The 71,940-nt window shown below is 45.9% G+C and overlaps 4 protein-coding genes across 5 annotated transcripts; all 4 read right to left on the minus strand.

The window, feature by feature from the left end:
- Positions 1-17,600: 17,600 nt before the first annotated feature.
- LOC109760308 (uncharacterized) lies at positions 17,601-19,008 on the minus strand. 2 transcript variants are annotated; one of them, XM_045229371.2, is made up of 3 exons: positions 18,807-19,008; positions 18,100-18,289; positions 17,601-17,895 (listed from the first exon to the last, which is right to left on the minus strand). In XM_045229371.2, exons 2-3 carry the CDS (start codon positions 18,245-18,247, stop codon positions 17,741-17,743), a joined length of 303 nt encoding a protein of 100 aa, XP_045085306.1. In that variant the 5' UTR covers positions 18,248-18,289; positions 18,807-19,008; the 3' UTR covers positions 17,601-17,740. The 2 variants fall into 2 exon arrangements, with proteins under 2 accessions (XP_045085306.1, XP_020174727.1); XM_020319138.4 differs by having other exon boundaries at positions 18,100-18,341.
- A 616-nt stretch (positions 19,009-19,624) lies between these two features.
- Positions 19,625-21,688, minus strand: LOC109760307 (uncharacterized). Its single transcript, XM_020319136.3, has 3 exons — positions 21,453-21,688; positions 20,380-20,675; positions 19,625-20,293 (listed from the first exon to the last, which is right to left on the minus strand). Exons 1-3 carry the CDS (start codon positions 21,576-21,578, stop codon positions 19,978-19,980), a joined length of 738 nt encoding a protein of 245 aa, XP_020174725.1. The 5' UTR covers positions 21,579-21,688; the 3' UTR covers positions 19,625-19,977.
- A 20,124-nt stretch (positions 21,689-41,812) lies between these two features.
- LOC141023187 (uncharacterized) lies at positions 41,813-43,322 on the minus strand (the record flags this gene model as incomplete). Its single annotated transcript, XM_073499526.1, has 1 exon — positions 41,813-43,322. A coding segment is annotated over exon 1 (993 nt), but the record flags the coding sequence as incomplete, so codon positions are not given.
- Positions 43,323-52,005: 8,683 nt separating this feature from the next.
- Positions 52,006-53,640, minus strand: LOC109760309 (uncharacterized). The gene is made up of 3 exons (XM_020319140.3): positions 53,393-53,640; positions 52,693-52,988; positions 52,006-52,549 (listed from the first exon to the last, which is right to left on the minus strand). Exons 1-3 carry the CDS (start codon positions 53,507-53,509, stop codon positions 52,234-52,236), a joined length of 729 nt encoding a protein of 242 aa, XP_020174729.1. The 5' UTR covers positions 53,510-53,640; the 3' UTR covers positions 52,006-52,233.
- Positions 53,641-71,940: the final 18,300 nt, after the last annotated feature.

The following is a 71,940-nucleotide window of genomic DNA, read 5'->3' on the forward strand; positions in this document are numbered from 1 at the left end:
TCACAAAATTGAAAGTTTTCCCAAATTTGATGAAAGTTTGTAAAAATTTAAAAGTTCACAAATTTTAAAAAATGTCATGAATTTGAAAAATATTCTCAAATATGAGAAAAGTCCAAAAATTCTAAAACTGTTTGTGAAGTTTAAAAAATTCCAAGGATTTAAAATATGTATATGATTTTTAAAATGTTCGTGAATTTTAAAAAAGTCCACAGATTCAAAAAATGTATATGAATTATAAAAAGTTCCTGAATTTGAAAAAAATGTAAATTTGAAAAGGTTAAAAATGAAAAAAATAATAATAATATGCGAAAAAGGAAAGACAAATCAAAAAAGAAAAATGAAAAAACCAAAATAGAAAACCATAGAGAATGCTTTGGAAGCTTCTAACACTTGGTTGTTGTTTCTTTGCAAGGATAGGTAGGAGAACGTAGCGTTGGCACTTTTGGTTGGACATCGATCTCCTTTTCCTTATGCTGCGGTTCACGGACGGACCAGCAGGATACTCCTAGCTAGACTGCCTCGTCATGGAACCATGAGATAGAGAACGTTAATGACAGATGGAGACACACCCGAATGAGACTGTTACCTGTCATTGGATTGAGCAGTACAGAGGCCTCTTGAAAAAAAAAAAGAAAGAAGCAACCAGTGGCGGAGACAGGGGGACCAGCAGGGGCCCTGCCCCCCCCCCCCCCCCCCCCCCCTAACAGGAGAGATGTAGTGCTAATTTGCTGATGAATAGTGTTAAAATTAATGATTAATTCCTGTCAAATGCATGTTTTCCATTGGCTTGGCCCTGCCCAAGCAGCTTTAACATCATTCGGCCCCGTTGATACAATTTTTCTGGCTCCGCCATTGGAAGCAACATCGATCGGTCCTCACATTGAAGAAGAAACATGGCATACACAGTGTAAGGTACTACAGTAATCTGACTGGCGAGCTGTAGTGTCAGTTCGAAGAATTGGTTGAGTAGCAGAAAGTAACCTTCTCAGCCCGACACCGAACGCCGGCCGTGGAGTTGAGAGCCCACTTCAAACAGAGTAAGAACGAGCACTCTGCTTGGGACCAGACGTAGTGCACAAGTACTGAATACGCAACTTTCAAGAAACTCAGCAGCAACAGTCAGGAAATAAAATGACACATTGAACTCCTCGACACCTATGTCATGTGTAAATGAACCTCTCTCACACGACAAAGGCAGTTAAGTCTCTCCATCTTCTCCTACATCATCAAGAACCCCGCTGCAATACAGGCGGCCTGCATAGCAGTTCATGCATCTTTGATCTAAAAAAAAGCATGTGATCTAGAATTGTACTAAAAAAACCACTACATGATTAGTACTTCCTCCGTTTCTTTTTAGTCTGCATATAAGATTTGGTCAAAGTCAAACTTTGTAAAATTTGACCAACTTTATAAAAAAATATGAACATCTACAATACTAAAGCTATATGGTATGAAAATTAATTTCATGATGCATCTAACAATATTAATTTCATATTGTGAATCTTGATATTTTTATCTATTAACTTGGTCAGAGTTAACAAAGTTTGACTTTGACCAAATCTTATATGCAGACTAAAAAGAAACGGAGGGAGCTTTTACATCCAAGACCCTACTAAATACCTAAAAAAACAATAAGCCCGGTTTGCCAAAGTAAGCTTACACAACAAGCACCTGCTAATGATTTTCTATACTCTAGAATTAGAAACCGCTAGATATTTCTGACACAATACACCTTTGTGATCTCTACAAGAATATTTAAAAATACATATAGGGATATATACACGCTATGCTAATGCAAGTATAACAAATTAATCCATGAAGACATGTGATATTGTTGGTTTATTATTATTTATATTGGTGGAGATTTAGTTTAAATATATTTTTAGGCTTAGCATATGGAAAACTTATAACAAATACATCTCTTATTATAAACAGAGTTTAAATTTAACATGATGCATGCATATTGCTCAACCATAAACATTACGATGATAACATAAGTAACACTATTATTAATATTTAATAACATTGACATTTGATTAATTATCATAAAAAATTAAAAAAAATTACTATGTCTGCCATGTATAAAAATGAATTCTATATAAATATAAAAGTTTAGTACAAATATTTATTTTGTTTTGCCTCTTAAATATATTAGTGACATGTTTCACCACAGTTATTTGTATTATAACACAAATAAATTAAGACATAAGTAAATGTTGATTTAACATAAAAGCGAGATTTGGAATTCAAAAATTAACTTATATAAATACTACATATTATCATTTACAGTTAAGAAAATAAGTGTATCGAAAGTTACATATTTGAATTGAAACTTATATCTAAATCTGTAAAATTTTGTTAAATATTATAATATTATTAATTAATGTGTGATGTTCTTAAAAATATAATATGTATTTTGAATTTTCAATAACTGGTATTATTAAATTGCATTATCTTTTTCAAGCAAACATATAATGACAATAGATCAATGTGTGGATCATCGATCATGTGTATGGTACATTATTGCATGATTTATTATATTAAGGATAATTGTCCCGTCCGGTCACGCTTATCCAACAATTGAATAGGTGTGGAGACCGGGCGCCGCGCTTCAATGCTGGCTTCAGTGAAAGGTAAAGTTTGCTTCTGGGCCAGCATGAATGTGGCGCTGGCGCTCTGGAGCGACGCAAGCCGGCATGAATGCACGGCAACCGCTTTCCGCGGGAGATATTTTTGGTAGGTCCGAGTGGCCAACATGTGCTTGATAGCAGTAATGATGCCTTCAAAGCCCCTCTGGCTTGACTCCAATTGACGGAAAAACGAACGTCTAGACCAGTCTATGGACCGATAGGGTACCATGTTGGATGATAAAATGTGTCCAAATCACTTGGTCTTAACCGATGCGGGCGGCTTAAGGATAAGTGTGGGAGATGCATGGACCAGTAGAATACGAGTGAATTGCAAAAAACCACCACATTTGGGGCTTCATCTGCGGAAAACCACCAGGTCGCTAATCATTTGCAAAAATTACCGCGCATTCAGTAAACATTTTGCAAAAAACATTGATCAGGTGATTTAGCCCGTTTAACCACTTTCTGACGAGTGGGGCCGGAATGTAAGGAGCGGATTCGGCAACAAATTGACATTACCTCCCTGGATCTTAAACAAAAAAGCAATCAAGCCCCTCCCCCTTGCCGCCCCTGGTCGTCTCCCCCTGTCGCCGGTAGCGTGACCTGGACGGCGAGCAACGGGACCGGCAGCCTGCCAACCTCACGCTCCTGGCACGAGCCTGCTCCGGAATGTGCCGCCCAGTACGAACGGCGCTGACGGTTCCCCGCTGCCATTGACGACGGCGACCGACACCACCTGCGAGTCCAGCGGTTCCGCCTCCCGGGACACGAGGCTATGTAGGATGGGCCGCGGCGCGCAGGAGCTCGTCCTCGCCGGAGTTCAGAGCAGTTGAGTGGCGCGTCCGGGTCGTAGGTCCACGCGGTGGAGTTGTTGTTGCCCACGGGCACGGCAGCCTCGTCCGCGGCATCACGCTGCGCGGCGACCCGGAGCAACACGACGGCCAGGGCGTGATCACAGCGGCTCAGACACGCGTTGGCTGCTCAGGCCTGCACGGCGGCTCGGACGCAGAGATGCGCGATGGTGGCCACCACGCGGCGGTGAAACCGCACGGTGGACGGCAGGGCTAGGACGGACCGCGCAGTGCTTGTCGGCGGCCTCCATCCTGCCGGCGCCGCCCGTCGTTGGAGAAGAAAGACCCTGGGGCGCGCTCAGTTCCGTGACCGCCCTCCTCGCTCCACCTCCTCCTCATCTCCGCGACCGCCCGGACGGCGGGCGTCTTCCGGCGGCGGCGACGGGAGCCGTGCTCTGCTGGGCATGGTCCAGGGGGCTGATTGCTTTTTTTTAAATCTACTAGGAGTCCGTGTGTGATTATTTTGCCAAATCAGCTCCTTACAGTTTGGCCCCACATGTCAGAAAGTGATTAAATGGGCTAAAGCACCTGTTCAGTGCAAACTACAAAATGTTCACTAAATGCGCGGTGTGTTTTGCAAATGATTAGCGACCTGGTGGTTTTCCGCAAATGAAGCCTCAAATGTGGTGGTTTTTTGCAAATCACTCGTAGAATACTCATACATCGCCGCGTCATGAGATACAAAACGTGAAGGACAGATGGAGAGAGATCCGAATTAGACTGTTACCATTGGAGCACCCTTTTGATTAGTATACGCATATAAAGTGTAAGCTAAAGTAATCCCACTGGCCACTCTCCAGAGGACTGAGTTGAGTTGTAATGTCGGTCCTCTTGGTTGGACTAAAGGGCAGGACAGGCGAGTGACCGAACAGTCGCGAGAAGAATCGATGCAGTGCCCTACCACTGTACCACATACATTGATACGTACGGCATGGATTAATTGAAGAGCTTACTTATAACTCAGCGGTTGGAGTTGATCCATCACGAGTAGTAATGACCAAACAACGGCGAGCCACCCGTTTCCCTCATGCCCCTTCTTCGCGCGTGCCTGCCGCTCGACCCCTCTTGTCGTCGACCGATCAGCGCCACCAACTCCGATGCTACTGTGCCGCCGCAACGAGCGCTGGCCGGCGAGCAGACGGTGGCGCCGGTCTGCATTTGCTCAACTAGGCTTTTCTTCAAGTCCGACTGGAGTTGAGAGCTCACTTCCAACAGAGGAAGAACGAGCACTCTGCTTGACACCAGAGGTACTAGTAGTACGTCCTCTGTAAGTTAATATAAGACTTTTTTTAACACTGTCATGTTAAATTACAGAGGAAGTACTGAATACACTAGTTTCAGAAGAAGAAAACACCCAGCAGCAACAACCAGGAACAAAAAAGACACCTTTCACCGCACGCCATCAGACTCGCGCAGCAACCAGGTCCAGGGCAGCTACGATATGGGTAAATGAACCTCGCTCACACCACAAGGGCAAATGAATGTACCACTGCCTCCAAGATAGATCATCAAGAACCTCGCCTCCAAGATAGATCATCAGGAGCCGCACCAGCGAGGCCGACGCCGAGCTCGCGCAGATCGCTCCACAGGACGCCCACCTCAGGCTCCTCGGGACAGTTATCCTCGGACCTGCATATACTATATAGCATGAGATGAATACATTGCTGGGTTAGTAAATCCAAATACTTTCAAGGTTCAAGTTGCTTAATTTCCATGACTAGTAACACTCAAAACAGTGCTCATATAAAGCATATATACATAGAGAGATACAGAAAGAGCAAGATTCACAGCACGGACGATAGTATCAACAAACAAATACGCGTATGCATGCCTGAAGATGAGATGAAGATTCAAGGTTCGAGATCTGCCATCGACATGTCCCTGCCCCAGCCACTGCGCACGTGTGCTCCGGCAAGATCTGCACCCGCGTCCTCTCCCTCGCCGTCGCCGCTCGTCGCCTCAGCCTCTCTTGGATCGCCGATACTAGTAGAAAAAGGGACTTTCGTTCAAGCCTGGCCAGCCCATTAGTCCCGGTTCTTATATGAACCGGGAACAACGGGGGCATTTATCCCGGTTCGTGAGCCCAAGTGGCCGTCCGGGGCCTCGCGGGCTTTGATCCCGGTTCGTCTGGACCCATTTGTCCCGCTTCTAGGAACGGACCGGGACCAATGGGCCTCGCTCCTGGCCATAACCATTGGTCCCGGTTTCAGCCACGAATCGGGACAAATGATTTGCCTATATATAGCCCATCGCCAGCGAGCAGAGCACTCCACATTGCTCTGTTTTTTGCTGGCCGGCGAGGGGAGGGCATTTGGGTGCTCTAGCTCACCTCCTATGCACATGAGGTGTTCATGAAATGTCCGAGCCACACTAGTTAATATTTCTTCTCTCGAGACTCGACCTCCGAGCTCCATTTTCCCCGAGATTTTTCTAGGTTTAGCGGTCCGTCACGTCCCGTCACCGTCTTCACCGCCGTCGATCGCCCGCGCCGATCTCGTCGCCGGCACCATCGTGGTGAGCCTCTTGTTCTTATCTTCTTTCTGAAAAAAAAAATCTTACTTGAAATAGATACTTGTCTAATTTTCTTACTTTTATCATTCCTTGTTATTATATAGTGCGATGGTTCTGGTATCCGCCCCGTCGGCCCTCGTCCTGTCTATGATTCGGATGTGGTATATATTATCTTTTTATAACTATTTGGTTCATTTATTGTTTATGACAATTATGCCAACCAACGTGACATAGATTTTATTTATGTAGAAGGTGGTTGAACCGGAAATTCCAACCGATCCTATTGTCGAGAGTTTAATTTAATCGAAGAAGAAAACAATTAGTTGAGGGAAAAAATAAAAAAATTGAGGAGGAGAAGATGATATTGGAGTTGCATGTCGCAGATGTCGTCGATGATCACAAGATCAAGATGGATGCAATGCGGTTGAAAATTAGAAATATTAGAAAATATGCCATTCATACCGAGGCTTGGTATCATTATGCCGTTGGATCAATTGTTACCTTAGTTGTGATTATGATCGCATTTGTTGTTGCATTGAAAGGTTTTACATAGTTTCAATGTATGGTTTAACTAGATGCTCTGGAGAGCTATATGTTGTTCAATTTGAACTATGTATGTACTTTAGTTTTAATGTGATGATGAACTACTATTAATTTGGTCACTTATCTATCCATGTTCATTTGTACTGCTTTTCAATTTCAGGGTCTTATAGCTGAAAAAAATCAGTAAATGCATGAAAAATAACAAATGAAGTCAGAAAGGGTTGAAAATTGATGATATGGCTTTGAATGGTGCATTTTGAACACAGAAAAAGTATGGAGTTCAAATAAGTTCAAAAAATGAAATCCCTTTGTAACAGACGAGTTTCTGTATGAAACCCTGATACTTCGAAAGAGATTGTCCGTTTTGTACACGAAGTGCATCCAGTTTTTGCCGTAAGACTCTCTACTTTCTTGCACATGCTATGTGGTTGAAATGATGATAGCATGCCAACTTTCAACCTTTTCAGAGTTCATTTGTAGTGCTTTTCAATTTCAGGGTCTTATAGCTGGAAAAAAATCAGTAAATGCATGAAAAATAACAAATGAAGTGAGAAAGGGTTGAAAATTGATGATGTGGCTTTGAATGGTGCATTTTGAACATAGAAAAACTATGGAGTTCAAATAAGTTCAAAAAAATGAAATTCTTTTGTAACAGACGAGTTTCCGTATGAAACCCTGATACTTCGAAAGAGATTGTCCGTTTTGTACACGAAGTGCATCCATTTTTGCCGTAAGCCTCTCTACTTTCTTGCACATGCTATGTGGGTGAAATGATGATACCATGCCAACTTTTAACCTTTTCAGAGTTTATTTGAAATGCTTTTCAATTTCAGGGTCTTATAGCTGAAAAAAATCAGTAAATACATGAAAAATAACAAATGAAGTCAGAAAGGGTTGAAAATTGATGATGTTGCTTTGAATGGTGCATTTTGAACATAGAAAAACTATGGAGTTCAAATAAGTTCAAAAAAATGAAATCCTTTTGTAACAGACGAGTTTCCGTATGAAACCCTGGTACTTCAAAAGAGATTGTCCGTTTTGTACATGAAGTGCATCCAGTTTTTGCCGTAACACTCTCTACTTTCTTGCATATGCTATGTGGGTGAAATAATGATACCATGCCAACTTTTAACCTTTTCAGACTTCATTTGAAATGCTTTTTAATTTCAGGGTCTTATAGCTCAAAATAATCAGTAAATACATGAAAATTTAATAGCAAAAAGAATTATCATAAAATAAAATAAATAAGTAATTTGAAACAAAATAATATAAACTTTAATAAAACATATAAGTAGAAACAAAATAAAATAAAATAAAATAAACTTTAATAACATAAATAAAATTTATGAAACTAAAATTATCAAAGTATTTTCTGTTCAAAACATTATAAGCAACCTCTAAAATTTATGAAACTAAAATTATATAAAATTGATGCAACTAAAATTATCAAAGTATTTTCTGTTCAAAATCATTAAAAGCAAAAAGAATTTTCATAAAGAACTTTGTTTGTTAGAAACTTTAATAGCAAATATATAAGTAGAAACAAAAAAATAAAATAAATAAGTATTTTGTTGTAAGTAGAAGCAAAACAAAAAATAAAGCAAAAAAGAAAACAAAAAACTGGAAAAAAAAATTGCCACCTACTGGGCCACCACGGCCTGAATACGACTAGAAACCCATCCCTGGGCCAGGATTCAGGCCCGCATAAGGCCCAGTAGGCCCATCAGGCATAGCAGTCACAATTAGGCCCGTAAGCCTGGAATGGAGAGGAGCTCGAGAGGGGTGCGGCAGTGGGGCTTTATAAACCACTGCGCGCCCCTCTCAACTAGCGAGGTGGGACTAAACTTTCGATGCGGGCGCAGCAGCACAGGGCCTTTAGTCCCGGTTTGTGGCACCAACCGGGACTAAAGGTGTGCATTGGTACCGGTTCGTGGCACCAACCGGTAGTCCCGGTTGGCTGCTGAAATGTGGCCTTTGGTCCCGGTTGGTGGCACCAACCGGGACTAAAGGTGGTCTTTGGTACCGGTTGCTGCTATGAACCGGGACCAATGCCCTGGGCCCCTGCTCCTCCTCGCCGTCGCCGCCCGATGCCCCTGCTCCACCTTGCCGCCACCGACGCCGTCGCCGCCGCCACCGATGCCGTCAGGCTGCTCAACCTCGCCGCCGCCGCCGCTGACGCCCTCTGCCCCGACGACGGCGTCAACCCTCGCACCCCTGCCGACCCCGCGCCCCTGCCGGCCCCGACACGCCGCCCACCGTGCCCCGCCACCTCTGTGAGCACCAGCCTGCTCCCGCGCCCCTCCCCTGTCCCGCGCGCCTGCGCCCCTGCCCTGCCCCGCCGACGCCGGCCCCTCCGCCGTGCCCCTCCGTCCCTGCCGGGTGTTAGCTATTAGATTTTTAGATGTTCTTAGATGCTATTTTTAGATATTTTTACATGTTTTTTAGATTATTTTAGTTTAGTTTTAAGATTAGGAAAATTTCAGATGTATAGGTATATTTATTTAGATGTTGTAATTTGTTCATAAAAATTGTGCACTTTTGTATAGAAACTTTATTTTTTTCATATGTACGAAAATGTAGAATGAAAACGAAAACAAACATATAAGAAAAAACAAAGGAAAAAATGAAGAAGGACCCGCGGCGAAGCAAGTCCTTTTTTAGGTAGTTCTTTGTTAAAGTGAGGGGGGACGTCCGGAGCACCCCCCGGCCCTCTCGCTCGACCAAAACTCTCGAGGACACCCAAACCCTAGAGAAAAACAATGTCGGTCTCCTACCCCCTCCCGCCGCGCCCCTACCCGATCGACAAACTCTCTTGAGGCCACCCAAATTTACCAAGTTAAAAGAGCATTGTCGTCGAGGCCACCCCGAACCATTGAAGCGTTGTTGAGGCCACCCCAAACCCTTGAAGCGTTGCCGAGGCCACCCCAAACCCTAGAGAAGCGTCGAGGCCAGGCCACTAATTTGATTCCTTATTGCGCTTAGCTAGCTAGTTCAACGTTTGCCACTAATATATCCATCTGTCATGTTTGAATAATAATTGCCATGTTGTAAATATTTGCAGAAACTATGGATCCGCACCCCCGAGGCGAAGCAAAAGAAGCGGTGTTGGGGGAGATAATCGCAAATGGAAGTGATGCCGTCTTGTCGTTTCTCAACGACACATGCACCGATGGTCTGGAAAGAGAGGATGAAGAAGCAGACTACGACGATGATCAAACAATGGAGGAGGAAGGACACCGTGATGACGGCTCCGGTGACCGAATGGAGGGGGAAGGACACCGTGATGACGGCTCCGGTGACCGAATGGAGGGGGAAGGACACCGTGATGACGGCTCCGGTGACCGAACGGAGTCCGGCCAGGTATATATATTAATTAATTAAGCATGTGCTGACTATAGCTAATTGATGCATTAATTGTTTTTGGTATGTACACATATTAACTCTCTTCTTTTTCTTCTTTTCTAGCCCTCCGGATCGAACAACACTTTGGTAATGAGACGAGGCCCGAAGAGAAAGTTGCGCGCGGATGAGAGGTACACGATCATCGAAATTGATCGCGCTGGCCAACCGATTGAATCCCTCCGTACCAAGCAAAAATTTAATGCTCAGTGCGGGGTTCTAGTGAGGGACATGATCCCGATCACCATCGAGCAATGGTTGAAGCCTAAGGACAAAGACTCTCAGGTGTCTTATGTCAGCGATAGGCAGAAAGCTGATCTTTGGACCGCGCTGCAGGAAAATTTCACCTTCCCGCCAGAGGAGGATCCGGAGAATCCAGTTAAAAAGCCAATGATCAAGGCTTATGCTCTTAAGAAGATGGCTGAGCTATTCAGGAGGTGGAAGAATGAGCTAAAATCATCGTTTGTCGACCAAGAGAAGACTCCAGAATTCATCGGCTGATTTGAGAAGATGAAAGATCAGTGGCCCGAATTTGTCACCAAAAAGAGATCTGAGAGAGCAGCGAAGATGTCAGCGACAAACAAGAAAAATGCTGCAAAGAAGAAGCATCACCATCGCACGGGGTCAGGTGGCTACCTGAAAGCCCGGCCGTTGTGGGACAAGGCTGAGAGACCTCATTGATAAAGGGATCGAACCAGAGACGCGACGCTGGCCAGACCGTTGCAGGACTTGGTTCTTCGGGGTTGGGGGAAAATTGGACGCTGTAACAGGGAAGTGCGTTTGGACCAACGAGCAGCTGAACACACCCATCGAGAAGCTTCAGGAGTATATCAAAAAGGCGCAGCAAGGGACGTTCGTTCCGGACAGAGAGAACGATGAGCTCACAGAGGCCCTCGGGAATCCTGAGCACCCCGGACGGACACGAGGCACGCCAGGCTCCCTTTCGTGGAAGGCTGGATTTCCCGACACAGGCGATTACAAACGCCGGGAGAGGAAGAAGAAAAAGGAGTTGACCCAACTACAGCCGCTGCACGCAAGGGTACAAGCGCTAGAGGAACGAGAGGCAGTTCGCAGCACGCGACCTGCCGAAGCTACATCCGAAGCTACCCCGCCATCTCAGCGGAGAAGCAGCGTGGCTTCCACGGAGCTGCTTCAGGAGCCTGTCTTCACGGCTCCTGCTAGCTACCCCGTAGATGCTACCACGGAGTCTCAGCATTGCCACCTTATGACGCAGTGGATGGAATTGAAAGTCAAGGCGGCAGTTGGCTCTGTTGCACCTCCTGAACCTGGCGCAACTTTTCACTGCCGGCCGATTCCAGAAGGATATGCTAGGGTGATGGTGGATGAAATCACAGAAGGATTTGAGGACCTCCAGCTTGACCACCCTACGGGTGACGGGGAGACTCGGCTGGGTTCTTGTCTGAAGACTCCATGCCTATGGCGGAAGGAGCTCATCAACCTTCCGAACTGGATGCCTCCGCCTCCTCCTCCTCCTCCTCCGGCGAGTCAGGGCACTCCGCCTCCTCCACCGCCTCCTCCTCCGGCGAGTGACAATCAGGGCACTCGGCCTCCTTCTCCGGCGCGTGGCGGCACTCCGCCTCCTTCTCCGCCTGCGCCGGCGCGCCCGCGCAGCCACCAGCCTCCTCCTTCTCCTCCTCGCCAGCAAGGGCGGAAGAGACCCGTCGCCGCCCCGGCTGCTCCGGCGCGTCGTAGTCCTTCTCCTCCGCCTCTTAAGCAAGCACGAAAGAAGACAGCCGCAGCCGCTCCGTCTGCTCCGGCGTCTAGCAGTACAGCTAGAGGCGGGAGGCAATACAGATACGGTCCACCTCTCAAGCCTCTAGAGAAGTTACCGTACGAGATGACCGTGGAAGAAAACAAGAAGATCGTGCAAAAATAAGTGAAGGACTTCTTTGAAGGGGCGAAAGCAGAGAGACATCCACCTCCAGAGGAGAAGGTAGATCTGGTGAAAGCAAAGCGCACTATCGATGCCCTGAGGAAACCACCAAAGTCTCTGCCGAAAACCAACTATGAGCGCATTACTGAAAAGGCATATCTCGAAGCGGAGCAGTCGGGAAGTACTGTCAGTGATCAAAGGTTAAAAGAACGACGAGCAGCTGGAAAAAAAATTGCCCAACTCGGCGAACAAGCGAACCAATCGTGCCCCCCGCTCAATGTGTCTAGCGACATCGTAGCTAATGCTCCGGGGATGGTGCCCGGTTATAGCAATCTTGGAGATTACCTGCTCGACGATGTACATTATGATTTCTTGGAGGTGGACGAACACAGATACGAGTACGGGAAGCCTCTCGTCAAAGATGAAAAATCTCTAACAACGATGATGCGAAGATTCCATAATTGGTACATGAAAACCTGCAGAGAGTCTGGGGGGACAAATACTTTGTATCTGAGAGTTAAAGAGGAGCACGACCTCGTTGGAATTGATCTGTTGCATGTTCCATTTGAGGAGTTCTTCCAGTTCTTCAATCAAAAGGCCCTCGATAAATTAATGGTCACTTGCTACTGTCTGTAAGTACTACTTCTGTCATTAAGTCTCTATATATAGCCCAGCTCTTTCATTGCATGTATTTATAATTATCCTCACTATATTATGCAGATTGAAGATCGTCGAGTGCAGAAAAGTAGAAATGTATGATATTGGATTCATTAACACAAATCTCAGAGATGAATTTCAGGTTAAAAAGAGCACCCAACATGCCGAGGCCAACTTGCTCAAATCATTGCTAATAAATCAAAACAAAGATTTAATACTCTTTCCTTACAACTTCAAGTGAGTGTTAATGTCGTGTGCATATTCGGTTTCCCTTATTACTCGAGCGAGGTTATAGTAATGTAATTGATGAGTTATGCATGCGTGCGCAGCTTCCACTATATTCTCCTAAAGATTAAGCTTGAGTGGGGACTAGTAACCGTTTTAGACTCGAGACGAAAAGATCCCGAGACCTATGCGGACATGACTAAAATTCTCAACAAGTAAGTTCAATCGATCATTATCGCACCATATCGGCAACTTTTTGTTCATTTCCTGATATCTCAAGTAATAATTATTTTCTTTGTCTTGCAGGGTTTGGAAACAGTTCACCGCAGAAGCTCCGGGACTGCCGAAGGAGCTGCAATATACATACCCGAAAGTAAGTACTACTAGCTAGCTAGTTGCGCGCATCTCCCGTTGATTCTAGCTACTTTCATCAATGTCATTTATAATGCTTCATTATCAGTTTGATTGACCTCTATTTCTCGTAAAGTGCTTGTGACAGGAACAAGGGAATGATTACTGTGGATACTACGTGTGCGAGTTCATCTACAACGCGACTTTGAAAGATAAGCGGGGCTACTCTAAAAGACAATATGAAGTGCGTAAGCAATAATATTCACAATTTCATTTTATTACACCATCATTTCTGTTGAGTTTCATTCATATATATGTGTTAACCCCCTTCTTCAAATTAGACGTGGCAGATGCGGAATGAACTCCTACCACAAGATCGCATGAAAGCAATTCAAGAGGAATTGGCGGGATTCTTTCTTGACCACGTCATCAATAAAGCCGGAGAATACCATGTGGAAGTTGAGTTCAAATGCTAGGGGATTGTAAGAGATCTTACATATTGTATATGTATGTAGCCAGTAGCGTCGGATAGATAGTACGAAAACTTGTTGTTCGACCAATCTCTCGGAGAAGGAGAGGTCGATCACTTCTCTCGGTATGCATGACGAACTTCTGTACTTAATGGTTTTCTTCATTTTCTTACTAGCTAGCATGTCGAGGGCCTCTCTGTGTATAGTACGTAGCGTCGACCAAGCACGGAGATAAGAGAGGACACTTCTCTCTATTAATTAGTTAGCTACCTAACACAATATATGAAACACCTTAATTAACCATACAAAACCCCCAAATCTAGCCCCCTTTCAGAAAAAAAAACAAAAACCCTAGCCCCTGAACAGCTGACGCGTGGATGCCTATTGGTCCCGGTTGGTGCCACCAACCGGGACTAAAGGGCCTCCTGCCTGGGCTCGCAGCACCGGCCACGTGGAGGCCCATCTGTCCCGGTTAGTATAAGAACCGGGACTAAAGGCCTAGGCATTAGTAACGACCCTTTAGTCCCGGTTCCCCAACCGGGACAGATGGGCCTTATGAACCGGGACAAATGACCCTTTTTCTACTAGTCGATGTCAGGTTTTTGTGCTCCGGCGGATGGTAGCAAAAAAGAAAAAAAAATCGTCGGTTCCAGCTTTCCCGAACAACGGATCCAGCTTTTCTTGCCATAGCATCGCCGGCCACAGCTTCAGCATCGCCGCTTGCAGCAATATACGGCCATGAGTCGTAGCTTTTTCTATTGCCGATCATAGCATTTTCTCGTGCGGGATACATCTTCCCTGGTCGCCGGCAACAGCGGGGGGCGGGGTGGGTGGGGATGCTGGGGTAGAGAGCGTCCTCGCCAGCAAGATTTGCCTGCAGCGAGGCAGGGCGATTTGCGGGGCTCGCAAAAACAGAGCACGTGGTAGCGGGCGACCGGCCGAAGCTTCGGCCGACGCACCGTCTTCAAACGTTTTACAAATTTTAAGATGCTCCCTCTAAGCCCCTCTTTTTACATGCATGGTAAGAAGATAAGAGCTAATCTAACAACTAATTAATGAGATTAACGGCTCAGATCTGTTATATACTCTTACATCTCATGTGAAAAGAGGAGGTAAGAGGGAGCATGTTAAAACTGTTCATTTTCGAGAGAGACGAATTACAACATGTCCATTACACAAACAAATAACAAAAATTACATACATGATCACTCCAAGAGACAAACAGAGGGCCTAGTGGATTGGACATTTGCACAAAATACTCTAACAAAATATAGATTTTACAACTTTATCCCGGGAGATCCATGTGCCCAACCTAATCATTGGTCATCACCGATCACTGCCGCCAACCTTGGCATCGTCGGAGAAAGACACGAGCAACCTGCGCACCCAGATCTGGAAGAGCTCCGTTGTGGACCACAATGCTTTGTGAACTGATTAAACGACCCGCCAGATGTGGCGAAACCGAATCTTCATGGCGCATTGGCCGGGGATTATTCCCATGTTTGCCAGATCCCAATGTCATCGTCTTCATCCAATGTGACCAGTGAAGAAGAGTGCCGCCGCATGCCACCATCCGCACACACTACACTGCAAGACACCTGCATACTCTGCACTAGCCGCCGTTGTCGCCTGAGAAGACACCAAACACCAGCCACCACAACCTAACATTGCCAGAACCAAAATCTGACAAGATACATGAGCTTCCTGCTTCCCGCTGTTGTTGATTAAAGCATCACCGGGGTGGGAAGAAGCAGAACCATCTTATTGCGACGCGGTATTGATCCCATCACCAATGCAACATCTAAGAGGAAAACTAAGCCTACCCTATCTTGTTCATGCGTCAGGCTGGTGAATCGCGCAGAGCCGGTGTTGGAGAAAAACCACGCGAAAACACAAATAGGGGGGATGACCGAGTGCGGTGTTTGTGTGCGCTTGGGCTCTAGTGAGCCCTCCCTTTTTTTTTAGATTTCCATCCTAGCTAGGGGGTCTTGAAGCATTGACATCCATAAGGAACCTGAACCGGGGGTTTATCAATAGTCCCACAAAGGTGAAATAGGATGCAGATTGACGATGCCCCTGAATGAGGGAGATGTTAGTATTTCATTCATCCACATAGACCCATCATTGTCGGTCCAACATGCACTAATACCGAGGGCCCGTATGTGTCAGCCTAGCAACCGAGCGCCTACAACGCCAGTTCACGCGCCAGCGCTTGCGAGCAAGTGTAGCGGGCCACAACCCAGGAATTCCTCGCCTCGTGTACCTCGTCCGCTCGAGTCGATCACCCACGCCAGCTAGATCGCTCGCATGCCTGCTGCCGCTCTACTGATTTTCGAGATAATCGAATTACTAGCAGAAACCAGTTTTCCAAATTCCAAAAAAATTGAATTAAAAAATGTTCATGTGTTTGAAAAAACTTCATAAAATTTGGAAAAAAGTTCATGAATTTGAAACAAATACATAAATTTGAAGAAAAAAAGTTCACAAATATTAAAAAAATCACAAATTTTGTTTTTATTTTATTTTAGAAAACTCGTAAATTTGGAAAATGGTCGCAAATTTGAGAGAAGTTCACAAAACTGAAAATGTTCTTGAATTTGAGGAAAGTTCGTAAAATTTTAAATTTTTCACAAATTTTGGAAATTTTCATGAATTTGAATTTTTTTCACAAGTTGTGAGAAAAGTTCACGAATTCCAAAAATGTTCGTGATTTTTTAAAAAGTCCACGGATTCAAAAAAATGTATATGAATTTGAAAAACATTGCAAATTTGAAAAGGTTAAAAAAAATATGCGAAAAATGGAAAGACAAATCAAAAAAGAAAAAGGAAAAAACCAAAATAGAAAACCATAGAGAATGCTTTGGAAGCTTCTAACACTTGCTTGTTGTTTCTTTGCAAGGACAGGTAGGAGATCGTATCGTTGGCATTTTTGGTTGGACATCGATCTCCTTCTTATGCTACGGTTCACGGACGGACCAGCAAAATACCCCAGCTAGACTGGCCTCGTCATGGAACTATGAGATATAGAGAACGTTAATGACAGAGGAGGCACCCGAATTGGACTGTTACCTGTCATTGGATTGAGTAGTCCAGAGTAAATCTGGGCAAACGTCGGGCCGGGCCGGGTTTCGGGCACCTTCACTTCTCAAGCCTGAGCCTAGCCTGAAGCCCGAAATACTCCCTGCTGAGCCCGGCCCAAAATCAAGCCTGAAACCCGAACGCTGTTTTTAAGTGTGCGCACGTGCAAGCCCGGCTCAGAGCCCGAGAGCCCAGCCTGAAAAACAGAAAAACTGAAGCCCAAGCCTGGCCCAAACTATCTTTCGGGCTGCAAAACAAGGCCCGAGCCTGGCCCAAACTATCTTTCAGGCTGCAAAACAAGGCCCGAGCCTGGCCCAAACATCAAGCCCGGCCCGGCCCAGCTCTTCAGGCCAGGCTGTCCATGTCCGGGTTTAGTCCAGAGGCCTCTTGAAAGGAAGAAAGAAAGAAGCAAAATCGATCGGTCCTCACATTGAAGAAGAAACATGGCATCCACAGTGTACGATACAGTAATCTGACAGGCTGCTGCCCTGAGGCCTGAGTTGTAGTGTCGATCCTCTTCTCAGCTGAACTAGAGTGCAGGGCAGGCCGGTGACAGAACAGTGGGGAGAAGAATCATTTGCGGAGTGCCCTACTAGACCAGCATGTACGGCAGGGATTAATTGAAGAGCATACTCATTAATCAGCGGTTGCCATGCATTAACACCGACAACGAGCTAGTAGGTGATGGAGTCGATCCATCACGAGTACAGTAGTAATGAGCAAAACAGCAGCGAGCCACCCGTTTTCCTCGATCGTGCCCCTTCTTCGCGCGTCAATGCCACTAACTCCGACGCTGCTGTGCCGCCGCAACGAACGTCGGTCGGCCAGTAGACGGTGGCGCCAGACTGCCTTTGCCCAACTAGGTTTCTCTTTCAGTTAGACTGTGGAGTTGAGAAATCACTTCCAACAGAGCAAGAGCGAGCACTCTGCTTGAGACCAGAGTTACTGAATACGGCACTTTCAGAAGAAGAAAAAACTCAGCAGCAACGGCCAGGAAAAATGACACATTATTGAACTCCTGGGCAGCTAGGTTATGCGTAAATGAACCTCTCTCACACGACAATGGCAGATAAATGTCTCCATCTCCTGGAATAGGTGATCAAGAACCTCACCTCCAAGATAGATGTACCACTATGCAGGCTTATGTTCAGGCCTGTCGTAAGCCGCTATGTTCTGTGGCTCGCACTCCGGGCTCAAGAGCCGCACCAGCGACGCGGACGCCGTGCTCGTGCAGATCGCTCCACAGGACGCCCACCTCACGCTCCTCGGGACCGTTATCCTCGGACCTGCATATATATATATATGACCGATGAGATGAATACAATACACCGCAGGATTCGCTAATTCAAATATTCTCAAAGTCCGAGTTGCTTGCTTTCGACAGTTAGTAACACTCGAAACACTACCCATATAAACAAATACGTCTATGTATGCCTGAAGATGAGTGAGTGGACTAAGTTAAAGTATGTGGCGGAAGAAAGAAATACTACCATAGTGAAGGCGACAGAGAACCCAGGAAGCGAGGGCGCCACCCACAGAGAAGATGCCCGCGGTGTGACGCATCAGGCGGGAGCAGGGCTTGGACTCCGGCCGCATCAGCTCCCCGTCTGACCATCCCAGCGCCTGCCGCAACGCCATCGTGATCCGTGTCTCCCTTTTCCTTTCTGGTGGTAAAAGAAACTGCTAGTTTGCACGAGTGGACAACTGTTGAGACGTCGGAGGGCTTTGCTTCCTGAAATTGTTTCCAGCTAGCTAGTTAAATACTCCCTCCTTATCAAAAAACGCCTTATATTTTGATATGGAGGGAGTAACTTGTATGCATTTTTCATAGTGGCAGAAGTTTTATAGGGTAAGTGTTGATAGACTCGTACGTGAAGTACTTTTATGCATTTCTCAGCGACCAATGGTTATGCGTCTATTTGCTAAACACATAAAACTGAGAGGATTCAGCTTCAGCTTCAGCGGCAGCTAATCGATTTGGACTACAGTGACCATGTTCCGTTTCAGAGAAATATAATCTTTCGATACAGTATTCATGTCTGACCCGCGATTCGCGATTCTACCGGTAGCAACCATGGAGGCTAAGGTAAAAGCGGTCCTACTCCGCTTGGCAGTGGCAGTTTCCAGTGGCCACTATGCGCCGGAAGTGGCATCGCGCTAGCACAATCAATCAGGTGGAATGGGGGCGGGCGCCTACCTGCAGGAGGGCGTCGGGGAGGAGCTGCCCAGCGGGGCCGGGCCGAGCCTCGATAGTGAGGAGAGACCGACCGGGCGGCCTGCCGCGAGCTGCGGGCCGCCGGGGCCAGGGACGCCGGATCTGGGCGGCGGCGGGGAAGACGAGGATGGAAGGGGAGCGAGGGCAGAGAGCGTCTGGGAGGGGCAGGCTGCGTGTAATTTTGGGCCACTTCCGTGGGTAGTTTCGGGAAGACACGTGGTTAATCTGTGAGACTGTGACTGCCCCAGGAAAAAATGATTAATTTGTGTCCTCTGTGACATATTTCCACCTCACAAAATTCATTTTCATCTTACTTCTTACTTTTCTTCTATAAATTTGATGTACTCTCTACAAATACTACCTCCGTCCGGGTTTATTAGGCCCCTCTTATTTTAGGCTAAATTTTGACTTAAAATTTAACTAATGAAATGTAAACTATATGTCACAAAAATTATATTGTTGGAAAGCTTTTTTAAATACAAATCAAACTGTATAATTTTGTTAGCATATACTCCCTCCGTCCGGAAATACTTGTCGGAGAAATGGATGTATCTAGATGTATTTTAGTTCTAGATACATCCATTTTTATGCATTTCTACGACAAGTATTTCCGGACGGAGGGAGTACTTCATAGTTTAGTAGTCTATAGATGGTCAAAGTCTAGCCCAAAATACGAAGGGGCCCAATAAGCCCGGACGGAGGTAGTAGTATGTAACAACATCTTTTGAGCGTGAAGAAAAGTTCAGGTGTGCGGTTGCCTTCCATCCATTGTTTTAAAATAAATATTTTCGGCTTCCATATTAAATCTGTAGGCCTTAGATTTCAGAATGGGGGATACATGTGGATGTGTATGTACAATATTGCTAACTTAATTAGACTCACCAGTCCCTCTCGTACTATTACACAAGTTAGTCAATTCCCATATGAAATTCATCTGAATTATTTATGTAGGATTCACTCATAGCAAAACACTGCATAGCCTCATATGGCATTTATGTCTAGACTGCGGTGAGTCGATGTCCCGCCATTGAAAGGATTGTCGCTTCTCCCATCTAGCTAGGCTCCACCGAGGGCTATTTCAGGGCACCCTTAATTGGGTATCTTAATTGTTCGATAGTCAGATGGACTTGCACAACATTGATCTATTGTATCCCTATAGCTTGAGTTTGCCGCCGTATGCCTCAGGGAGTTGGGACTCGTCAATGGCGTCCCTTAGCGTGGCATCGAGGTCCTTATCAGCAACAAACACAAACTTCTTCTTTGTCTTGTCATCGATAAAGGGGTACACCATCTTCCATGCGGCCATGAACATGTAGGGCACGTGGATAAGGAACACACGCCCCAACCGCTCTGGGTAATAGCTCTGCATGATGTCCAGTGCTGCCACATAGCCTCGGATGTCGCAGTTTGCATATCCCCACCCTCTCAAGTCTATCACCGCCGAAAACTTCTCCTGCCCCACCGGCAACCTATAACGACCAAGACAAACCCATGATTAACAGCTCGATCAATCAAACGTACCTAGCTAGTACGAGAGATCAATATGTGGATATACCTGGTGCAGATTTTGTCGAGGACATAGGCTACATAGCGCTTGAATCCGTCGAGGTCTCGTCGGGAGGGAAAGTGGCGTGCGCCATAGATATACGCCATGGGGCGACCAAGACGATCGAAGCCCTGCATGTCGACCCTCTTCTTTGCGATCTCGTCGCGCACCTCCTCGCCGGAGATGGAGCCATGTGGCTTGGCGACGCGCTTCCAGGCGAGGTACTGGAGGAGCATCATCGACGCCTTGCCAATGTTGTAGTCCCGAGCACGCAGGAACCGGCCCAGCACGAAATCGTCCTCCTCCTACACGTGCACGATAGCGTAGATCAACAGGTGGATTGTTGTCGTTGCCAGACATACGATACATGTTTTCTTTACAAAGACATTTCCATTCAATCGTTATATTGAGTTGATACAAATGCATTGAGCAAATGTCAGGCCTCTGCATAATAAGATGGACAGCTAACACGTCGAAATATGAAATAATTTATCTTGCAAAAAAAGTAAAAACAGAGCAACAACCTAAGATGATGGAGGCCCAATCTTAAGATTACATCGCCATCCATGGTTGAACAAAAACCTCCCTTGCCATAAGCTTCTGTCGGGTAGTCATGAAAAAAAAAAATCTCTATCCTCCGACCTCGTAGAATAGACCTCCCAAGTAAAAAGCCGATATGTACGATGCATGGTAGGACGGCCAATTCTATAAGGATGATTGACCATCAAGATTGGAGTGCTGATTGGACGTATCTCCTCTCCTCGCAAATGAGAAGAGTGGGTATCAGCTAATTAAGCTAGCACAGCAACCTAATTTAACCGTGCTGATTGGGAAATGAAGTGGTCATGGGTTTAGGGAGTCGAGGACAGTGACAGGGGTGTGTACTTTGGAAAACAGTACTGTTTCTACTCTATCCGTGTCATTGTGTCATATTGGGTATTAGATTATGGCTTGTATACAGTAGCGCAAATCCTGTCGAGTTTAGGGCGTTGGACCAAGGAGTGATCTATTCTCCCACGCTGACGAGTTGACGAGGAATCAAGGAGGAGACGATGGATGGATATGCGGTAGGGTTAGGATACCTTGGCAGCGGGGTCCTGGGCCTCGGCGACGGCCCTCAGCTCCGCCACCTTCTTCCACTCCGCCGCATCGCCGCCACTGTCGCCATGGCCGTGTTGATGCTCATCATCGGTAACGCGATGATCCATTCCTGCTGAAATGGATGCGCTCGATCTGCTCTGCTGTGTGTTGGCCGGTAGAGGGCTGGCTGGTTCTTATAGCCGGAGAAGGCTTGGGGTTAGCTGGGTTGCTGCTGCGTGTCTGAGCGAATTAAAGCTGCATGTGAGCTCTAAATCATAGGCTCGAGAGTGAGCGTGAGCGTGAGTGAGTGAGGTGTTCCGTCCCTGTCCGTGGGCAGGAACGGAAATGGACGAGACGGACTGCACAGTGCACACCCACATAGCCATCATCAATTAGGACCCAAATCTCCTCCGCAATCTAAAAGATTGAGAGTACTTTCTGCACTACTAACTGACTACTCCATCTAAGAACAAGATTGGTGTTTCAGCTTCAGAACTCACAAGCACGTCCGTCTGCAATACTAACATCGTATTCTTACGGAGTACGTAACATCCATCTCTCGCAGGTTGCGTTGGTTACACGGACATCCACTTCTCTTCTTCCCTGGAACTTGGGAATTGCTTAGCTATCAACAGTGAACGGTAATGAGTTAATGGCAGACAGAGCCACGTACACCCAAAACCGCTGGCACGGTGGGACCTCACGCTTGAGACTAGCTTGAGAGAAAGAAACTTGGCGTCCGGTCGTCCTCACGTTTATTTGCGATTAAACTGCTGCTGGCGAGAACGTTAATGGTTGAGGTGGACGCACGTCCTCCCTTGCTTGGTGTCTGACAGAGTGAGTTATGGGCCAACGCCCAACGGCGGCGATATCGCCATCGTTTCCCTCGTGCAGCTCGTTCGTTTCTCAATCACCATTCATTGGATCCGCCGCCGCTGACACACAGGCAGACAGACAGATTTCATTCATGCGTGCCGTCGCTTAATTCCTCTGCCTCCTTTTCTTTTTTTGTGGAATAATTCCTCTGCCTCCTTTGCAATTAGGCTGTTAACGCATTGGACATGTGGTTAGCAAACTCAAAGTCCGCTATTAGGCTGTGGAGTTCCAAATCCAACACAAACCGATAGATCGCAGCACGTACTGACGCAGTACCTAGGGCACATCAGCCAGCCTAGCTTATTTTTTTGCCATCATCTTAAGCGACGTCATTAGGTTCCACAAATTTAAACTTTCGGCAAATTGACATGTTCACTTTCACACTTATATTTGGTTGATTGAGTCAACAATCAACACACGCACGACCTAGCTTTTCATTTAACGTCATATTGGTATTTTCTGCTATCATCGGACAAAATATAGGGTCATTAAAGACATTCAAACCTCTTTTATATTAGGTATCACGAGAATCATATAATGTCTTTTCTTTGACAAGGATGATCCACCAATAACTTTGAAACTAGATGATACCCCGCGCGTTGTTGCGGGGATATTTTGCAACATATTTCAATGTGATTCGTCGTATGAAACATGAATATTTGAAGTAATGATATAAAAAGCTAAAAATAAAAATACATATAATTTATTATGTTCAATTATTTTATAGTTATAAAATATTTATTAAATATAAATAACCTAGATGAATGAAATTCTTATGTACTATGTTTGCATGTTGAGATGAGTCTTTTTTTCATGCACGTTTAATGATGAAGTGGCCTGCTTGCATGTTGAGAGACATATGATAGTGGGGGTGGGCCTTTTCTCATGCATGTTGTGGGATGATGTGGCATGCTTGCATGTTGAGAGAAATAGTTAGTGAGGGCTAACTATTTAGATACAGAATACCCTTATCTCTTGGATAGTTCTCAACATAGACCATACACCATAATCAATATGAATTCAAATACTTTCTAATGATTTTTCATTGTAGCATACGGGGTATCTTCTAGTTACTATGGTGAATGCGATTGGGCACCCATGAAGCGAGGGCACCACCGACAGAAAAGATGACGACGCTGTGACGCAACAGGTGGGAGCAGGGTACTTCCCCCTATGACCATCCCAGTACATATCGTAAAATTGCCCTTACTTCGTAGACTAGATGACTCACGTGAGCGGGCGTGGATAAGGCCCATATTAACGCCGCTGCCTTTCATCGAATTATAAACAAATAAAAGAAAGTACATTGAATCCCCCTTCTGTAAGTTAATTAAAAAGCATAGCTCCTGCAAACAACGAAAAAAATATAGGTTATCATATTTAAGGGTGCAGCTGCAGGGGGGGGGGGGGGGGGGGGGAGGGTTATAGACCTCTTAGTGCTTCCATGTACTATTCACGACGTGATATGTCCTTCTTACATCTAACTGTGTTTTGATATATTTGAAATTTTATGAGATCGTAGATGTGTGTCGTTTCGATGTACTTAGTTCTTTTTAATGGTAAAAGCTTTTTAGTTGTGCTATCGCAAGTTGTTTCACGGAAACACCCATAACATGGTATCATAGGATACTCTCCCTTAAAACACCTTTTTTTGGGAGAAATCTCCCTTACAATACCTAACAACACTGGTCCACACAATGATGATCGGTAATCACTCTTGCTATGAACGAAATGGGTCAACGTTACCCATTGGAGCACTGGCCCCGCCCAAAATTTCAAGGCTGATGGGTTTTCTGGGTCTGCTTCATATGAAAATTGGGCCAGGAAAGCCAGCCATCAGGGGCCCATTGGGACAAGCGGGTCCAACCAAATTTAGGTATCGAACATTATAGTGTGCCATTACGATAGCACATGCATTTCTCAAAAAAAAAAAAAAAACGATAGCGGCCTTTGCAAAAGTTGTTTCCCTTGTTCTTATAGAAAAAATTCAAATTTTTGACTCAAGTATATTATTGTTTTGGAGTTCTAAGTATGGTACCTCATGATGCAAACAGATCATGGTAGAAATAGAAATTGTGCAGCATATGCTCCTTTTTTTTCTTTGTTAGAACATAAATTTCTATTTCTTTTGAGTGGTAAAATAAATAAATTTCTGATGACTTATCTTGCTAAAAAAGGACACCAAACATGGCCCGTTTGGTAATAATTTGCTCCTTTTTTAGAAGAGTAGTAATTTGCTCCTAGGACGATGCATTACGCGTTTGTTTTATGCAAGGATAGCACGCTCATTGATGGACCATAGAAATGCTCGTCATTTGCTCTCCAATGTCGTACCCACGGCCCATAACCCCCCCCCCCCCCCCCCCCCCCCCCCCACACACACACGTGCATAAACACACACTGTGTGTGTATCACTCTCGATACCCTAACCCCCTTTGCTCCACTACTCCGTCTCCCCCTTGAGTCTTCTCCTCTTTCTTCTTTCAATGGATAGGGACGGCCACCCTCGACTATGCCTCCACTAGCCGCCCCTCCATTGGATCTAGCCTCCAAGGTCTACGCCAATTTCGGATTAGGCCTTCCTCAACCCCCGCCGACCACGAAGTCGCTGGGATGAGGGCACCATGTTCCCCACCGACCGTCCTCAACACTCACTCCAGGTTTTCTTCCTTGGAAGACATCAATGACAGTATAACAACTGAAGTGGTGGTAGCGTGGTTTCTACACATCAGCGATAGGGTGGCTATTACAACGGTAGCGACACTAGGTGAAGACACGACAACAATGTGAGCACTGGCAAGGGTATCAATCATGAGGTGTGAGTATACAGTGGTGGACGCAATGCTTGTGCAGCGACTACAAATCGTCCCCGACTGTTGGAGAGGCCACCACTCGACGACTTGGCGATGATGATGGCTAGATATGGCTACGCCACCACTACAGTTACCCAAGCTTTTTTTGGGTTCCAACAGTATCGCTATCGCCACTAACAGGTGATGTGCCCATTAATGACCTTTATATCACCACTGACTAATGCTTAGTGACATGCCTGAAAACCCTAGGTTTGAAGCTCGTCACTTGATAACCAAAATAAATTAGTGATAGACCGTGCTACCAGAAACGACTATCTGAGGCCCACGAGATGGAGGACCTGGTCCACTTACTAATTATGTAAATTTATATTAACCACTGCATGATTAGTCAATTGTTGTTGCATCCAAGGGCCTAGTAAATATCTAAAAAAATAAACTCAGCTTACCAAAGTAAGTTTACACCTCAAGCTCCTTGTAATTATTTTTTGTACTCGAGAACAAGAAACTATTAGATATTTATGACAAATACACCTTTGAGATATCTACAAGAATTTTTAAGAATGCATATATAGGAATAAGCGTATAACCCAATCATCCAATACGGCATGTGTTGTTGTTGGTTTATTATTCTCTCACATTGATGGAGATTTAGTTTAAATATATTTGTATAGGAACACCATATAAAATGCTAAAAGCCAATGTAACTCTTATTATAAACGGGGTTTAAATCCAACATGGTGTGCATGCATATTTCTCAACCATAGAGATACAATTATAACATAAATAACACTAGTATTACTATTTAGCAGCATTGTCATTTGACTAATCATCATATAGAATTATTAAAATTATATTAATTATGAATGATATATAAAAATGAGTTATATATAAATATAAAAGTTTAGTATAAATATTTATTTTATTTTGACTCTTCAATACACCAGTGAGCACATATGTGAAAGTAGTTTTTTATCAATCTTATCGTGCATAAGTTAATACGGAATTGATGTAAAAATAAAATATGATATAATATAATTGTAATTCATCGATGGTATTATAATATGAAGTTGGTTGATCATTGTGTGTATTTTTTGATGAATTGGTGCTCTCTAGAGTTTATTGCTTGGTAAACTGAAAATCTGATAAATGCACTCCAGTGAAGCAAAGATGCATATATTGAAGTTCATCAAGTGAATGCATGTAAAGGAAAATTAAAAATAAACGAGTCAGTCGGTTAACCAATTTTGCATATATACATTGCAGACTGTTATGTGTTAAGAAACTTATTAAAATAATAAATTATTAAATCAAACTCATATGTGTAAAATAAAAATACCGGAAGAGAAAGTCAGTTGAAAATGAGGCAAATTATAGTGAAAAATATGCAGGTTCCATAATTAAGAAATGGTGAAGCTAACACACAAAAGTTCAAAACTTCAGTCCAATAAGTAACTGAGCATGATAGGGTCTAACTAAAATTTGATAGCTTTATATAATTTCTCAAACATCCGTCACACTGAGGCATTACAAAATATATTTAAATATGAAGGAGAAGCTCTATATAACATTTCACGACACTTCACATGTAACCTGTCCTGAGACTAGTGAGGATACCATTTCATATTCTATAAATAGTATGCATATGAGTTGTCCTAGAGGCAATAATATTGTATTATTATATTTCCATTTTCCGAGTTTATATCTCATGCTATAACTGTTGTTGTACTGGAATATGTGATTTAGTGGAAAACTCAAATGCACGTGTGGAATGACAAACAGTAAAATATAGGATCCTGGTCTTGCCTCAAAGACCGGCTCAAGTGTTGTTGGTGATCATGTTTTCCGGATCTCAGGATATCGTTAAATGTAAAGATAGTCCTGAAACAACACTGGGGGTATGACGTTAGATGAACGATCATATTGAATCAACCCAATCTTATTTGTTATATTTTGAGATAATATCGTTTGATCAGTTGTTATAACACGGAGTGTTATCATGTGTTTCAGTTCCTCAGACCATGAGAGTATCTTAGTCACTTCCTACCGTACGGTGGACTTTGGGGTTCTAATCTCCTCCCTCTAATTCTCCGGTGTCGATTAGCTCTAGATGGCGAAGCGCTGCCGGATCATGAAGACCGTACGCTTGCAACCAAGTAGAGAGGTCGTGCTTTCGATCTTCTATTCGAGGGTGGTTCGCGGGATCGTTATCAACGGTTCAAAGGACTCCAAGTACGATCTACACCGTCTCGTAAACCTCCGCTTCACTCGGAGTCGGTAACAATTATTGATCGAAACCCTGTATGCATATTCATATTTTTCATGGGTGTTCGTAGGGCGATATTTTTTGTATTCTACTACATTTCCCACAATATCTATGTATACTAACATCAAAGCTCTCAGGTCATTAGAAGGCCTATATAGAGAATGTAAATGAAATGAACAAAATTTTGATGGTGCTCTACCTTCCAATTATTGTTACTTCTGAAACCCTTATCCATAGCAATATATGTGTACATGCTAAACAATGAATGTAAGCATATTCCATTTTGTTGATAGAAGTGACTTTTTTGTACATGGAGTATTAAAACATGTCCTACAGACTCACGGATGCTAGAAGGCACTCTTGTTGGTAATACTTGGTCACTTAATATTCAATCAAAAATCCAGCAAAGTAACTTTCGTGCGTACCAAAATTTTCAAGTTTGAGAAAAACATGTATACATAAGTGCATTGATGTGTTGAATTTCAGGTTAGTAGTTGCACTTCAAATATCATTGATGTGTTCTATTTCCCTTTTCTTTTCAAATACATATATCATATGTAAGCACTAGTGCAGAACCGGGCTTTAGCGCCGGTTCGTAAGGGCCTTTAGTGCCGGTTCTACAACCGGCACTAAAGAGTGGAGACTAAAAGCCCCCCCTTTACTACCGGTTCGGCACGAACCGGCGCTAAAGTGCCACCATGTGGCACGAGCCAGGCCCGGGTGCTGGTAGACCATTAGTACCGGTTGGTAGCACCAACCGGTACTAAATGTTGGGGGGGGGGTTGGTTTTAATTTTTATTTTTCCATTAATTTTGTGTTTTCCATTTAATTTTTTTGTTTGCTGGTATTTTACGATACTATATATTGTACACGTTATGCATATATATAAATAGATTTTTCTCGTACAACCGATCATATATATACTGACAAATGTTTCCTACAAGCAGTGGTAGTTACCACCACTTGCGTTTTCTATGTTGTATGTAGTATTTATCGAAACCGAGAGTATGTACATGTAGTATGTAGTATATAACAATGGTTAGGTAGTATATATACTAATTTTTAGGTAGTATGTACCATGTTTTGAGTATGCTCTTTTTTACGTACAAATATGTACGTATTTCACAAATATAACAAAAACTATGGGCTCATATGCAATTTTTTTCGCGTAACTTGCTTTGAAATATCTTAGATATAATACATGAATATATTTAAAATAAAATAATAGTATAAATAGTACCACATGATAGTATATGATATATGTGGGGTAACTACCACCGGATGGTAGGATGGATTTTCCCTATATATATATATATATATATATATATATATATATATATATATATATATATATATATATATATATATATAATCGAATGTCTCACAACCACCATTAATTATTCACATATACACATGTATATATATACAATTTCTCCTACATGTTGCATTGATGCCTTCGGAGCACGATGACAAGTGGTTCATGGGGCGGTAGCGGGTAATAGTATTCTCCTTTGGGATCTATGACCTGGTCGAGCAAAAATCCCACGATTTCCTTTTGAAGTGCTAGTATGCGCTCCGTTGGTAGGAGCTGCTCCCGCACCTCTCTGAACTGTTAAGAAGAAGATCAATATGCATGTGTATTAGTTGTGTGACTAGATATCGATAATGGTAAAAATTTGTGAATAGTTTCTGACAAACGTACCCAGTCCTGTCTATCAGATCTGCTCCTTTCGGACGCCATCATGTGAATGTTCTCGCAAACGTAGAATGCACACAGATCAGTCCCCGGCGCCTGCTTCAGGGCCTTTACGAGAATTGAATTTAACCAGGTAATAATTAATCAAGCATGTTAATTAATTAATGGTATTGAAACAAGAATTAAAGAGATGGTAGCTAGCTAGCTAGTACTACTTAATTGCTTACCTTGGGTCGATACCAAAACAGCTTTTCTCGCCATTTTTCTGGAGTCACCTTGATGAACTTTGCCCAAGCCCTGCCCGCCGGTAAAGAAAATTAATAAAGGGGTTATTAAATAGTTCATATCAGGAAATGACAAACTAAATAGGCCGAGATATAGTTAATAATGATTGAAATTACCTGTTGACTATCCCCTTCATGATGCTGTAGTCACTTTCTTTTTTAAGTAGTGAGTCCAGTACTTCAACTTTTCCTTCCTCAACTTTAATGTCTAACAAGATCCAGTGGTACCTGCATGCGCATACGTTTGCATGTATAAATTAAGCGAGCATGTGCATAACACTAATTAACTAACCGTAAACCCTATACACTTATTAACATATAGCTAGTAAGCAAAAATAAAATTTGTAGTACAAGACAGTGTGACTCACTCGAAGTTCTAAGGAAGTAGTATATCTTCATTGCTATTGAGGCGCTTCCAGAACACTAACATTTTATTCTCTACATCTTGTCTATACCATTTCAATTTCCATGTGTATTCATTAACGGTATTTGGGTCAATGAACCCAATGCCATAGCGTCCAGCTTTTTTCATTCTATAGATCTTCATCCTGCATAATATATACCACAGAAAAGAATATAGTGAGGATAATTACAGGTAATGATCGATCAATGAGCACTAAAACTAGCTGGAGACTTAAATTACAGAAAGAAATCACTTACAGACAATAGCAACTGACGAGAGATTTGTCGAGTGCATCTTGATTGAATAACTGAAATAGTTCCGAATACTCAACGGACACAGCTAGCTTATGGAAGTAATGATCTTTCTCGACTTTCACCATGAGGGACTCTCGATTGGAAATCTTGGTAATGTTCATGTACCATTGATGCAATTTATACATTCTCGTTGGGAGGTTCTTGACCTCGTCTGGCTTGACCAAAGGTTGGCCCCGGACATATTTCCGTTTTATTTCCTCCTCTCTAAGCGGAGACATGGGCTCGATATCGAGGAGTTGTCCAACGGTGATCTTGAGCATTTCAGCCTGCATTATATGATCCTCGGTTATTACCACATTGCCCAGCTGGGGAACGTAAACGGTTTGCCCACAATAATATTGGGCGCGCGTACTCTCATGTGTTGTTGGCACAACAAGCGGGGGGATCGATTGCGCCGCCTGTTCTCCCAGCTGGGGAACGGTTTTTCCGCATTTTTTGACATCTGCTTGTTGGCTCGAGCTCGAGCTCGCTTCTTTCTGTAGTTGTGCTCGATGTGCCTTCCTGATTTGGCGCTCATAGTCTGAGTCAGCAGGCTTGGGAGCTGGTGGTCCAGCCATACGAATGAAGTGGTCAATCTTTTCCTCAGGCACTTTCTCCCTCGGCGGTGGTGCCGGTTCTGGTCCAAAATGGGCGTCCACTTGGGCCTTCACTATGGCATCGTTTTGCTCCTCGGTCATGTGGTAAGGCCTCTGAGGAAGAGGAGCGAGGCTTGGACCATATTTATTTGCTCCTCGGTCATGTGGTAAGGCCTCTGAGGAAGAGGAGCGAGGCTTGGACCATATTTATATCGCTTGTCTCCGCCTGTACTTCCTGTACTACCTCGACTCGTACCGCTACGCACCATAGCTGCGGCGTGTCTCTTCTGCGACTGCTGAGGCGGCGGAGACGGCTAACGTGGCTGAGTTGGAGCAGGAGGAGTGGCCTGACGCTGTGCCGGACATGAAGCAGGAGGTGTGGCCTGACACGGTGTCGGACTTGAAACAGGAGGAGTGGCCTGACGCTGTGCCGGACTTGAAGCAGGAGTCTGCTCACGCGTTCGTGGACTTGGAGGAGCGGGAGTCTGCTGACACGGTGGCGGACTTCGAGGAGTCGGCTCACGCGTTCGTGGACTTGGAGGAGCGGGAGTCTGCTGACTCGGTGGCGGACTTCGAGGAGGAGTCGGCAGAAGCGGTGTCGGTGGATTTCGATAGACGATGCAATCCTTTCTCCATAGGATGATACGATGTATGGTCTCTCCCAGTGTGTGCTCGTCGTCACCTCCAGGAATGTCAAGCTGTAGCCCCGAATATGGGTCCACCACCTCATCAACCAAGACACGAGCATAGCCCGCTGGAATCGGGGTGCAATGGAAGGTTGCTTCGGGGGTAATTGTAAAAGCAACGGCGTCCGCCACCTTCATGGATATGTTCTTCATTTTGAAGTGTAGCTCACAGTTAGTGTTCTCTATGATGTCATCCACAGGGTATGTATCCAGCAGTGCGTCGCCCAGGGCGGAACCAACGCTGCTTCTCGGCATGGATGGGACGGTGCTATCCAATGCTGGACGATCATCCGCTTGCCGCTGCCGCTGCTGGGACCCCCTTTCCTGGCTAAGTGAGTCGATCTGCTGCTGCTGCTGGATTTGGAGTGCCAAGTCCGCGTGCCTTGCTTCTAGTCCTTGAAGGCGTTCTGCGTCCTGCTTCCTCTGCTCCTCCTCCAGCTTCCTCTTCTTCTCCTCCTCCATCTTCTTTCTTGCACAGGTCCTGTAGTCGTCGTTCCATTCCGAAAAGCCCTCATACCAGGGAATAACGCCCTTGCCTCGTGTTCTTCCCGGGTGTTCAGGATTTCCCAGGGCGCGCGTAAGCTCGTCGTTCTCTCTGTTGGGCGTGAACACCCCCTTTCGAGCATCTTCTATTGCGTCAAGTAACTTTTGTTCGGCTCCTTTTAGACTTGCCTTCTTCGAAACCAGGCCTGTCTTCGGGTCCAACGCCCCCCATGCGCATAGAACCAAGTTCTGCACCTGGGGGGCCAGCTCCTAGTAACCGGAGTGACCCCTGCATCCTCCATCTCTTGCTCAGACTTATCCCACTTAGGCATTGCCACCGCGTAGCCACCTGGCCCCAGCCTATGGAACTGCGTCTTTTTGCGGCATTGGCCTTGTTTTTTCTCAACCGTTCCTTAGATAATTCTGATTCCTTGAATTTCACGAAAGTGGGCCAGTGTTCCCTTTGCTTCTCCAGTGTTCCCTTGAATTCTGGAGTCTTCCTTTCTGCAGCGAGGTAGTTGGCCCATACAGTTTTCTTGTTGGTGTTGAATGCAATTGCCATCTTCTTAAGAGCAGCGTCCTTGACTTTCTGCACATCTGCATCAGTGAAATAATCTGGTAGGGTGAAATGTTCCATCAGAGATTCCCAAAGATTTTGTTTTGCTCTGTCGTCGACCCAAGTAACATCTGGACGTTTAGTTTTTGGCTCTTTCCATTCTTGAATGGAGATCGGGAGTTGGTCCTTCACAAGAACTCCGCACTGACGAGTCCACTTGTTCGCAATGTTCTTAGGCGTGAGGGGTTCGCCATTAGCTTTGATGGAGTCGATGTTATACTTTACACCCTCCTTCAACTTTTTGCCCGGGCCTCGCTTTGCCCTGCTGTCTGTAGAAGTAGATTTGCTCGATCCGGAGGGCTGAAAGAAGAAAGATCGATTTGTTAATATATCTTCAAATCAAAAAACATGTGATGATCACGAGATGCCTGCTTATATAAATATACCTCGCCGGTAGTCTTTGTTATTTCAAGATCAACATTGTCTGTGTCATCATAAACATTGTCTGCATCATCATAATCATAATCATAGTTCATGACTTCATCAGCTCGGTCGTCGAGATCGAATATCTTATCATCACCCTCCCCGGTATTGTTCAGATATTGGGAGCCGTCATCTGCTTCATTCAGATCATCTAGCCTGCGAGGGCTGCGTATGATCTCGAACAATTCCTCTTCTCTCTCTCTGCCGGTATTGTCTGCCATAGCTTTTACTTAACTAATACAGAAGAAATATAAAACAATTTAGTATTCAAATTACAATGCATGGATGCAATCAATAAGGAAAAACTGAATCATATAGTACATAATATGCATCGTCTCGAATGATATATAGTCTCGAGTACATCGTCTCGAATAATATATATAATCTCGAATACATCGTCTCGAATATTATATATCGAATACATCACTGGCTAGATAGCTAATAAAGATCGAATACTACAGAAGAATCTAGGCCACTCGCGGTTCCTGGGGCGCGAGCGGTGGACACCCAAAGAGAAGGAACCATCACAGGATCATATCTCCGGTCATCTGCCCAAAGAACCTGCCAGGTATTGGAGAACCTGACGTCCATAGCAGCCATGTAGCGATGGACGTGCTCGTCCTCCTCCCTGACACGGCGATGCACCACCTCCGGCAGGGCCGACTCCCTCTCCACCGAATGTGGCCCACGCGAACGCCACCAAAGGAGATTAGGATCGACGACGGGACCCGAGGTCGGGTTCCTGACCAAGCGGCGCGCCCCTCTAGGTAGCACCTCCCAGTGCCAGCCCGGCGGAGCCCAGTCCCGGACATGGGTCAGCCGGACGTCGTCGCGAACGGGTCGACGGCGAGGATGCGGGCCGGGCATCGTCGAGAACAAATACTATATGCCCGCAAAAAGTAACATTTTTCAAAGATTGGATTGTGATAACTAAAATTCTATATGCAAATTATAACAATTTGACATTAATCTAATTCATCTAGCTAAAACTAATTCTAAAATTTCTAACATTTCTATATATATAACTAACATTTCTATAACATTTCTAATATTTCTATAACTAAAAAACAGAAAAATTGCTAACATTTCTATAACTAAAAAACAGAAAATTTATAACATTTCTATAACATTTCTAATATTTCTATAACTAAAAAACAGAAAAATTTCTAACATTTCTATAACTAAAAAACCAGAAAAATTTCTATAACTTAAATTTATAACTAAAAAACTAAAAAACAATGTGTGTGTGTGTGTGTGTGTGTGTGTGTGTGTGGACATGGCGGCCGGGGCAGGAGCTCACCGGCGAGGCGCGGCGACAGGGGGCGGCGATGGGGACGGAGACGGGCAGTGACGACGGGGATGGGGACGGGGCGGCGACGACGACGGGGACGGGGACGGGCCGGGCGGGGACGACGGGACGACGGGGCGGGGCGCGGCGACGGGGACGGGGACGGCCGGGGCGGCGACGGGGACGGCGACGGGGACGGCGACGGGGACGGTGTCGGACGGCGACGGGGGCGGCGACGAGGGGCGGCGGCGACGGGCAGAGGAGAAAGAAGCAGAGGGAGAGATGAGAAACTGAATTTTTTTGAAGTGTTTTCTTATATAGAACACCCCTTTAGTACCGGTTGGAGCCACAAACCAGTACTAAAGGTCTGTTTTGGCCAGGCGAAGCGGCGGGAAGCGCCCCCCCTTTAGTACCGGGTGGTGGCACCAACCGGTAGTGAAGACCCCCCTTTAGTACTAGTTGGAGCCACGACCCGATACTAATGGGGGTGCACTGCCAGGCGAGGGGCGCAGAAGTTTAGTCCCACCTCGCTAGTTGAGGAGCGCCAAGACCAGTTTATAAGCCCCGGCGCGGGCACTGCATTGAGCTCCTCTCAAAAGCAGGCCTTCTGGGCCTACCTCTCCTACTCTGCCTGTGGGCCTACTGGGCTTGCGGGCCTGCATCCTGGCCCAACTACAGGTTGGGTTTCTAGTCGTATGCAGGCCGCTCTGGCCCAGTAGGTGGGCTTTTTTATTTTCTTATTTTTTTGCTTTATTTATTTTTTGAGTTGTTTTTTGCTGTATTTAGAGTTTCTTTGTGAATATTTTTGCTTTAGGTACAAAAAATTACAAACTTTCTGTTAGTGCCGGTAGTTTTCAAATTTGAATAGTTTACATTTTGAATTATTAGAAATTTATGTGAATCACTAGTTTGTGAATAACTTAACTTTGAAAATAGATTTTTCAGTGATTATTTTTTCTTAGTTTAATATTATTCGTCCGAAACCCTGATACTTCGAAAGAGATTGTCCATTTTGTACATGAAGTGCATCCAGTTTTTGCGGTAACCCTCTATACTTTTTTGCACATGCTATGTGGGTGAAATTATGATACCATGCCAACTTTCAACCTTTTCTGAGTTCATTTGAAATGCTTTTCAATTTCAGGGTCATTTAGCTGAAAAAATCAGTAAATGCATGAAAGAATTTGTTTGCACATAAAATTTCTTCGCGTTTCAAATGCCAAAACACATAACTAACCTAACTACTACAGAGATACCCTCCTGGGTGTGAAACACAGAAGAAAGTGATGATGATGAAGCCGATCACATCCCAGATCTTTGGGTGTGAAACTTTTTCTTCGCGTGTGTCCCTTTGCGCCGTAGCCATGGAAAATCTTCATCATTTAACTGGATGCTCGGGTCAATATTCACTGTGAATGGAGCAATTTCATCAAACTTTTTATAATCTTCTGACATGTCTGTCTTGTCATCCACTCCCACGATGTTTCTCTTCCCAGAAAGAACTATGTGGCGGTTTGGCTCATCGTATGATGCATTCGCTTCCTTATCTTTTCTTTTTCTCGGCTTGGTAGACATGTCCTTCACATAGAAAAATTGTGCCACATCATTGGCTAGGACGAATGGTTCGTCTCCATACGCAAGATCGTTGAGATCCACTGTTGTCATTCCGTACTGCGGGTCTTCCGTTACCCCGCTTCGTGTCATATTGACCCATTTGCACCGAAACAAAGGGACCTTCAAACCACGTCCATAGTCAAGTTCCCATATGTCCTCTATGTAACCATAATATGTTTCCTTTACCGTCTTGGTTGTTGCATCAAAGCGGACATCACTGTTTTGGTTGGCGCTCTTCTTATCTTGGGCGATCGTGTAAAATGTATTACCATTTATCTCGTACCCTTTGAAAGTCATTATATTCGAAGATGGTAACTGGGACAGCGAGTACAGGTCATCTTCAATAGAGGTGTCATGCATGGTACGCGTCTGCAATCAGCCGGCGAAACTCCTGGTTTGTTCACGTGTAATCCAGTCATCAGACCGCTCCGGGTGTTTGGAGCGTAGAAAATTCTTGTGTTCGTCCATATACGGGGCCACCAAGGCGGAATTCTGTAGAACTGTGTAGTGTGCTTCAATGAGAGAATGTCCGTCCATACATATTAGTTGATTCCCTCCTAGCATGCCTTTTCCCTCCTGTTTGCCCTTATGCCGCGATTTAGGAACACCAATGGACTTAAGGTCCGGAATAAAGTCAATACAAAACTCAATGACCTCCTCATTGTGATGGCCCTTGGAGATGCTTCCTTCTGGCCTAGCATGGTTATGAACATATTTCTTTAAGACTCCCATGAACCTCTCAAAGGGGAACATATTCTGTAGAAATACAGGACCCAAAACGTTAATCTCTTCGCATAGGTGAACTAGGACGTGCGTCATGATGTTGAAGAAGGATGGTGAGAACACCAACTCGAAACTGACAAGACATTGCACCAAATCATTCTCTAACCTTGGTATGATTTCTGGATCGATTACCTTCTGAGAGATTGCATTAAGGAATGCACATAGCTTCACAATGGCTAATCGAACGTTATCCGGTAGAAGCCCCCTCAATGCGACCGGAAGCAGTTGCGTCATAATCACGTGGCACTCATGAGACTTTAGGTTCTGGAACTTTTTCTCTGCCATTTTTATTATTCCCTTTATATTCGACGAGAAGCCAGACGGTACCTTAATACTGAGCAGGCATTCAAAGAAGATTTCCTCCTCTTCTTTGGTAAGAGCGTAACTAGCATGACCCTGATGTATGCCGTCTTTTCCGTGCATACGTTGCTGGTCCTCCCGTGCCTCAGATGTATCTTTTGTCTTTCCATACACGCCCAAGAAGCCAAGCAGGGCCACGCAAAGATTCTTCGTCACGTGCATCATGTCGATTGCGGAGCGAACCTCTAGGCCTTTCCAATAGGGCAGGTCCCAAAATATAGATTTCTTCTTCCACATGGGTGCGCGTCCGTCAGCGTCATTCGGAACAGGTTGTCTGCCAGGACCTTTTCCAAAGACTACCTTCAAATCCTTGACCGTATCATGTACATCAGCACCAGTACGGTGGCGAGGCTTCATCCGGTGATCCGCCTCACCTTTGAAATGCTTGCCTTTCTTTCTTCCGGGATGCCTGCTCGGAAGAAATCGACGATGTCCCAGGTACACATTCTTCCTACAATTGTCCAAATATATACTGCCGGTATCATCCAAACAGTGTGTGCATGCGTGGTATCCCTTATTTGTCTGTCCTGAAAGGTTACTGAGAGCAGGCCAATCATTGATGGTCACGAACAACAACGCCTTTAGGTCAAATTCTTCCCCCATGTGCTCATCCCACGCACGTACACCTGTTTCATTCCACAGTTGTAAGAGTTTTTCAACTAATGGCCTTAGGTACACATCAATGTCGTTGCCGGGTTGCTTAGGGCCTTGGATGAGCACTGGCATCATAATGAACTTCCGCTTCATGCACAACCAAGGAGGAAGGTTATACAAACATAGAGTCACAGGCCAGGTGCTATGGTTGCTGCTCTGCTCCCCAAAAGGATTAATGCCATCTGCGCTTAGACCAAACCATATGTTCCTTGCTTCATCTGCAAACTCCTTCCCGTACTTTTTCTTGATTTTTCACCACTGCGACCCATCAGCGGGTACTCTCAACTTTCCGTCTTTCTTACGGTCTTCTCTGTGCCATCGCATCGCCTTGGCATGCTCTTTGTTTTGGAACAAACGCTTCAACCGTGGTATTATAGGAGCATACCACATCACCTTGGCAGGAATCTTCTTCCTGGGGCGCTCGCCCTCGACATCACCAGGGTCATCGCAGCTGATCTTATAGCGCAATGCACCGCATACCGGGCTCCGTCGATCGATCTGGCTCCACTCCTATTTCCTTGATGCCCTTTCATCATGCAACTGATCGATCCCTTTTTCATGGGCGAATGCCACTAACTCCCACGCGACGAATGCCGGAGTCTGCCTTTGCTCAGCTAGGTTTGTCTTTTAGTTTTTGCGAAGATTGATTGGCTAGGTTGTAGATTTCAGAGCCAGAGCTCGCAGCTCGCTAGCCTTCTAGGGCCTCCATTGGTTCATAGGATAGGATTATCATAGAAATAGGAAACTTGTAGGAAATGAAATAACATGTATCTTAATTTTTACGAGTAGGAATAGAAAAAGAGATGTCATTTGGTTTACATTGTAGAATTTTTTTCATTGAGTCCGGCTAACATTTATTTTCCTTTGAAATATGAAGGATAGAAACCAATCCTATGTAGGAATTGGAAACCATTCCTATGAACCAAAAGGCTCTAAAGAAAAAAAATCCTATAAATTCGTTCAAACCTAAGCAAGCCTAGGTTCTCACCTAAAGTATCTGGAATGAATTTGTTGGGTTCTACGGTAGGGTATGTCGACTGCAAATTAAAATTTCCTACGCGCAAAACAACCAAGAACATGCTACGGGAGATGGATCACAGTTCGTTACCACTAGACGCGCAGTGACGTGCAGCAGAAGAAGAGTTGGGGCAGCACGTGCGCGTGGATCGTCTCCTCCTCATCCGATCTCCCTCGAACAGCCGGTCGCCGGTTCCCACGTACAGATTCGCCGGAGCGGCGCAAGTGCACCGCCTCTAACGGTATCCGCGCGTGCAGGAGGAACACCGTGCGGCGGACTGCTAGGTCCGATCACACTGTCGGCGGCGAGTGGAGGTGGCTATCCGCAACACATGCAAACCCTAGTGACAGCACCGAAGCGATTAACTCCATAAGTGTGCCGCACCTCCACTATATATAGGCATATGTTGCGGGCTCAACTCTTGGGCCTCGCACAGATCCTAAAGCCCACAAGTCTACTCGGTCACAATCCGAATACAGCTCGGATGACATCCGACCAATGTCCTCGGATATGACCTCGTAGGTTCCTTCCCTTAAGCGCGCGACCCCTTAGGTTCAAGCCGGCTTGGTCGCAGTTCGGATCACCTCCGAACTGCACGAGTGGTAGCGGCCTCTAGCAAGGCATGCCGAACACCAAACAGACTATGAAGCTGGTTAGGCGAACCTGTACAACATTTCACACTTCTGTTCCCTTTGCCACACGATATATGTTGTCGGGCTCAAGGCGAGATTGTCATCCTTGTGCTAGCCCGACCTCTTTCTCGTTCCAGTGATGCCGACCATAATCCGGATTATCTCATAATCCTTGTCGCATGGCCATGTTTATCCTGGTCGGATCACACGAGGGACCCAGAGTATATTTCTCCTGGTTAGAGGGGCAAATCCCATCTTGCTCGACCACGTCTCGCAACATGGGTCTGGACAAACCCGAAACCTACCTTTGTAACTACCCAGTTACGGAGTAGCGTTTGGTCGGCCCAAAGCAAGTCTGTCACCATCCCGAGCACATGCGTCAGCTCAGGTCTTAAGACATAGAACGTATGTTGTACTAGAGACTCACAGATGACATATCGCTGTGTCTCACAGTTGGGTCTGTCCGACTCGGACCTGATCTCGACTCGGATCCGACTACGTCAAAACCAACCAGACCTTTCCAAGTCCATATTATCCGGTTAGTCCAATGCTCCATGGCTAGTGAGACCGAGCCATCGACCGTGTCATATGCTAGTCTAGTCGACTGAGCGTCCACACAGCCCTTTCGACTAGGGACCTTTTAGGACAGTCATCATACAATGCATAGTCCCACAAACAAGTCACGTACTTGCTGATACACATCATTGATAATGTCCAAGGACTATCTATATTGATAAACACATAGGAAATATCATCATACATGATTGCCTTTACGGCATATCTCCAACAGAATTAATCAGTAGCAAGTAACTGTCAAAACAAAAACAACAACAAGCAACTGGCAGAGAAAATAACCTATCAAGGTCGCGGTGGGGACTACTATCGCGGGAGGAGAAAGGCATCATGGTCAGGGTCACACAGAGAGCAAAGGACTATCCATTTTTTTCTAGTCCCCCAAGCCGTAGTCTTAGTCAACAGTGGCTGCTAAGGTGGCATTGCCTAGTTAGCATTGGTTGTGGTCAAACCAAAGTTTTAGATAGCGCGCTAAGCTTCTTAGCGTCGGCCTGACCAAAAGCTATGAAACGCTATAGCGCAGCTATAGCGTGCTAAGCCCCATTTAGCGTTTCAGTATAAATCAATAAAAAATGAAAAAATAAACATAGAATCAGTCATCAACTTGACATATATATACTTGAAAATGGACATATATCAACTAGCATACAGCCAAGTTAATAGAAAAATGATACTGTATTATGTAGTTCCTACCATACTCATGCAAACAGCCACATAACATAGTGCAGTTCATAAACTATAGCAGCAAGTCCTAAACTCATAGTCATAATGCAAAGAACAGCCCCATATAGTACAATACATAATAAGGACATATATCAGGAGATGGTTCAATTCATTACATAATAGAGCAAAGTTTGGCATAGCAACTAGCAACATACCACCAGCACACTTTGAATAACAAAAGTGGTACATCAACAACATGAGATGGTCCGGTTTATAAGTTCAGCCAACTAACTTGACATAGCAACATAACGACATACCACCAGCACACTTTGAAACAACAAAAGTGGTACACCCAACCATGCAATTAATCCGAGTCAGCAAGGGCCGAGGGAGACTCATCTTCTGATTCCGACGAAGAAGAATTGGAAGAGGCAGAAAGTATAGCTTCCTCATCGACACTATTAAGGAGAGATTGCAAGCTCTTCTTCCTCTTCTTTCTAGGGGGCGCAGTAGGCCTCTTCTTCTTTTTCCCTTGTTCTTGTGATGTTGAAGCTCTCTCTTGTTGAGTTTGATCTTCATCACCAACATGTTCAACAACATTATCATTTCCAACAATGCCGGTGATGAACTCATTATCCTCGTCCTCAAGAACATCAACGATTGTCTTCTCTATTGGGTCTCTACTCTTGTTCTCTCTCTTATGCTTCATCCTAGAGTTGAACTTGATAAATACAAGATCACTCATCCTATCATGGAGTAGCCTGCTGCGTTTCTTTGTATGAACCTGTGTAAGTGAACAAAATCCAGTATGGAACACATGGCCTCAATTTGAGAAGTGCAAGGAACTATATTTTGTACTTGTGAACTTGTAATTGTCTTTCTTACTTGTTCAAAGGCTGACCAATTTCTCTCACAAGCTGAGGAGCTACATGTCAAACTCAAAATCTTCATTGCCAAGTCCTTCAACAGGGGTGCACATGTGCCATAATTCAGCCACCATTTTGCTGCATTAAGACATTGAAACATTATATTAGTTAGGCAAGTACAAAGAGGGGAAACAGAGGAAGTGATATGAAATAACATCACAAGATTTCAGCAAACACTCACCTGGAGAAAAGTTTTTCCTTTTTCTCTGTCGTACAGCAATGTCCATTCCAAATGAATCTTCCTCCGCCTCGTATTTGTCGAGTTCATCAATAAGCTCATCTTGAGTTTTTTGATCTTCAATCATCCTTGTGATGCAATGGACCACGGCTGCTCTAAATGATCCATCCCTCTCTATCACAACCTTGTTTGGATAATAATAGTAGGGGTTCAGAAAGTACCCAGCCAAATGTAGTGGCGACTTGAGTTTGCGGTCCCATCTCTTGTCAATGATATCAATAACACATTTGAAGCGACTCTCATCATTATCAAAACTCGCAGCAATTTCCTTTTTTGCATCCAACATACAACCATATAAGAATCCCATTGCGGGCACATCACTATCCATTCTTCTTAGCACATTAGCCATTGGCTCAAAGTAGTTGACAGCAACGCCAACACCTTTCCAGAAGGCTTCCGATTGCACCGTTTTGTGAGCCATCTTCCCCTTGTCCTTCTCTAAGTAACCCATTTCATGTAGCTCATCTGATCTGAATAGTTTAAGCATTTCCTTCTTGTTGTCTTGCAAGCTTTTAAGATTGAGATAAGCCGTGGCAAACCTAGTAACACCTGACCGTACCAAGTCTTTCCCAAGTGTTTTCCTCATCAGAGCTAACACCCTTGTGTGAGCATACAAGAACACCGTTACTTGTCTTGCTTGGGCAATTATTTTGTCAACCGATCCAAGCTTCCCTATGTCCTCCAACATGAGATCAATACAATGGGCTGCACATCCATTCCAAAAAATGGAAGGTCGCTTTGCTTTCATTAGACTTGCTGCTGCTACATTGACACTAGCATTGTCGGTCACCACTTGAACGACTTTGTCCGCCCCTATATCTTCAATGCAATTATCAACGAGGTCAAAGATGTATTTGCCATTTTTTTGGACAGATGAACAATCAACTGAATTCAAGAATATGACTCCTTGAGAACTATGCACAACTAGGTTCATTACTCCCCTGCCCTTTTTATCTGTCCATGCATCTGTCATTACGGTACAACCTGTGTGCTCCCATGCTTGCTTATGTGGTTTGAATGAATCTAACACCTTCTTCTTCCTTTTCTGCAAGAATGGTCCACTCATCTCATATGCAGTAGGCCCATCGAAGTTTGTGCCAACATCTCCAATGGCCTGAAGCATACATGCAAAGCTAGGAAGTGTGACAGGTGTTATGTGGGATGCTAGCTTCATAGAAAAATTGACATATATATCCACAAGCTCTATCCCTCCTCTGTTGTCTTTGCTGAGTTGACACCTTCGACTAAACCTTTTCGGATTCACAATTTCTTTTTTGCTTCCTCTTGACAGTTTCTTCTATACCAGGCTTGCAGAATTTGTCCATAGGGCCACCCATTGAGCTGCTTGTGCCTGGTTTTGACCTCAAAATCACAACCTGATTGCCATCTTCTTCATCAGTTTCTTGTTCTCCATCGGAGTGATCTAAGTCAACACTAGATCTGAGCGCCTCCAATCCCTCGACCTTTTTTTTTCCTTCAGCTCAGCACTCTTGAGAAGCAAAGCTATCATCTCCAGCCTGACATCACTAGGAACCTTCTTGCATGGTAAGACACCACAATTCGTTATTTGTGAAAGGTGAAACTTTATCCTTGTAATGCCAGCTGTGCATATCTTGCCACAATAGTTGCATCGCTGCCAATGCTTCTTGTTCACATCTGGAAGAGTGCAATACTTCCACGCAGGGTCATCCGAATCAACAACTTGAGGGAGTGAAGGTGCTGCTACTGAGGCAGTGCTCAAGCCACCAACATCTATGCAAAAAGAAGCGAACAAAATAAAAAATTAGTTATTGTTTAGGCAGATTAAGGCAATCCAAAGTACGTGATAGAAAAATGTACATCAGTAGCAAATAAACTTTCAATGTATCTGTATTCTGTATATAACTGAAAACTTCAGCAGATTCATTTTTATTGCGAATCTTGAGCATTCAGCTATTCACCATTTTCCTGTAGCAGTACAAGCATCCACAAGAAGAGATAACAGAGGATAGATGAGCTTACCTGCTGACGGGATTTGCTGGCTCATGGTCGCCTGGTGGACACCGTCGCCGCGGGGTGCTCCGTCGCCTTGTGGATGCGGTCGTCGCCGTCAGCAGAGGAAGTGGCCAGGAGGGAGCAGCCGAGAGGAAACGTCCGGGAGCTGTGTCACCTGGTGGAATACCCCGTCGCTGGGAGGGAGTGGCGAGGAAGGTCAGTCGCCGGAGTGGCAGCTCAAGGCCGTCGCCATGGTTGGTCGTTGGTCGGCCGCCGCCATGGTTCCTGTTTGAGATGAGGACGGGAGTGGGGATAGGGTTTGGCTCGAGAGGAGGGTTGGGGGTATTCGACTATTGGTAGGCTTGGGATTTGGCCCGCGCAGCGATTTCATTTTGGACCGAAAATTTTAGGTCAGAGACGCGGGACGCTAACGCTAGAGGCCCAATTTTAGCGCTAAGTGACATCTAGCGCGCTATTAGCACGCTAACTCTTCGTACGTGAAATCGAGCTTCGCGTAGCGCACCACAGTCAGGATGCGTGTAGCGCCGCTATAGCGCGCTATCTAAAATTTTGGGTCAAACCCGTTGGACTTGGTCCTAACCGAGTAGGGTTGTTTTTTAGACCTCAAGGTTAGGTGAAGGTGTATATCTACTGGTTTTGGAGTCGAGAGTTTTAAATTAAACCGTGTAGTTAGTTTAAGGTTGAAATGTGATTTTTTTTGTTCAGTATTAGGAAATCAAGCATCCATAAATACGATCTTTTGATAACCCACGATTCTAAATATTTTTGGTATCAACCATGTAGGCCAGGATAAGTGGTGCTTCACTTGGCAATGACAGGTTCTAGCCAACATTATGCCGGAAGCCGCATACTAGCAGAATCAATCTGGCAAATGGGGGCAGGCACCTAACTTCAGGAGGGCGCCAGCCGCCGGGGATTTGGGAGGGAGAAGATACCGGACAGTCTACCCAAATATTGGCGCTTGCGTTTTGAAACATATATATTGGGGCTCAACGGAATACCTTACTAGCACCCGAGGCGACTGAGAAGTGGCTCCGCGTAATGCGGATCGCCTCAAGGCGACGCCTGACCCTGGCGCCGTGCTGGTCGCCGGCGCCGCCGTTGGGTGGCTCAGGATCTCGTTTTTCCTGCCTGGCTGAAGCGGGAGCGGAGGAGGCTGCTCCGTTGGCCGAGGACATGTCCACCGACGTCCGTCCCATGCAGTCTGGCGCGGCTCGTCGGAGGAAGACTGACGACGAGCTGGCTGAAGAGTTTTGGGCGGATATAGGATACCCAACGCCCGCGTCTAGGGTGTGGGAGAAACCGCATTCTCGACATACAGGTGAGGTGCTCTCTGTGTGTAGGTCGGACGCGGTTGCAGTCTCGTCGCCGGAGGAGGCAGAGGGCGTCGTGCTTCCTGTCCCGGATGCAGACAAGACGACGCTCGGCGAGGTGGATAGTCTAAGGTCTCATACTCCGGCAACTCGCGGCGTCCACAGGGTGGCTGGCTTGACTAGGCCTCTCGTCAAGCCGTGGGTCGGACCCATCCCGCCTCCTCGGATGTCGCCGCCGAGGACACTGGGCCATCTTCTGCCGCCGGAGTGGCTCGCTGCTGGGGCGTCCTCGTCGTAGTCTACAGCTGCGCCGCTCGCGTCGGGATTGGCCGTGCAGCCCGCCGAGCCTACCGCGGTTCAAACCTTCGATCCGACTTCTTCGGCAACTCCAAGTCTGACTCGCGATCCAATGCATCTTGGACGTCCATTACGGATGGCCAATCTCGAGCGTTGGCTAGGCCACATGTGGAAACGGGTGCAGCCAGAAGAAAACCCTAATCCCACTCGTTCGTTCGCGGCCGTCGTTCGCTCTCCTGTGATGTCGCGTCGGGACGCCTCCTCCGCGCCGTCGGGGGCCGCCGCCGGCTGCCAACCTCCGAGCTCTGCGCCGCCGCCGATCGCCCGCTCTCCCTCGGGTGGGGCTCCCGGCTTCGCACCAGGTGTGTACCAGCCAATTCGGGCTGTCCAAACGGCCGCGCCTCAGGCCGTGCTTACGCCGTCGCAGCCCGCGCCGGTGCAGCCACCGCCGTCGCAGGTCGTCCAAGCCACGCAGCCACATCAGTTTGCTGGTTACCATCCTCAACAACCGCAGTTCCTCCTTCATGCTGGAGGCGGGTATGTGCAGCAACAACAACACATGTCGGCTCCTTCACAGTACCATGCATTGCCTAATGTGACGCAACAGCAGTTTCAACACCTCGCCGCCGGTCCGCCTGTCTACGGCACAGCAGCCGCTGGTCCGCCAATCTACGGCAATGTAGTCGCCGGGGTTCCTGCCGCAGCCCGGCCGCGCAAGCAGAAGGGTGGTAAGGGCGGCCGCATCAAGCCCCGCCAAGGTGCAGCTACTCAACATCCTGCTCCCCCGCAAGTGGTCGCCGCTGCTCCTATTTTTGCTTCTGCCCAACCAGTGCAATCCTTGGCTCAGATGCCCAGCTTGCCCGCTGCGACGGCAACGCAGATGCAGTTTGCAACTTTACCTTTGGACGCCCAGCATATTCAGTCTGCAGGTGTTGTCCAAGAGGCATCAGTACCCAAAAAGCTTTGGTGTTCCAAATGCCAATCTGCTGGACACAAGGCGGACGACTGCGAGATGCAGCAATATTGCTTCATCTGTAACAAGACCAATCACCCGATGACCATGAGACGGTGCCCTGCCTTAAAGCTACCAAAGCCGGCGGCGATGCTATGTGGTTATGGAACTGAAACCATGGCGTTTTTTCAGATGCCTGATAATGTTTGTAGGGAGGATCTCTCACAGCAGGACTCACGGATAGCTTTGGTTTCGATTTCTGGTGGTTCACTTTCTACCAATATTGTGGAGGTGGAGGTGGCTAAGATTGCTCAGGTTCAGCATGAGTGGAATTGGGAGGCGGTGCCACATGGTGAGGATGCATTTCTGATGTCGTTTCCTAGTGAGGAGGTTTTGCATAGGGTGACCGGTTTTGCAGTTTTCCTCAAGTCTCACAATGTCACCATCGAGTTCAAGCCTTGGAAGTCAGACGAGATACCACATCGTTTCGAGCTTATTCCTATTTGGGTACATGTGCACGGTGTGCCTCACGCTCTTCGTCATTTCTTGGGTCTTTGGGCGGTCGGCTCGGTTATTGGAGCTACTCTGGATGTCGATCTTCTATGTTTGCGTCGCAGAGGAATTGTTCGTATTCAGGTAGCGGTGCTGAACCTTGATGCTTTCAAGAGAAGCACAATTGATTCTCTTACTTCTGACGTGGTCGTTCAGAGGAAGGGTTATGAGTTCCGGTACAGCCTGGAAAAAGAGGACTTTCGTGTTGATGCTGATTTTGTGCCTCGAGTACGGGAGCATGGGGATGATTCAGGAGGCGATAAGGGACATGAGAGGGGTGACACAGTGGGGGGCAATGATACAAGTAAAAGGCCCAAACCCACTTCTTCATCATCCAACAACACCTCGGCCCCTCCTACCTCGGGCGGAGTGGTACCCATGCAGATGGCCATTGACGTCACACCGTCGAACCCTCATCGAGGCTTACCTGCCACAGCTGCTTCTTCGTCACTCATGGGGTCTTCTTCGTCGGTGCCGGCTACTTCGTCTAACATTGCTTCTCCGACGACGCTGGCGCCCAGGTCCTCGACGCCGCCATCACCGACTCACTGGTCGGCGCCGCCTCTCCTCGACGACGGGGGTCACATGCGTCCCATACCGGAGGGGATGGCAACCGCGGTGGTGAATGCGAGCGCTCCATCGCCTACACCTGTCTCTCCGACTCGACGGGGAGTGATCTTCTCCCTGTCCATTCGTGCTTGCCAGGAGTTTGCCAGGGCGGAACTCCGCGCGTTATCATCTACACCTCCATCACCAGGGGGCGTCGGCTTCCGGTCCCGAGGAGGCTGAGGAGCAGCCCCTGCGATCTTCTTCTTCACCACCACAACAGCCTACTACGCCTCTCGGAGTCGTCGGGACAGGCTCAGCGTCCGATATTACTCCTTCTCTGCTGAGGCGCAGCGGGCGTCATTACGTCGGGACTGACGGTTCAGCAGCCACCGACGAGGACTCTATGGTGAAGGCCATGCGTAGGACGGCTGCGCGCAACCTCGACTTCGAGGGTACACCCTCTCGCAAATCTTTTATGTCTTTTGATAAATCCAAAGTATCTTCAAATATCACTAGACTTGGAGTGTCACTAGGACGTAATGAGAAAGAGATAGACTTTTCGGTTAGGGCCCTTAAACAAGTGGAGTTCGACCGGATTACGGTTGCTCCTAAGTTGTCGAGCTTTGTTGACCCTCTCGTGTCAGATGAGGAGGATGAGGATGCTGATGCCAATCATGAAGGCAAGCTTCTCTCTCATTTGGTTAAAGACACGACTGAAGTAGACTTTGACGATACTGTACGCGACACTACGCTTTGTGAGCTTGTCGCGTCGGTGCGTAAGAATAAGTCTAACTCAGGAAAGAAAAGAGGGCGCTCTTCTAAGAAGGCAAAGGTCTCTAAACAAAAATTGGTTCAGCATGAGAGGCATGTTTTGGAATAGCAGAGGTCTAGGTGACTTGGCTAAACACAAACACATTGCCGATTGTGTAAAGGATCATGTGTTGGACTTCGCGGCTATCACTGAGGCGGGCAAACGTGACTTTCCAACACGTGATCTGGACCACTTCTCATGTGGTTTGGACTACGAATGGCACGTCTTACCGCCGACCGGGAGGTCTGGTGGAATATTGCTAGGTATTAACTCTACGTACTTGCAACTATTGTCCACGTCAAAGGGGGAGTATCATATCAAATTCCACCTTCGAAACAAGTCTGACAATTTCCTTTGGAGCCTGGTAGCTGTATATGGCGCCGCTCAAGAGGAGTTTAAGTCTGCATTTCTAAAAGAACTTGTTAATACCTGTCGAGACAATCCCCACCCCATGTTAATCAGGGGGGATTTTAATATCCTTCGATATCAGCAGGAAAAAAACAATGACCGGTTTGATACAAGGTGGCCTTTCCTCTTTAATGCTGTTATCGACAGTCTAGATCTGAGGGAGATCACGATGTCTGGTCGTCAGTATACCTGGGGCAATAACCGATCGGTGCAAACCTTTGAAAAACTTGATCGGGTGCTAGTTACCACCGACTGGGAATATAAATATCCCCTAGCCTCGGTTCGGGCATTAGAAAGAATTGAGGCCTTATCGGATCACGCTCCATTGCTCACCGATTTTGGACAATCAATCCCAAGCTCTGACCGTCACCAATTTAAATTTGAATTGGGATGGCTCACTAGAGAGGGATTTCATGACCTGGTTAAGAAAGTGTGGGCACGCCAGCCTCGCGGTAACACACCCATTCAACGATGGAATAATCGAATTCGCGCATTGCGTCGATTCCTTCGTGGATGGGCCATGCATACTGCTGGCATCTACAAAAAAGAAAAACTGCGACTATCTACCTTAATTGATTCCCTTGATAAAATAGCGGAGGTGAGACCTCTGTCTGCAGTTGAGATTGAGCAAAAAAGCAATCTAAACGAGCAGATAGCCCGCCTACTACGTGAGGAAGAGATTAAATGGTACCAACGTTGCAAGGCGGATTCGCTTGTGCAAGGTGATGATAATACGAAATACTTTCAAATGCTTGCCAATGGCAAACATAGAAAGAAACGCATATTCGCCCTTGACCAGGAGGAAGGCCGAATTGAGGGGGACGTACCACTTAGAACTTTTATTACTAAGTACTACAAAGAGCTTTTTGGACCTTCAGCTGAATCAAATTTTCAGCTGGATGAATCCATTACTCATGACATTCCTCAAGTTACGGAAGCGGAAAATGAATTCCTAACCTCCCCGTTCTCTGAGGAGGAAATTCGAACCGCGGTGTTTCAAATGGAACACAACAAGGCTCCGGGTCCGGATGGCTTTCCCGCAGAGTTCTATCAATGTTTTTGGGACGTCATTAAGGCAGACTTGGTTCAGTTGTTTAACCAACTGCATGCTGAAGACCTTGACATTTCTCGTTTAAACTTTGGGGAAATTATCCTATTGCCTAAGATGAAGGAGGCTAGTCGTATTCAACAATATCGTCCGATTTGCCTTCTGAATGTAAGTTTTAAAATCTTTACGAAGGTCGCAACTAATCGGTTGAACGGGGTGGCTGACCATGTCGTGAAACCCACTCAAACAGCATTTATGCAAGGCCGCAACATATTAGATGGGGTGGTCGTCTTGCACGAAACTGTACATGAGCTTCACCGAAAAAAGTTGAATGGTGTCATTCTTAAAATAGATTTTGAAAAAGCCTACGATAAGGTTAAGTGGCCCTTTCTATTGCAAACTTTGCGCATGAAGGGGTTTTCACAAAAATGGTGTCGTTGGGTAGAGAGCTTTGTCTCTGGAGGCAGTGTGCTATAAAAGTTAATGATGACGTTGGCAACTATTTTTAGACAAGGAAGGGGCTTCGCCAAGGGACCCCGCTTCTCCTATTTTGTTTAACATTGTGGCCGACATGCTAGCTACCCTTGTTGAGCGGGCTAAGCTGGACGGTCAAATTAGTGGTGTCATTCCACACTTGGTAGAAGATGGTCTATCTATTCTACAATATGCGGATGACACTATTCTATTCATGGATCATGATCTAGATAAGGCAAGAAATCTCAAGTTGCTCTTATGTGCTTTTGAGGAACTTTCTGGTCTCAAAATTAATTTTCATAAGAGCGAACTTTTTTGCTTTGGCGATGCTGCAGAATCAGCACCTGAGTATGCTGAGATTTTTGGATGCCAGCTCGGGCAGTTTCCGATTCGATATCTGGGTATTCCCATACACTATCGGCGCTTAACTATCGCTGAGTGGAAGCATGTGGAAGAGAGACTTGAGAAACGCTTAGCCAGTTGGAAGGCCTAGCTCTTGTCTTACGGGGGACGATTGATCTTGATCAATTCAGTTCTAAGCAACATGGTTTTATATATGTTGTCATTCTTCCACCTACCGAAAGGGGTTCTCCAGCGACTAGACTACTTTAGATCCAGATTTGTTTGGCAATGCGATAACGAATCCAAGAAATATCGACTGGCTAGGTGGAGCGTATTATGCAGACCTAAAAATCAAGGGGGGCTGGGAATCCAAGACCTTGAGATTAAAAACATTGCTCTTCTCAGCAAGTGGGTTTACAAACTACTCACTGAGAATGGAGTATGGCAGGAAATCATTCGCAACAAGTATGTGGGATCCAATGCCATTTCTCAAGTTCATTGGAAACCTGGGGATTTGCATTTCTGGAGTGGTGTGATGAAGGCCAAGGAATTCTTTTTCCAATTTGGGACCTTCTCAGTTAGGGACGGTTCTCAGGTTCAATTCTGGGAAGATATCTGGCTAGGGAATAACCCACTAATGGTGCAATATCTGAGCTTGTATAGGATTGTTAGACATAAATTCGTCACAATCAAACAAGTTTTAGGACAAGAAAACCCTGATATTTCTTTCCGTAGGGACCTTTTTGGCCCTCGCCTGGCAGCATGGAATGAATTACTCACTCGCCTGGAGGACATTCAACTGTCAGGTGAGCCGGACATTTTTCGATGGAACTTGCATCAGAATGGCAAATTTTCAGTACAATCCATGTATGATGCAATGGTTCATTGTGATGTTCCAGTTGATAACAGGAAATTGTGGAAGCTCAAAATCCCTCTAAGAGTGAAGATTTTCCTCTGGTTTCTTAACAGAGGAGTCATCCTAACTAGAGACAATCTGGCACGACGAAACTGGCATGGTTCCAAGACATGTGTCTTTTGCCAACATGACGAGTCTATTAAACACTTATTTTTTGAGTGCAAGTTCGCTCGGGCAGTTTGGGCCATAGTTCAAGTAGCTTCGAATCTATACCCACCATGTAGTGCACCGAACATGTTCGGCAACTGGTTGCGGGGTATTGATAAACAATTTTCTGCACATATTCTTGTGGGAGCGGCGGCCTTATGCTGGGCACTGTGGCTTACCAGGAATGATGTGATTTTTAATAACAAATGTGTCTCATCTCCTATGCAGGTTATTCATGTGTGTACACGATGGCTCCGTACTTGGTCTATCCTGCAGAGGCCGGAGGACATAGACCTTTTTATGATGGCGTCTACACGGCTGGAGCATACGGCCAGGGAGGTTTTCTACCCCATGGATGGCGGTGTGACCTACGGATAGGATCTGCCACTCCTTATGCTGGACATGTTTTTTTTCGATTGGCATTGTATCAAATTATTTTTGCTTTTAGGGTATTCTGGAATTTTTTGGCTGTGTGCATCTAGCTATGCAGAGGCCGGGCTTTCTTTCGATGCGATTGTATCACCTCGATATATCTATTCAATGAAGTGTCCTTTATCGAAAAAAACCGCCTTACAGGAAAAAAACATATATAACGGGGCACATATGAGTCACCAATTTTTTTGTAAAAAAAAATTACAATAAGTAGCTGAGTGGTGAGCCGATCTGCCACACTTGCAAGGATCGTCGCCTCTCTCGGGCTGCCTCGTCGGACGCCGCAACCTTATTTGCATATGTCACATGGTCATCACTATCGATTGATCATCAGATGGACTTGGACGATGGTGAACTGTTGTAGGCCTAGAGCTTGAGCTTGCCACCGTACTCCTCAGGGAGCTGGGACTCGTCGATGGCGTCTCGAAGTGTGGCGTCAAGGTCCCTATCAGCGACGAACACAAACTTCTTCTTGGTCTTGTCATCGATTAAGGGGTACACAATCTTCCACGCAGCCATGAATAGGTAGGGCACGTGGATCAGGAACACGCGGCCCAGCCGCTCTGGGTAATAGCTCTGCATGATGTCCAGCCCTGCCAGGTACCCACGGATGTCGCAGTTTGCATACCCCCATCCCTTCAGGTCTATCACCGCCGCAAACTTCTCCTGCCCTGTCAGCAGCCTATAACGAGTCAGAAAAACTGATCAGTTAACCACACGATCGATCAACTTTTAGCTACTCCCTCCGTAAAGAAATATAAGAGGGAGTAGCTAGTTAGCACACTAAATGCATGCAAAACTGGCCGATCTATGTGGGGCACATACTTGGTGCAGATTTTGTCAAAAACATAAACCACATAGCGCTTGAGATCTTCGTGATCACGCCGGACAGGGAAGTGGCGCCCACCATAGAGATATGACATGGGGCGACCAAGACGGTCAAAACCTTGGTGGCGGTCTCTTCCCTTTGCGATCTCGCCGCGCACCTCGTCGTCGGAGATGAAGCCATGGGGCTTGGTGACACGCTTCCAGGCAAGATACCGGAGAAGCATCACCGATGCCTTGTTGATGTTGTGGTCCCGGGCGCGCAGGAACCGCCGCAGCGCGAAGTCATCCTCCTCCTGCACGCGAACGATAGTGATAGATGAACAAATGGATCATCATCCAGGTGTACATACGTGATTGGAAAGCAGGTTATATGAGGATGATTGACAGAGAGATGCATTTATCAAGATCGCTAGGTGGTTTATGAATCTGGATGTAATCTTTACTTGTAGTGTTTTTTTGTACTGCCTTGGCAGATGATGTATAGATTGGAAGTATCTCCCGTAAAAAAAAGATAGAAGTGTTAGATGGACTAACAAGAGACCGATGAACCAGCCGTACGTCCTCTCCGGGAAATAAATTAACTATGCATCCAGAGTGGTGTGTGATTGAACTGGTCGATCACGGCGGTGTGATTGAACGTGGTTGTTCGACAAATTGAGGAGGAATCAGGAGACGGTTGATATATATGTTGCGGTACCTTGGCAGAGGGGTCCTGTGCCTCAACGAACTCCCTGAGCTCCGCCACCTTCTTCCACTCCGCCGCGTCGCCGTCACCGCCATGGCCATATTGGCGCTCATCAGTACCGCAATCCATATTGATCCCTGCTGCGATGGTGGCGCTCGATCTGCTGTGTTGGTGTGAGAGTGGCGGGAGGATGGATCTGTTCTTATAGCCGGAGAAGGCTTGGCCTTTGGGGTGATCAGTTGGACTGTGAGTGAGTGAGTGAGGTGTCCCACTCCCATCTACTTCTTGATGGTGCATATTGATGGATTGGTTGACGCTGAAATGGACTTGAACCTGCTAGGAGTAATCTCCTAGCTTCAAAGCTCGTCACATCCCGACTGTGAAACTTAGTTAGGACTTAGCACCCTGGCCGGTCTGTAAATCAAGATTGCTGACTACTCAATCTATGAAAATGATTCGTGTGCTTTGGCTCCATGTTGCAGAAAGCAGAAGCGCGTCCGCATCAACTTATTTATTTACCCGCCTGTGACACTTACATCATCATAGTAACATCTCTCTCTCCAGCTGCGTTAGTAACATGGACATAGGACACTCGCTTTCTTCGTAATTATTATAAGGAACTTGGCCACTTGGGAACTTAACAGTGGAGGTTAATGGCGGACGGAGACAGTACACCCAAAATAAAACAAAACTATACATGACTGTCCACTCCTTTCATTACTACTCCGAGAGAGAGAGAGAGAGAGAGAGAGAGAGAGAGAGAGAGAGAGAGAGAGAGAGCTGAGGCTGTGCAGAGGCAATTAGGCAGATGCTATGAGCAGTGATGTGAGTGAGTGTGGTGTTCTTCGGCAGGAAGGAACCACCGAAACGGACCGCACACCCGTACGCCGGTATATGTCTCCTATTTTCTTCAGAGTCCATCAGTTAGACTTCACCACTAATCCTACCAGTCCTACGTACGTGCCATGTTGGAGTAACATGGATCTCACGCAAGTAGGCTGGGTAACATGGAAAATTCGTAAGTCGCCTGAATTTAGAATTGGGTCATTTGAATTTCGTTTGAATGAAGGACCAACCCGAGGGAAGAAGGAGCTTGCCGGAGAAAGCCCTCTAGGTCTATTTTAGGGTGGCAAACGACCCCACTATCTATCTTAGAATGGCAGTCAGCCCATTATCTATCTTAGGGGTGTGGGGGTGATGAAAGTTTGCCAAAGACATTGGCCATTGTCGGGGCTAGGCGATGGCTGGGGTGGTGGGAGGCGGTTGAGGGGAGGGTAGGGCGGCGAGGCTGGCGCGGGAGCGCCGCCGGCTAAGGGTGGTGGTGTCTGGCAGTCCGGCCAGTGGTCCATGAGCGGTTTTGGGGAAGAAGGCATCGGGAGGTTAAAGAAAGGATCCGGCTGTTCGTTTTGCATCGGACGGCTGGAAACAATCGGCTGACCTAAATTAACTTTTCCATCGACTTACACCTAGCCACTTTCTTATTCGTAAGGATAACTAGCTAGCATTCACACTAGCTAGTAACTGGAGAACTCCTTTCCTTCCGAGCAGTTTTAGCATGCTTCCTTTTACCCCCTCTTTTCACAAGAGAGGTAAGAGCATGTAGTAGATCTGATCCGTTGATCACATTAATTAGTGGTCAGATTAACTCTTACATTTTTACTTTATATGTAAAAAGAAAGAGTAAGAGGGAGCGTGTTAAAATTTGCCAATCCTTTTTGTACATACCTGTGAGACTGTCCTGGAATTGCCAGCTTGATAATGAACGGCATGGCAGACACAGAGACCAGGCACACATACCGTTGGACTTGAGCCGCCTCACGCTGTGGTTGAGAGAAAGAAACTTGGCATCCGTTGGTCCTCACGTTCCACACGACACGACACGACATAGTGTTGAGTAAACTGCTGGCGACTTGATGGTCCAGGCGTGTGATGAGCGAGTTATTGGACAACAGCGGCAAGATCGCGATGGTTTTATGGAAATTCGAACCGCGATGGTTCAGATGAAATATAACAAGGCTTCGAGACCGGATGGTTTTCCGGCAGAGTTTTATCAATGTTTTTAGGATGTGATTAAGGCGGACTTGGTTCAGTTATTTAATGAACTGCATATTGAGGACCTTGATATCTCTCGTTTAAACTCTGGGGACATTATCCTACTGCCCAAGTCTAAGGAGGCTAGTCGTATTCAACAATATCGACCGATTTGCCTCCTAAACGTAAGTTTTAAAATCTTTACGAAGGTTCTTAACTAATCGGTTGAATGGGGTGGCTGACCATGTTGTCAAACCCACCCAAACAACATTTATGCAAGGACGCAACATACTAGATGGAGTTGTTGTGCTGCATGAAACTGTGCACGAGCTTCATCATAAAAATTTGAATGGAGTCATCTTTAAAATAGATTTCGAAAAAGCCTATGATAAAGTTAAATGGCCATTTCTGTTGCAAACTTTACGCATGAAGGGGTTTTCGCAAAAATGGTGTCGATGGGTAGAGAGTTTTGTGTCTAGAGGTAGTGTGGCCATCAAGGTTAATGATGATGTTGGCAGCTATTTTCAGACTAGGAAGGGGCTTCGCCAAGGGAACCCTGCATCCCCTATTTATTTTTAACATAGTGGCCGACATGTTAGCTACCCTTGGTGAGCGGGCTAAATTGGACGGTCAAGTCAGCGGTGTCATTCCTCATTTGGTAGAAGATGGTCTATCTATTCTACAATACGCGGATGACACTATTTTGTTCTTGGATCATGATCTAGAGAAAGTAAGAAATCTCAAGTTGCTTTTATGTGCTTTTGAGGAACTTTCTGGTCTCAAAATTAATTTTCATAAGAGTAAACTATTTTGCTTCGGCGATGCTACAAAATCCGCACCTGAGTATGCTGATATTTTTGGATGCCAGCTTGGGCAATTCCCGATTCGGTATGGGTATTCCCATACACTATCGGTGCTTAACTATCGCTAAATGGAAGCATTTGGAAGAGAGACTTGAGAAGCGACTAGCCAGTTGGAAGGCGAAGCTCTTGTCATTCTTTCACCTCCCAAAAGGGGTTCTTCAGCGTCTCGATTACTTTAGATCTAGATTTTTTTGGCAGTGTGATAACGAATCCAAGAAATATCGACTGGCTAGGTGGAATGTATTATGTCGACCTAAAAGTCAAGGGGGACTTGGAATTCAAGACCTTGAGATTAAAAACATCGCTCTTCTCAGCAAATGGGTGTAAAACTACTCACTGAGAATGAAGTATGGCAGGAAATCATTCGTAATAAGTAAGTGGGATCTAATGCTATTTCTCAAGTCTATTGGAAACCTGGTGATTCACATTTTTGGAGTGGGGTAATGAAGGACAAGGAATTCTTTTTCCAATTTGGAACATTCTCAGTTAGGGACGGTTCTCAGGTTCTATTCTGGGAAGACACCTGGCTAGGGACCATCCCTCTCATGGTGCAATACCCTAGCTTGTACAGGATCGTAAGACATAACTTTGTCATGATCAAACAAGTTTTGGAACAAGAAAACCCTATTTATTTCTTTTCGTAGGGATCTTTTAGGACCTCGCCTGGCAGCATGGAATGAATTACTCATGCGTCTGGAGGCTATTCAGCTGCCATGTGAACCGGATATCTTCCGATGGAAGTTGCATCAGAATGGCAAGTTTTCACACAAGTCCATGTATGATGCAATGGTTCATAGTGAGGTTCCGGTTGATAACAGAAAATTGTGGAAGCTCAAGATTCCTCTAAGGGTGAAGATATTCCTCTGGTTCCTAAATAGTGGGGTCATCTTAACTAGAAATAATTTGGCACGACGCACCTGGGAGGGTAGCAAGCAATGTGTCTTTTGCCAACATAACGACTTTATTAAACACTTATTTTTTGGGTGTAAGTTTGCTCGGACAGTTTGGGCCATAGTTCAAGTAGCTTCAAACTTATACCCCCCACGTAGTGCATGTAACATGTTCGCAACTGGTTGCGGGGAATCGATAAACAATTTTCTGCACACATTATTGCGGGGGCGGCTGCCTTATGCTGGGCATTGTGGCGTACCAGGAATGATGTGGTTTTTAATAATAAGTGTGTTTCATCTCCTATGCAGGTTATTCATATATGTACGCGATGGCTCCATACTTGGTCTATCCTATAGAGGTCGGAGGACAGGGGCCTTTTTATGATGGCGTCTACATGGCTGGAGCGTACGGTCAGGGAGGTTTTCTACCCCCATGGATGATGGTGTGATCTCCGGATAGGATCTGCCACGTCATAGGCTGTACTAAACTTTGTTGTATTTCGCTTTTTTAGTTTTTAGACCTTTGGACTTGTGGATGTGTGCATCTAGCTATGTAGAGGTCAGGCCTTCTTTCGCTGCGATTGTATCATCTCAATAATTCAATTCAATGAAATGCCCCTTATAAAAAATGTTTCCCTCATGCAGCTCGCTTGTTCTGTGACCAGACCATCCATGAGGGCAAATTTTAGCATGGTCTCTCTTACCTCTCCTTTTTCTATGAGAGGTAAGAGTACATAATAGATCTGAGCCATTGATTTGATTAAATAGTGGTATGATTTACTCTTACCTTCTTACCTCCCATGTGAAAAGTGTTGGAAATATGCCCTAGAGGCAATAATAAATGGTTATTATTATATTTCTGTGTTCATGATAATAGTCTATTATTCGTGCTATAATTGTATTGTCCGGAAATCGTAATACATGTGTGAATACATAGACCACAACCTGTCCCTAGTAAGCCTCTAGTTGACTAGCTCGTTGATCAACAGATAGTCATGGTTTCCTGACTATGGACATTGGATGTCATTGATAACGGGATCACATCATTAGGAGAATGATGTGATGGACAAGACCCAATCCTAAGCATAGCATAAAAGATCGTGTAGTTTCGTTTGCTAGAGCTTTTCCAATGTCAAGTATCTTTTCCTTGGACCATGAGATCGTGCAACTCCCGGATACCGTAGGAGTGCTTTGGGTGTGCCAAACGTCACAACGTAACTGGGTGACTATAAAGGTGCATTACGGGTATCTCCGAAAGTGTCTGTTGGGTTGGCACGGATCGAGACTGGGATTTGTCACTCCGTGTGACGGAGAGGTATCTCTGGGCCCACTCGGTAATGCATCATCATAATGAGCTCAATGTGACTAAGGCGTTAGTCACGGGATCATGCATTGCGGTACGAGTAAAGAGACTTGCCGGTAACGAGATTGAACAAGGTATTGGGATACCGACGATCGAATCTCGGGCAAGTAACATACCGATTGACAAAGGGAATTGCATACGGATTGATTGAATCCTCGACACCGTGGTTCATCCGATGATATCATCGTGGAACATGTGGGAGCCAACATGGGTATCCAGATCCCGCTGTTGGTTATTGACCGGAGAGGCGTCTCGGTCATGTCTGCATGTCTCCCGAACCCGTAGGGTCTACACACTTAAGGTCCGGTGACGCTAGGGTTGTAGAGATATATGTATGCGGAAACCCGAAAGTTGTTCGGAGTCCCGGATGAGATCCCGGACGTCACGAGAGGTTCCGGAATGGTCCGGAGGTAAAGATTTATATATGGGAAGCCTTATTTTGGTCGCCGGAAAAGTTTCGCGCTTTATCGGTATTGTACCGGGAGTGCCGAAAGGGGTCCGGGGGTCCACCAAGGGGGTCCACCAGCCCCGGGGGGCCACATGGGCTGTAAGGGGTGCGCCTTGGCCTATATGGGCCAAGGGCACCAGCCCCAAGAGGCCCATGCGCAAGAGATAAGAAAGAAGGGAGAGTCCTAAAGGGGGAAGGCACCTCCGAGGTGCCTTGGGGGGGAAGGACTCCCCCCTGGCCGCACCCTTCCTTGAAGGAAGGGGCAAGGCTGCGCCCCCCCTCTCCCTTGGCCCTATATATAGTGGGGGGAAGGGAGGGCAGCAACATCTAAGCCTTGGGCGCCTCCCTCCTCCCCTGCAACACCTCTCTCTCTCTCGCAAAAGCTCGGCGAAGCCCTGCCGGAGACCCGCTACATCCACCACCACGCCGTCGTGCTGTTGGATCTCCATCAACCTCTCCTTCCCCCTTGCTGGATCAAGAAGGAGGAGACGTCGCTGCACCGTACGTGTGTTGAACGCGGAGGTGCCGTCCGTTCGGCACTCGGTCATCGGTGATTTGGATCACGGCGAGTACGACTCCGTCATCCACGTTCATTGGAACGCTTCCGCTCGCGGTCTACAAGGGTATGTAGATCCACTCCTTTCCCCTCGTTGCTAGTAGACTCCATAGATGCATCTTGGTGAGCGTAGGAAAATTTTAAATTATGCTACGATTACCAACAGTGGTATCAGAGCCAGGCCTATGCGTAGTTACTATGCACGAGTAGAACACAAAGAAGTTGTGGGTGTTGATGTTGCCAATTCTTCTTGCCGCTACTAGTCGTTTCTTGTTTCGGCGGCATTGTAGGATGAAGCGGCCCGGACCGACCTTACACGTACGCTTACGTGAGACAGGTTCCACCGATTGACATGCACTAGTTGCATAAGGTGGCTAGCGGGTGTCTGTCTCTCCTACTTTAGTCGGAACGGATTCGATGAAAAGGGTCCTTATGAAGGGTAAATAGAAATTGGCAAATCACGTTGTGGTCATACGTAGGTAAGAAAACGTTCTTGTTAGAAACCTACAAACCACGTAAAACTTGCAACAACAATTAGAGGACGTCTAACTTGTTTTTGCAGCAAGTGATATATGTGATATGATATGGCCAGAAGATGTGATGAATGATATATGTGATGTATGAGATTGATCATATTCTTGTAATAGGAATCACGACTTGCATGTCGATGAGTATGACAACCGGCAGGAGCCATAGGAGTTGTCTTTATTATTTTGCATGACCTGCGTGTCATTGAATAACGCCATGTAATTTACTTTACTTTGTTGCTAAACGCGTTAGCCATACAAGTAGAAGTAATCATTGGCGTGACGACTTCATGAAGACACAATGATGGAGATCATGATGATGAAGATCATGGTGTCATGCCGGTGAAGAAGATGATCATGGTGCCCCGAAGATGGAGATCAAAGGAGCATGATGATATTGGCCATATCATGTCACTATATGATTGCATGTGATGTTTATCATGTTTTTGCATCTTATTTGCTTAGAACGACGGTAGTAAGTAAGATGATCCCTTATAATAATTTCAAGAAAGTGTTCACCCTAACTGTGCACCGTTGCGAAGGTTCGTTGTTTCAAAGCACCACGTGATGATCGGGTGTGATAGATCCTAACGTTCGAATACAACGGGTGTTGACGAGCCTAGCATGTACAGACATGGCCTCGGAACACACGCAATACACTTAGGTTGACTTGACGAGCCTAGCATGTACAGACATGGCCTCGGAACACGGAGGACCGAAAGGTCGAGCATGAGTCGTATAGAAGATACGATCAACATGGAGATGTTCACCGATCTTGACTAGTCCGTCTCACGTGATGATCGGACACGGCCTAGTTGAGCTCGGATCATGTTTCACTTAGATGACTAGAGGGATGTCTGTCTGAGTGGGAGTTCATTAAATAATTTGATTATATGAACTTAATTATCATGAACTTAGTCTAAAATCTCTACATTATGTATTGTAGATCAAATGGCCCACGTTGTCCTCAATTTCAACGCGTTCCTAGAGAAAACCAAGCTGAAAGATGATGGCAGCAACTATACGGACTGGGTCCGGAACCTGAGGCTCATCCTCATAGTTGCCAAGAAAGATTATGTCTTAGAAGCACCGCTAGGTGAAGCACCAATCCCTGAGAACCAAGACGTTATGAACGCTTGGCAGCAGCGTGCTGATGATTACTCCCTTGTTCAGTGCGGCATGCTTTACAGCTTAGAACCGGGTCTCCAAAAGCGTTTTGAGAAACATGGAGCATACGAGATGTTCGAGGAGCTGAAACTGGTTTTTCAAGCTCATGCCCGGGTCGAGAGATATGATGTCTCCGACAAGTTCTTCAGCTGTAAAATGGAGGAGAACAGTTCTGTTAGTGAGCACATACTCAGAATGTCTGGGTTGCACAACCGCTTGTCTCAGCTGGGAGTTAATCTCCCGGATGACGCGGTCATTGACAGAATCCTCCAGTCGCTTCCACCAAGCTACAAGAGCTTTGTGATGAACTAAAATATGCAGGGGATGGAAAAGACCATTCCCGAGGTATATTCAATGCTAAAATCAGCGGAAGGGGAGATCAAAAAGGAACATCAAGTGTTGATGGTGAATAAAACCACTAAGTTCAAGAAGGGCAAGGGTAAGAAGAACTTCAAGAAGGACGGCAAGGGAATTGCCGCGCCCGGTAAGCCAGTTACCGGGAAGAAGTCAAAGAATGGACCCAAGCCCGAGACTGAGTGCTTTTATTGCAAGGGAAGTGGTCACTGGAAGCGGAACTGCCCCAAATATTTAGCGGACAAGAAGAAGGCCGGCAACACCCAAGGTATATGTGATATACAAGTAATTGATGTGTACCTTACCGGTACTCGTAGTAGCTCCTGGGTATTTGATACCGGTGTGGTTGCTCATATTTGTAACTCAAAACAGGAACTACGGAATAAACGGAGACTGGCAAAGGACGAGGTGACGATGCGCGTCGGGAATGGTTCCAAGGTCGATGTGATCGCCGTCGGCACGCTACCTCTGCATCTACCCACGGGATTAGTTTTAAACCTCAATAATTGTTATTTAGTGCCAGCTTTGAGCATGAACATTGTATCTGGATCTCGTTTAATTCGAGATGGCTACTCATTTAAATCTGAGAATAATGGTTGTTCTATTTATTTGAGAGATATGTTTTATGGTCATGCCCCGCTGGTCGATGGTTTATTTTTGATGAATCTCGAACGTGATGTTACACATGTTCATAGTGTGAATACCAAAAGATGTAAAGTTGATAACGATAGTCCCACATACTTGTGGCACTGCCGCCTTGGTCACATTGGTGTCAAGCGCATGAAGAAGCTCCATGCAGATGGACTTTTGGAGTCTCTTGATTACGAATCATTTGACACGTGCGAACCATGCCTCATGGGTAAGATGACCAAGACTCCGTTCTCCGGAACAATGGAGCGAGCAACCAACTTATTGGAAATCATACATACCGATGTGTGTGGTCCAATGAGTGTTGAGGCTCGTGGAGGATATCGTTATGTTCTCACTCTCACTGATGACTTAAGTAGATATGGGTATGTCTACCTAATGAAACACAAGTCTGAAACCTTTGAAAAGTTCAAGGAATTTCAGAGTGAAGTCGAGAATCAACGTGACAGGAAAATAAAATTCTTACGATCAGATCGTGGTGGAGAATATTTAAGTCACGAATTTGGTACACACTTAAGGAAATGTGGAATAGTTTCACAACTCACGCCGCCTGGAACACCTCAGAGAAATGGTGTGTCCGAATGTCGTAATCGCACTCTATTGGATATGGTGCGATCTATGATGTCTCTTACCGATTTACTGCTCTCATTTTGGGGTTATGCTTTAGAGACTGCCGCGTTCACTTTAAATAGGGCACCGTCTAAATCCGTTGAGACGACACCGTATGAATTATGGTTTGGGAAGAAACCTAAGCTGTCGTTTCTAAAAGTTTGGGGATGCGATGCTTATGTCAAGAAACTTCAACCTGAAAAGCTCGAACCCAAATCGGAAAAATGCGTCTTAATAGGATACCCTAAGGAAACTATTGGGTATACCTTCTACCTCAGATCCGAAGGCAAGATCTTCGTTGCAAAGAACGGGTCCTTTCTAGAGAAGGAGTTTCTCTCGAAAGAATTGAGTGGGAGGAAAGTGGAACTTGATGAGGTGATAGTCACCCCTTCCGAACCGGAAATTAGCGCAGCGCGGGAAAATGTTCCTGTGGTGCCTACACCGACTGGGGAGGAAGTTAATGATGATGATCATGAAGCTTCAGATCAAGTTGCTGAACTTCGTAGGTCCACAAGGACACGTTCCGCACCAGAGTGGTACGGCAACCCTGTCCTTGAAATCATGTTGTTAGACAACGGTGAACCTTCGAACTATGAAGAAGCGATGGCGGGCCCGGATTCCGACAAATGGCTAGAAGCCATGAAATCCGAGATAGAATCCATGTATGAAAACAAAGTATGGACTTTGACTGACTTGCCCGTTGAGCGGCGAGCCATAGAAAACAAATGGATCTTTAAGAAGAAGACGGACGCAGATGGTAATGTGACCATCTACAAAGCTCGACTTGTCGCTAAGGGTTATCGACAAGTTCAAGGGGTTGACTACGATGAGACTTTCTCACCCGTAGCGAAGCTGAAGTCCGTCCGAATCATGTTAGCAATTGCCGCATACTATGATTATGAGATATGGCAGATGGACGTCAAAACGGCATTCCTTAACGGCTTCCTTAAGGAAGAGTTGTATATGATGCAGCCGGAAGGTTTTGTCGATCCTAAGAATGCTAACAAAGTATGCAAGCTCCAACGCTCAATCTATGGGCTGGTGCAAGCATCTCGGAGTTGGAACATTCGCTTTGATGAGATGATCAAAGCGTTTGGGTTTACACAGACTTATGGAGAAGCCTGTGTTTACAAGAAAGTGAGTGGGAGCTCTATAGCATTTCTCATATTATATGTGGATGACATATTATTGATGGGAAATGATGTAGAATTCTTGGAAAGTATAAAGGCCTATTTGAATAAGTGTTTTTCAATGAAGGACCTTGGAGAAGCTGCTTATATATTGGGCATCAAGATCTATAGAGATAGATCAAGACGCCTTATTGGTCTTTCACAGAGTACATACCTTGACAAGATATTGAAGAAGTTCAATATGGATCAGTCCAAGAAGGGGTTCTTGCCTGTATTGCAAGGTGTGCAATTGAGCACGGCTCAATGTCCGACCACGGCAGAAGATATAGAAGAGATGAGTATCATCCCCTATGCCTCGGCGATAGGGTCTATTATGTATGCCATGCTGTGTACCAGACCTGATGTAAACCTTGCCGTAAGTTTGGTAGGAAGGTACCAAAGTAATCCCGGGAAGGAACACTGGACAGCGGTCAAGAATATCCTGAAGTACCTGAAGAGGACTAAGGATATGTTTCTCGTTTATGGAGGTGACGAAGAGCTCGTCGTAAAGGGTTACGTCGACGCTAGCTTCGACACAGATCTGGATGACTCGAAGTCACAGACCGGATACGTGTATATTTTGAATAGAGGAGCAGTAAGCTGGTGCAGTTGCAAGCAAAGCGTCGTGGCGGGATCTACATGTGAAGCGGAATACATGGCAGCCTCGGAGGCAGCACAGGAAGCAGTCTGGATGAAGGAGTTCATTACCGACCTAGGGGTGATTCCCAATGCGTCGGGCCCAATGACTCTCTTCTGTGACAATACTGGAGCTATTGCCCTTGCGAAGGAGCCCAGGTTTCACAGGAAGACCAGACATATCAAGCGTCGCTTCAACTCCATTCGTGAAAGTGTTCAAAATGGAGACATAGATATTTGTAAAGTGCACACGGACCTGAATGTAGCAGATCCGTTGACTAAACCTCTCCCTAGGGCAAAACATGATCAACACCAGGACGCAATGGGTGTTCGATTCATCACAATGTAACTAGATTATTGACTCTAGTGCAAGTGGGAGACTGTTGGAAATATGCCCTAGAGGCAATAATAAATGGTTATTATTATATTTCTGTGTTCATGATAATAGTCTATTATTCGTGCTATAATTGTATTGTCCGGAAATCGTAATACATGTGTGAATACATAGACCACAACCTGTCCCTAGTAAGCCTCTAGTTGACTAGCTCGTTGATCAACAGATAGTCATGGTTTCCTGACTATGGACATTGGATGTCATTGATAACGGGATCACATCATTAGGAGAATGATGTGATGGACAAGACCCAATCCTAAGCATAGCATAAAAGATCGTGTAGTTTCGTTTGCTAGAGCTTTTCCAATGTCAAGTATCTTTTCCTTGGACCATGAGATCGTGCAACTCCCGGATACCGTAGGAGTGCTTTGGGTGTGCCAAACGTCACAACGTAACTGGGTGACTATAAAGGTGCATTACGGGTATCTCCGAAAGTGTCTGTTGGGTTGGCACGGATCGAGACTGGGATTTGTCACTCCGTGTGACGGAGAGGTATCTCTGGGCCCACTCGGTAATGCATCATCATAATGAGCTCAATGTGACTAAGGCGTTAGTCACGGGATCATGCATTGCGGTACGAGTAAAGAGACTTGCCGGTAACGAGATTGAACAAGGTATTGGGATACCGACGATCGAATCTCGGGCAAGTAACATACCGATTGACAAAGGGAATTGCATACGGATTGATTGAATCCTCGACACCGTGGTTCATCCGATGATATCATCGTGGAACATGTGGGAGCCAACATGGGTATCCAGATCCCGCTGTTGGTTATTGACCGGAGAGGCGTCTCGGTCATGTCTGCATGTCTCCCGAACCCGTAGGGTCTACACACTTAAGGTCCGGTGACGCTAGGGTTGTAGAGATATATGTATGCGGAAACCCGAAAGTTGTTCGGAGTCCCGGATGAGATCCCGGACGTCACGAGAGGTTCCGGAATGGTCCGGAGGTAAAGATTTATATATGGGAAGTCTTATTTTGGTCGCCGGAAAAGTTTCGCGCTTTATCGGTATTGTACCGGGAGTGCCGAAAGGGGTCCGGGGGTCCACCAAGGGGGTCCACCAGCCCCGGGGGGCCACATGGGCTGTAAGGGGTGCGCCTTGGCCTATATGGGCCAAGGGCACCAGCCCCAAGAGGCCCATGCGCAAGAGATAAGAAAGAAGGGAGAGTCCTAAAGGGGGAAGGCACCTCCGAGGTGCCTTGGGGGGGAAGGACTCCCCCCTGGCCGCACCCTTCCTTGAAGGAAGGGGCAAGGCTGCGCCCCCCCCCTCTCCCTTGGCCCTATATATAGTGGGGGGAAGGGAGGGCAGCAACATCTAAGCCTTGGGCGCCTCCCTCCTCCCCTGCAACACCTCTCTCTCTCTCGCAGAAGCTCGGCGAAGCCCTGCCGGAGACCCGCTACATCCACCACCACGCCGTCGTGCTGTTGGATCTCCATCAACCTCTCCTTCCCCCTTGCTGGATCAAGAAGGAGGAGACGTCGCTGCACCGTACGTGTGTTGCACGCGGAGGTGCCGTCCGTTCGGCACTCGGTCATCGGTGATTTGGATCACGGCGAGTACGACTCCGTCATCCACGTTCATTGGAACGCTTCCGCTCGCGATCTACAAGGGTATGTAGATCCACTCCTTTCCCCTCGTTGCTAGTAGACTCCATAGATGCATCTTGGTGAGCGTAGGAAAATTTTAAATTATGCTACGATTACCAACAAAAAGAGAGGATACGAGGGAGCATGTTAAAATTACTCATCCATGAGACATACAGATTTCCTCACTTCTCTTGTGTGTGTCGTTCCTTTGCCAGTTTTCCTTCTTTGGTGATTTAGTCGTACTTCTCATATTCTATTGATCTTAATTTAAACTTCCAGAATTTTGACCAAAATTCTAAAAAAATATATAAGTTATGGCATGAGGAAATGGATAGGCCTTAGATTCTAATGCTATAGTTAGATGCTTATCTTAATTGTTTGCACTATTTATGGATGTTGTGGCTTAGCGTATAATCAGAAGTATGTGTGAGTACATGGATTGGCAGCACATCAACTTAGGTTTTAATGTTTTATCCACACAATCATTATCAAGCTACAAAAGTTATTGTAAAGGATTGTGAATAACAACAACTAGGTGATCTTCCGGTCGAGAATGATTTAGTATATATGAAAACACAAACGGTTTTTCCTTAGCACAACTAAAAATTGATCCACTTACCACACTCTCTTTACTTTTCTTGTAGTTTAAATTATTATAACATTCAATAATTTAAACAAACAACAACCAATCTTTCCAGCACTTCCAGTGATCGTAGCTAATTTGCATGCACTAGTTCCTTCTGCTCCTTGCTGGGCTTAACACTCTACTTACCAAAAAATATACAATTGATCCCCTACACTTCTGGGTTATTGGCATCCTACACGAGGGATGGCATTGTGGTGTGTTTTATTCCCTAGTTCCATCCCCGTCTGGTGAAACTCAGCTAGATATGGCTTCATCGAGTAACTTCTGAAGTCCCCCCCCCCTCACTTACCTGGTCGGAGTTAGGATTGTCTTCTGGGCCTCTTCGATATTGGCTTCACCAAGATGGCTATCTATCGAGCTTGCAGTAGTCGACGCATTCTGATCCACATCTATGAATCCACGACCACTTCTTCTAGAAGCTCCTAGGTTTCAGCAAGGTTACTCCACTACGGGGGCAGAGGCGGCGACGGCTCATGCCAAACCACCGATCGATGCAAAGGGAAGACGGTGCTAATATTTTCAAGGACTTGCTTGTAATTTATTCTTCTTGTAAGGTAGTTATTGTAAAGGTTGATTTATTTAATATATGGCCTTCAACCTAATGTGACCCCGTCTTCGGAGAAGAGGGAGTACAAGGGGAGGTCCGATCTTCATGGCGTAGGATCGATAAATGGGTGGGGATGACTAGCTGCAAGCAGCCGGAAAAAGGAAAATAAGAGATTATGACCCGACGAGGAGGATGCTTACCGAAGCTTGCAATCCGAACATTCGCCGATCCACAACCCGCAATACTACCCCACACAACCGCGCTCAAGTCGTGGAGCATGGGATAGGCGCAATCCGCAAGGGAAACCACGAACTCTAACTCACACAACACGATCTAGTCGTGAAGCACGAATTAGGAGCAATTTCTCAAGGAATCACGAGAATAAGGATAACAAGAGCTCTCCAATCTCAGGAGGAGTCTATGTCTTTGGTCTTTGATAGAAATGGAAAAAGTCCCCAACGAAGGGAAGAGCTAGCCTATTTATAATCGGGACAACCCCCTTGGATAGGTGTGAAAGAGAACCAGCTTTGTTTTGACTAAATGGCTTAGAGACTTAATGAAGTAGCTTCTGGAATACTCTCGTTGGAGGTGGTTGGCAGTTCCGACCAAACATTGTTCACTGGAGTCGAACAATGTTTCCTTCAGCAGCAAACTCGAGTTCTGGGAACCTTCCGCAAGTTGGTATCCAAACTCGTGCAAAACATTGTTTCGTCGGAATTGGAACAATGTTTCTTCAGCAGACAACTCATTCTTCATGAATTCCTAACTTTGTTTCTTCACCATAAAACATAGTTTTGCATGGACTGAAATGTGTTTGGCCTTGTTTGATATCGCACCTGAGTTCAACCAACAACAAATGAGGTGAAGCCACAACCATGTTTTCAAGGTCAAATGATATACTTAAGTTAGTGTTCACCTGATCATGTATTTGCATTGCGCGGCTTCTTGTGATTGGACTGTTGATGATTGGTGGTGTGGTGCCCATGGTTGGGATGTCCTCATCATCCTCCCCCTCTTGAGAAGGAGTCGTCCTCGACTCTAAAGGCCCAAAGTATGGGGAAAGATCAAAGACATTGAAGGTTGGGCTAACACCATATTCTTCTGGAAGATCGATCTTGTAAGCATTGTTGTTGATCCTTTCGAGCACCGCAAATTATCCATCACCGCGTGGCTGCAACTTGCACTTGTGTTGCTTAGGAAAACGGTCCTTCCGAAGGTGTACCCATACCAAATCGCCTTGCTGGAACACCAGCTTCTTCCTGGTCTTGTTTACCCGCTTCGTTTATTGTTCAGACATTTTCTCAATGTTCTCCTTTGCCTGGGCATGAAGTTTCTTAACGAAATCAGCACGCTTACTTGCATCAAGGCTGGTTCGTTCCTGTAGTGGCAAAGGCAAAAGATCGATGGGAGCAATATGTTTGAATCCATAAACAAGTTCAAAGGGGAAAAATTTAGTGGTCGAATGTACCGCCCTGTTATACGCGAACTCCACATGAGGTAGACACTCTTCCCACATCTTCAAATTCTTCTTGAGGACTGCTCATAGCATCATCGACAACGTTTGGTTGACAACTTTAGTCTGTCCATCAGTTTGTGGGTGGCATGTCGTGGAAAATAGGAGCTTGGTGCCAAGTTTTCCCCACGGGGTCTTCCAAAAGTAGCTCAGAAATTTGGTGTCATGGTCCGACACAATCGTGCGTGGTACTCCATGTAGCCGCACAATTTCCCTGAAAAACAGATCAGTAATGTGTGAAGCATCATCGCTCTTATGACATGGGATAAAATGTGTTGCTAAAAAGATCAACTACCGCAAACAGCGAGTCACTCCCCCTCTTAGTCCATGGTAAACCAAGAACAAAATCCATAGAAATATCTTCCCACGGAGTATTCGGAATAGATAGAGGAGTATATAAACCATGAGGATTCAAGTGGGACTTAGATTTGTGACAAATCTCGCATCTCATCACATAGTGTTCCACGTCACGTCTCATTCGCGGCCAAAAGAAGTGATCGACGAGTACACTTTCAGTTTTCTTGGCTCCAAAATGTCCCATGAGACCACCAACGTGAGCCTCCTGCAAGAACAACAAACGAACAGAACAATCTGGGATGCATAATTTATTAGCTCGAAATAGAAATCCATCATGCAAGTGAAACTTCTCCCATCCCTTTCCCTTGTTACACTTTGAAAATGGTTCAGCAAAATATGAGTCGTTAGCATACAATAGGATTTTAACATCAAGTTGGGAAAGTAAAATGTGACGCCTAGACAATGCGTCAGCAACAACGTTATCCTTCGCTTCTTGTACTTGACAATATAAGGAAAGTACTTTATGAACTCACTCCATTTTGCATGTCTACGGTTCAGTTTGAGTTGGTCCTTTAGATGTTTTAAAGATTGATGGTCAGAATGTATTACAAACTCTTTTGGCCACAAGTAATGCTGCCATGTTTCCAGAGATCGAACAAGTGCATACAATTCTTTGTCATAGACAGAATAATTAAGAGTTGGACCATTAAGCTTCTCGCTAAAGTAGGCAATGGGTTTACCTTCTTGCATTAGAACTCCACCAATGCCAACACCACTTGCATCACATTCAATATCAAATGTCTTACCAAAATCAGGAAGTGAAGGAAATGGGGCTGATGTCAATCTCATCTTCGGTTCTTGAAAGGACTTGTCTTGGGCATCATGTTGGGGAACGTAGCAGAAATTCAAAATTTTATACACATCACCAAGATCAATCTATGGAGTAATCTAACAACGAGGGAAGGGGAGTGCATCTACATACCCTTGTAGATCGCGAGCGGAAGCGTTCAAGAGAACGGGTTGATGGAGTCGTACTCGTCGTGATCCAAATCACCGATGATCCTAGCGCCGAACGGACGGCACCTCCGCGTTCAACACACGTACGGAGCAGCGACGTCTCCTCCTTCTTGATCCAGCAAGGGGGAGGAGAGGTTGATGGAGATCCAGCAGCACGACGGCGTGGTGGTGGAAGTAGCGGGGATCCCGGCAGGGCTTCGCCAAGCGCAAGCGGGGAGGAAGAGGTGTCACGGGAGGGAGGGAGGCGCCAGGGCTTAGGTATTGCTGCCCTCCCTTCCCCCACTATATATAGGGCCAAGGGAGAGGGGGGGCGCAGCCTTGGCCCTTCCTCCAAGGAAGGGTGCGGCCAGGGGGGAGTCCTTCCCCCCCAAGGCACCTCGGAGGTGCCTTCCCCCTTTAGGACTCTCCGTTTATCTTATCTCATGGCGCATGGGCCTCTTGGGGCTGGTTCCCTTGGCCCATATAGGCCAAGGCGCACCCCCCACAGCCCATGTGCCCCCCCCCGGGGCTGGTGGACCCCTTGGTGGACCCCCGGACCCCTTTCGGCACTCCCGGTACAATACCGATAAAGTGCGAAACTTTTCCGGCGACCAAAATAAGACTTCCCATATATAAATCTTTACCTCCGGACCATTCCGGAACTCCTGTGACGTCCGGGATCTCATCCGGGACTCCGAACAACTTTCGGGTTACCGCATACTAATATCTCTACAACCCTAGCGTCACCGAACCTTAAGTGTGTAGACCCTACGGGTTCGGGAGACACGCAGACATGACCGAGACGACTCTCCGGTCAATAACCAACAGCGGGATCTGGATACCCATGTTGGCTCCCACATGCTCCTCGATGATCTCATCGGATGAACCACGATGTCGAGGATTCAATCAATCCAGTATACAATTCCCTTTGTCTATCGGTATGTTACTTGCCCGAGATTCGATCATCGGTATCCCTATACCTTGTTCAATCTCGTTACCGGCAAGTCTCTTTACTCGTTCCGTAACTCACATCATCCCGTGATCAACTCCTTGGTCACACTGTGCACATTATGATGATGTCCTACCGAGTGGGCCCAGAGATACCTCTCCGTTTACACGGAGTGACAAATCCCAGTCTCGATTCGTGCCAACCCAACAGACACTTTCGGAGATACCTGTAGTGCACCTTTATAGCCACCCAGTTACGTTGTGACGTTTGGTACACCCAAAGCATTCCTACGGTATCCGGGAGTTGCACAATCTCATGGTCTAAGGAAATGATACTTGACATTAGAAAAGCTCTGAGCAAACGAACTA

Source organism: Aegilops tauschii, chromosome 5 (genome assembly GCF_002575655.3).
Source record: "Aegilops tauschii subsp. strangulata cultivar AL8/78 chromosome 5, Aet v6.0, whole genome shotgun sequence".
In the NCBI taxonomy this organism is placed as follows: Eukaryota; Viridiplantae; Streptophyta; class Magnoliopsida; order Poales; family Poaceae; genus Aegilops; species Aegilops tauschii.

Bases quoted from the DNA above. Each gene is read 5' to 3' on its own strand.
- LOC109760308 (XM_045229371.2), bottom strand. From the start codon at position 18,247: ATGGCGTTGCGGCAGGCGCTGGGATGGTCAGACGGGGAGCTGATGCGG. The intron at 17,896-18,099 runs GTAGTATTTCTT...ATATATATGCAG, and splicing joins TCTCTGTCGCCTTCACTATG to GTCCGAGGATAACGGTCCCG.
- LOC109760307 (XM_020319136.3), bottom strand. From the start codon at position 21,578: ATGGATCATCGCGTTACCGATGATGAGCATCAACACGGCCATGGCGAC. The intron at 20,676-21,452 runs GTATCCTAACCC...GTGCACGTGTAG, and splicing joins CCCAGGACCCCGCTGCCAAG to GAGGAGGACGATTTCGTGCT. The intron at 20,294-20,379 runs GTATATCCACAT...TGGTCGTTATAG, and splicing joins CTCGACAAAATCTGCACCAG to GTTGCCGGTGGGGCAGGAGA.
- LOC109760309 (XM_020319140.3), bottom strand. From the start codon at position 53,509: ATGGATTGCGGTACTGATGAGCGCCAATATGGCCATGGCGGTGACGGC. The intron at 52,989-53,392 runs GTACCGCAACAT...GTTCGCGTGCAG, and splicing joins CACAGGACCCCTCTGCCAAG to GAGGAGGATGACTTCGCGCT. The intron at 52,550-52,692 runs GTATGTGCCCCA...GACTCGTTATAG, and splicing joins TTTGACAAAATCTGCACCAA to GCTGCTGACAGGGCAGGAGA.